The 72,089-nt window shown below is 41.9% G+C and overlaps 2 protein-coding genes across 6 annotated transcripts; both read left to right on the plus strand.

Annotated features, from left to right (window-relative positions):
* Nucleotides 1-408: 408 nt before the first annotated feature.
* On the plus strand, nucleotides 409-24,834 carry ZNF75A (zinc finger protein 75A). Of its 5 annotated transcripts, none has more exons than XM_064295451.1 (7): nucleotides 409-675; nucleotides 2,576-3,093; nucleotides 4,456-4,651; nucleotides 5,346-5,437; nucleotides 5,779-5,905; nucleotides 7,746-7,856; nucleotides 8,096-17,010. In XM_064295451.1, exons 2-7 carry the CDS (start codon nucleotides 2,677-2,679, stop codon nucleotides 8,716-8,718), a joined length of 1,566 nt encoding a protein of 521 aa, XP_064151521.1. In that variant the 5' UTR covers nucleotides 409-675; nucleotides 2,576-2,676; the 3' UTR covers nucleotides 8,719-17,010. The 5 variants fall into 5 exon arrangements, with proteins under 5 accessions (XP_064151521.1, XP_010595663.1, XP_010595664.1 ...); XM_010597361.3 differs by having other exon boundaries at nucleotides 8,036-17,008; XM_010597362.3 differs by having other exon boundaries at nucleotides 8,039-17,007.
* Nucleotides 24,835-57,568: 32,734 nt separating this feature from the next.
* Nucleotides 57,569-58,718, plus strand: LOC100665146 (olfactory receptor 2C1). Its single transcript, XM_064294913.1, is given in 3 exon segments — nucleotides 57,569-57,646; nucleotides 57,648-58,083; nucleotides 58,086-58,718. Coding segments are annotated over 3 exon segments (948 nt in total). The 3' UTR covers nucleotides 58,520-58,718.
* The last annotated feature ends 13,371 nt before the right edge of the window (nucleotides 58,719-72,089 follow it).

Here is a 72,089-nt window from a genome sequence, read left to right on the forward strand (position 1 = left end):
CTGAGCAAGACAAAACTGCCTCTTCTCGGGTCCCCGCTGGCTGGGCAGCAGGAGGCCGCGAGCTCAGGCGCGCAGTAGAGCGACGACCCTTACCGGGCAAGGCCCCCGGTACCAAATGCCTCAGGCCACCCGAAAGCGACGCAGGAACGTTCTGTCCTCGCAAAGCGAGGACACGAGACGGGGCATCAACGCGACAAGGCGCTTTCAAGGCTCCTCTTGGCTTTGGCAGGCCCAGAGACGCGGTGACGCGAACTCTGTCTTGCAAAGAGGTTTCTCCAGGGAGGAAAAGAGCAGCTGCGAACGCTGACCGAGCTGAGCTGGGACTCCTCAGCGACAGGACTGGAATGCAACGGGCGGGACTGCTTGGAGCCTCCGGGGACGCGTCACTTCCGTTTCCGGCTGTGCACGCGGGCGCCAGACCGCAACCCGGGAACGGCGGGTTGGCCCTCAGCCTAGAGGGGTGCGAACCTGGCTGCGCACCTGGTCGTGCAGGGCCGTTTTCCCGAACCCTGGGACTTCTCTCACTGAGGCCAGCGCGCCTCGCCGACCCCGCCTCGGAGTGGCTCAGGGCGGAGAGTTTCGTTCCCCAGAACCGCGCGGGCAGGCGGGCGACGACTTTGCAGTTGAGCCCGGGAAAGAGGGAAGTGTCCGCCACGGAAGCCGAGCTATTCGGAGGTAACCAGGAACCCACTTTCATCTTGACTTCGGCTCAGGCGCCCCCTGAGAGACGCCGCAGCGCTTCGGGGCCGCTACCTGGCGGGCGGGGGAGGAGGCAGCCATTTTCTGTAGGCGCAGCGACGTTTCCAGGCGGCAGCAGGCAGGACTGTCAGGAGCGAGGCCAGCGGTCAGGCTCCGAAAGCCGCTCTTTCTACTCTTGGCGCAGATGTAAGCCTGGGCTCCGGGGGAAGCTACCTCGGAGACTGCTCGTGTGCACAGTGTCCCCACGCTACTGTCGTCAGTTGAGAGGATGTAGCTAATCCTAGGTGGGGCGGGCAGTGAGGTCCAACACTGCACCAGAGAAACTTGCCTGGTTCCACTGGCTGATGCTACCACGGGATGAACGAGTTAGTGCAGCTTCAGGTACCAGCTTCAGCTGATGCCAAAACGAGCCCCGTGGCTCCTGAGCCAGGGTGAGCAGCAAGGAACCGGCCACTTTGAATACCTGTGGCGTCCTGGACAGAATTCTGGTGTCGCTTCTACTAGGTCACCTCAGAGAAAATGGTCCCACGAGGCACTCCTTAGCCTGGCCTAGAGGTCTAAATGACTCTGAGGAAATGTAAAAGCAGCAAAAATTCACCTTATCTGAAGTCACCACTACCTCAGACCATCCCCCACCCCGTTTTTTTGTTTGTTTTGGCTTGGGTTTTTTGCCACATCTTTCTCGTGGGGAGCAGCTGGTGGGTTGGAACTGCTGACTTTTCGGTTAGCAGCCCAGGGCTTTACTGCTTCACCAGGTTACTGGACATACGAGTATCTTGTAAGCAAAGGCCAACTAATTTACTCCTAGTCAAATAAAAAAATTTAAATAGGTATAAGTCATCTGCACAATACTCATTTTTTGTCTTGCAAAGAACAGTGATGAGCATCTGGTTGCTTAGTTGGGGGATACTTTCTGGGAAGAATAAGGTTACTTTTTCCTTAATTACTTTCCTTCTACTGTATTTTCACTGTCTCACCTCTTCTGGCAGTGGAAAAGTACCACAAAGTGAAGATGTCCATGTTCACAGGGGAATGAAGGGTGGTAGAAGTTGATTCTCTTCTGACTAAAGATCAAGGCTGGAATGATCTGTTAAAATTTAGAGAAACTTAAAATTTCCTTTTAATCATATTATTTTATCCTAATTTTCCTTTGACATTGGGGAAATGAGATAGAAAGCACACAGATGAAATCTTTGGATAATCCCAGGTTCCGTTCAGCCAGTGGGTGCCAGTTTTCTCACCCTCCACATTTACCTGAACGGTTAAAAAAAAAAAAAAAGCCAAGTTGCTGATTGGCATTTGCCTTCTCTGAACTGTGCTGTGGTGCAAAGTTAAATAACAAGGAAAGGGAAAGAAAGAAAGAGCCTGAAGTAATCTATCATTATGCATTACCTAATATTTAGAATATTTGGAAACCCTGGTGGCGTAGTGGTTAAGTACTACAGCTGCTAACCAAAGGGTCAGCAGTTTGAATCCTCCAGGTGCTCTTTGGAAACTGTGTGGGGCAGTTCTACTCTGCGTCAATTAATTTTAAAGAGAAGGCATGACAGTACCTTTTCTGTTCATTTTTCTCTGATAATAAGTAGCAACTAATAAGGTTCATGGAAGGAGCCCTAGTGGTGCAGTGGTTAAACGTTTGGTTGCTAACTAAGAGGTCAGAGGTTTGAACCTACCAGCTGCTCTGCAGGAGAAAGATGTGACAGGTGCTTCCATAAAGATTACAGCCTTGGAAACACGATGGGGTAGTTCTACTCTGTCCTACAGGATGGCTGTGAGTCGGAATCTGTGGCAACGTGTTTGTTGGTTTGTTTTGAAATAAGATTCATGTGACTTTCTTACTAGCATGTGCTTTTTTTCCTGTCTTCTCTACCCTTAGGAAGAAGACACTCTTACTGATTTTGTACCACACCAGATGGGTCCTCAGTTGTCAAAGATGGTGCTAGGAGCGTAGAGGAGCAAAACTCTTCCTAGAGCAAAATGATAATGGTAGATCTGAAGGTGGCTATGCACTTGAACCCTCAGATCAGGGCTCTGCAGGAAACCAAGGGATCTGTGACAGAGAAATCCAGTCATAGTATGAAAGCTACCCCACAAATGGACAGTCTCTGTCGCGAGAGCTCTCGCCGGGATTTCCGGAACTTCTGCTACCATGAAGCGGCTGGACCCATTGAGGCTGTGAGCCAGCTTAAGGAATTATGCTATCGGTGGCTGAGGCCAGAGATCCACTCGAAAGAGCAGATCTTGGAACTGCTGGTGATAGAGCAGTTCCTGACGATTCTGCCCAGGGAGACCCAGACCCAGATGCAAAAGCATCATCCACAGAGCATAAAGGAGGCTGTGGCCCTAATAGAATATTTGCAGAGGGAACCTGAATCTGGTGAAACAAGGAATGGGGTGAGAAGAAACATTCCTGACATGAACAATGCAGTAGGATAAAGGTGGATCTATCGGGGGGAGGGAAACCCTGGTGGCTAAGTGGTTAAGAGCTATGGCTGCTGCCCTTTAGAAGGTCGGCAGTTCAGATCCATCAGGTGCTCCTTGGAAACTCCATGGGGCAGTTCAGCTCTGTCCTATAGGGTTGTTATGAGTCAGAATCAATTCAGCAGCAATGGATTATTGGGGGAAGAGGTTAATTGAGAAATGAGATCGAGCAGGTCACTTCTTCTGTTATTCCTTTAGGAAAGCTATAGCGAGACCTGAAACTGTGGGCTGCAGCAATAGTCAGTCCACAAGTTTTGAAGCTCCTGGCAGAGTTTTCCTTAGAGAAAAAGAGTTGCTTTTTGCGCTCTTTAGGACCCAAGTGAATTAAGAGTAATGAGCCTAGTTTGGATTAACCAAGGAGATGAGACTTGAGTTCTTAGAAGCAAATGGGGGGTGGGGTCGCAGATCCAAAAAAGGAAAAAAACTTAAGAGGCCAAAGGAAAACAAGGATAGCTAAGAGAAGGAAATATCAAACAGCCAGGGGAAGACTGCAAAGAAAGAAAATGTGGAAAAAAGAAAAATCCCAGAAGAGAGAAGATGGTGAGGAATAGTGTTCTCTGTACCTTAGACAAGAGCCTCCACTGCCTTCCCTTAATGGTTGGTCCTAACCCCTCTTAATGAGTGGGGACCCAGGGTAGCCCTTGGGCAGGTAGCAGCACACCTGCGGTGGCAGAGAATACAGAGCAGGGCATATGTGTGTTGTCGTCACACCAAATCATTTGGAGGTAGATTAGAACCAGGCTCTCCCATTTTTTCTTCCATTCTAATCTCCATTTCCCAACGGGAAAAATCTTACCGAAAGGAAAAATCTTTTTCTCCCATTCCTTATTTATTTATTCTGATCTCCATTTCCCAACGGGAAAAATCCTACTGAAAGGAAAAATCTTTTTATCCCATTCCTTATTTATTTATTTTTAGAGGAAAGTAAAAGAGGAAACCAGAAAGGCGAGGATCCAAATCAAAAATGGAAACCTGTCAAGGCAGCATGAGAAGAGATGGCCAGCACCCTTCTTGTGACCTGAGCTGGGCTGTGTGTGGAGGGGGTGTATTGTCAGTTGGCAGGAGTCATAGCTTTTTTTATTTTATCATGGTTTTCCCAGATTTAACATATAGTTCTTTGTGGAAAATAAGGAGCCTGTTATCTCTTTTTAAGTCTTTTCGCTAATTTATTTAGTGTCTCACACCTCCCAGGAACAGGATTCTGCTTGTTCCTCCCTCTGCCACCCTCAAACCAAAAGTAAGTTCTGTGGTAACAAGGATGGGGATTATTTCTAGGTTGTGTTCCATGAGCTGGGGAAGGAGGCAGTGATCTTGGGAGGAACAGCAGTGGGCCCAGGCTTCATGCTAAAGACAGCAGAGCCCCAATCAGTGGGCAGGTTGCAGAATGAAGAAGTTTGGAATACATACCAGGGTCTACAAGAACAGCCAAGCAAGAACACTCACAAAGAAACTAAGGCGGTATACAAAAAGGGTAAGGAGTTCCACGATAATTTCCTTTTCCAGGGAGCTGTGATAGTAACTTGTTTAGCTAGAATGCTGTGTCCAGTCCTGTGAACTCGCAAAAGCAGCCATGTTAGTGATTATGCTGTCCTCCCGGGTGGCAGTAGAATTTGCCAACTCTGGGTCAAGGTGGGGGTTAGTCTAGGTTACAGAAATGTTCAGACAACAAAACCCTGACTGTCATACTGTGAACTCTGTTCCTTAGAAAAGTAGAGAGGAGGGGAGAAGACGGAGCAGGGAGGGTCAGAGCCAACTAATCCTCATAAGATATAGGAAGAATTAGGTTCAGAAATTGGTTGTCAGTGGCAAAATGTGAGCAGATTTGTATATGAGGAAAAAAATTAATAAAAGACAAAAATGCTCTATCTCTGACTGTACTTGGAGTCCTTGAGTACTTCATTTTCAAACACCTTTAACTCTTGGCCAGCTCAGAGAATATTATTTCATGAGAGGAAAATAAAAATGAATTTTCTTTTATTTCTCATGAACACTTAGGAAACAGTCAACTAGGGAAGCAGTTCTGTGGGCTAGTAGATAACTGATTATTTACAGCGAGACTGTAGCTTCTGGGACTTCACACTTGAGTCAGGATTCACTATTTTAGAAATGAGCACAGGATGTTTATAAACAAAAAGAAATGTTGTGTGGTTCTTTTCCACCCACAGCTCTGCGTACACCACCGACTCTAGCCCTTTCTGAGCAGACAAACACCAAAGACTGGACAGTGGCACCTAAGCTCATTTTGCCTGAGTCCCAGGTGAGCTATACTTTCCATCTCTTTAGGGCTGCCTGAGCATGACCTTGTTCATACCTTTCCCTGCTACCTATGACCCCCACTGTCTTGCAGAGGCTCAGAGGTGTGTTAGCCCTAGATGTTCTCCCCTCAACACCCTGGCTTGGCCCAGTGGGAACCGGGCACCTCCCCGGCTGTTTGCGGTCCGTTGGGTCCTTCCTTTCTGCTTTCTTTAAAAAAAAAATATATATATATATATACTGTTAATTCTTTCAGTGTCTAGCCTACTGTGCAGTTCAGAGGCCAGGTGGTAGGGCCACTTCTGTACTGCCAAGTACTGAGTTGAAGCCCATTCTCTTCTTTAGAGCTTGTTGACATTTGAAGAGGTGGCCATGTATTTTTCTCAGGAAGAATGGGAGTTATTGGAGCCCACTCAGAAGGTCCTCTACCACGATGTAATGCAGGAAAACTATGAGACTGTCATCTCTCTAGGTAAAGATTTTCCATTCCCTTTGTGTAAAAGTTGAGTAATCTATCATGTCCTTAGGTTACTGAGATTGCACCCCTGTGAGAGGGTCTCCCTGGTCCAATTGCTGGTTGGTTCTCAACTAGATGGTGTAGAGGAGAAGAAAGGTGTATCCACATCACCTGGAGAGCTTTTTCCAAAAGTGTTCATTCCTTATCCTAAAGAGAAGTGTTGATTCCCTTCCCCCTTCTCAAACCTGCTCTTCCCACATCTTTCCCATCTCAGTAAATGGAATCACCATTCACCCAATTGCTCAGCCAAAAATCTTGCGATCATCCTTTATGATTTTCCCATCATACCCCTTGAGCGATTAGCAAGTCCCCTTGGCTCTGGGTCCAACCATATCTCAACTTCCTGCACTGTTAGCATCCTGGTCTAAGCCACCATATCTAAACAAGTCTACTTTGATAGCTCTCTAAATGGTCTCCCTTCTTCTGTTTCTGCCCTTCACAGTCAGTTTTTCACATAATGGCTAAAGTGATCTTTCAGAAACTATCAGATGGTGACATTTCCTTGCTTCAAACCCCTAGAGTGACTGTTGATGACATTCAGAAGAAAATCCAAACTCCTTACTGAGGTGCCTAGGCCCCTCCATTATCTAGCCATTACTCAAATCTCTGCCCTGATCTCCTGCTACTCTTGTCCTTGCTCAGCTCTCTGTAGCCACACTGGCATTCTTGGCATTTCTTGAACTCATTGAGCTCGTTTGTACCTTCCTGTTTCCTCTACTGGCACACTTTTCCACTACATGCAGAATTCACTGCTTTCAGGTTTCCGTTCAGATATCACTCAAAGAGGCCTACAGCAACTTTATCAAGAATAACTTCATAGGAGCAGAATCCTAAAATGCTCTTTATCTGTATTAGCTTTCTCCCAAACATTGATCACTTTCTCCTGTTAGAATGTAAATTCAGTGAAAATAGAGGATTTTGCCTTACTTGCTTTTGTGTCCCCAGCCCATAGAGCAATGTTCAGAACACAACAGCCACTCGATACATATTAATCAAATGACTTAGAGACAGAATACTCCCACCATATGGTGATCTATACTTCGAAAAAGTTTCCATTTATTTTGGTCATCTCCCCAACCTGGTTGTGAACCAGTGAGCTATAGGAGTGGCGGAAATCTCTACTAGTCATCCGGTGCCTGGTGCTTAGACACTAATTCAAAACCAAAATGAAAACCAAACCCCGTGCTGTCAAGTCTATTCCGATTCATAGCGACCCTACAGGACAGAGTAGAACTGCCCCCATAGAGTTTTCAAGGAGCGCCTGGCGGATTCAAACTGCTGACCCTTTGGTTAGCAGCCCTAGCACTTAACCACTACACCATCAGGGTTGTAACTATAATTATTACAGGAAGCACGTTGCATGTGATACCCAACCTACTGACCGTCAGATTAGCTCCAGTGGGCCTGGTCTCATCTGGAGAAATCCTCTTAAAGAGTTAATAGGACCAGCCTGTATTCCCTGTAACCTCTGGAGCTTGGGTTCCCCTTGGCGGAATACGTATTTTTTGGTGGCAGAAGAAGCGGGAATGTGCACTGGATTTCCATTCCCTGTTTCTTGTTCATCCATCTACCTTAGGTTTATTTCTTAGTCCCTGCTTTTTCTTAGTCCCTGCTTTGGATATCTGCCTACAAATGCAATATAGTATAAACCAGATAATAGGTTTGAGATTCTGTCCATTTAACTCTCTGGAGTAACAAACTGTAAAAGAGTGCTTTGCTTTGCATTATAGTCTGAAATTAGTAGAACAGTTCACTGTTAAATTGCTAGTCCATGACCTGTTTTTCCTTCTCACAGCATTGTTTGTGCTCCCCAAACCTAAAGTGATCTCCTGTCTAGAGCAAGGGGAAGAGCCATGGATCCAAGGACCTGAGGAGTTCAAGGACAGTCATGTAGAATCTCCTGCAGGTAAGTGTACACCATGGGAAGAGGGGAAATGTACCTTCATAGGAACCTTTACAGGGGTTTAGCATTTTAAGATTCTACTGTGTGTTTAAAAAAATCAGTCATCATTGAGTTGTTCTTTTTTTTATTCCTGCGATTTTCTTGCCATGGATACAGATGGCTGATTCTTAAGTTTATTTCAGCAGGGTTAAAGTTCAAAAATGACACTGGAAATCATCAGCCTGCATCTCTTCCTGCCTTAGAAATAGAAGCACAAGGAGATACAGTTTCAAAAAATGCCAGAGTGAAAGTTCACCAGAAAACAACAGGCAAAGAAAATCAAGGTGATATACACAGGGCGGGGAAACGGCATGGAGATTTCCCAGTGAAGAAAAGAAAAAAACTTTCAACCTGGAAACAAGAGTTGCTGAAACTTATGGATCTTCACAAGAAAGACCATGTAGGAGGAAAGCCTTTTAAATGTCAGGAATGTGGGAAAAGCTTCAGAGTTAGTTCTGACCTTATTAAACACCAGCGAGTACACACTGAAGAAAAACCCTATAAATGTCAACAGTGTGGTAAGAGGTTTAGATGGAGTTCAGATCTTAATAAGCACTTGACGACACACCAAGGCATAAAACCATATAAATGCTCATGGTGTGGGAAAAGCTTCAGTCAAAACACAAATCTCCATACACATCAAAGAACTCACACAGGTGAGAAGCCTTTTACATGTCATGAATGTGGAAAAAAATTCAGTCAGAACTCCCACCTTATTAAACATCAGAGAACCCACACAGGTGAGCAGCCTTTTTCCTGTAGCACATGTAGGAGAAACTTCAGCAGGCGGTCAAGCCTTCTTAGACACCAGAAACTCCACAGGTGAATAAAAGCTTGTCCAGTGTTCCCCTTTCTGAAGAAATTCACCAAATGGAGTTCGATTCTGAAGCTGATGAGGAAATACAAAATTGCAAAGCAACCAATGATAAGAATTTGTCATCAGTGGAAAATGTGAAGGTACAGACATCCTGACAGCAATCTAAGGTGGTTCTGCAGGAGAGAGCAGCAGTTTATTGTTTTTACTTTTAACAGGGGATTCTTTTGTAAGAGAGGTATTCTAAGAACATTCTAGTTGGGATTGTATTTGGCAAAATAAATTCAGCTTCAAATAGAAGATGCAAGCATGAGTCAATCAACAGTTTTCTGTAGTCATAGAGGTAAATATTTGTTTTGCGTTAATCCCCTCAGCCATTCTTGCACATACATGATAAAAATATTTGTAGCATGGTCTTCCAAAACAAGAAGTCATAATATGTGTGTTTAGTTACATACCATTCAGAGTGGTAGGCTGACCACTTTAAATTGTTTCTTACAACAGAAATGTATTCTAATGTAAAGTTTCCCAAGAACCAAATTGGATGTCCTTTTATCTTTGGACACTGTTCACAAAGTTGAACGTCCTTTAAGTATCTGCTTGAGCCTTTTAACAACTTTAGCTCTTGAATTTTTCTGTAATGAAATCATATTTATTTCACCACCAGAAAACCTGCCAGGTGAACTAATAATGCACTAGCCTATGTGTCTCATTGGCTGTGTTTGGAAAATGGGAAGCATCTCCAATGAGATCTTATGGATATGAGTTGGAATTTGTAGCCATGGATTATGTATTAGATGTAAAGAGTAATTTTTGGCAATAAAAGAATCTAGACTATTTCCTTAGCTCATAATGTCAATAGGATTAAACAGACATAAAATTTAGCACTTGCCCAAAGCTTGAAAGAAAACTAATGGCAGTTCAGGATCAGAATCTTGTCAGGTCCCTTCTTGTTGTTTGGTTTTTAATTTGACTTGTGTATTGTTAAGAATGAGGAAAGAGTTATGTTTATATGAGAGCTGGGGTATGTGTGCTACATGCTGTGGTCACGTGCTGTAGTCACCTGGGGAATCCAGTTAGCAGAAGACAAGAGTTCCCGAAAGGAAAGGTTTAGGAATTGGTGATGAGTGTTGGGCAAGGATGGGTGTATCCACAATCTGTGTAGTTTCTCTTAAACGGTGTTACGGATTGAATTGTGCCCCCCCCCCCGAAAGATGTATAAACCCTAACCCCTGTACCTGTGGTAGGAGCACTGGTGGTGCAGTGGTTAAGCATTCGTCACCAGCCGCTCCGCGGGAGAAAGATGCAACAGTCAGGTTCCATTAAGGTTACAATCTTGGAAACTCTGTGGGGCAATTCTACTCTGTCCTACAGGGTGGCTGTGAGTCGGAATACCTGTGGTTATGATTGCATTTGGAAATGGGTCTTCTTTGTTATGTTAATGAGGCAGTGTTAGTGTAGGGTAGGTCTTAGGTCAGTCTCTTTTGAAATATGAAAGAGCAGATTAAGCACTTGAGGACAAATGGAGAAGATACATGCTCATAATAGCCAAGGAACCTAGGAATAGAAACTGAAGAGACAAGGACCTTCCCCAAGAGTGGACTGAGCGAGCCTTCCCCTGGCTGGTGCCCTGAATTCTGACATTTAGCCTACTAAAGTGTGAGAAAATGAATTTCCGTTCATTAAAGCTACCCACTTGTATTTTATAGCAACACTAGATAACTAAGACAGTGGATAGGGTCCAACTGGCCTATGTCCTCTCCAGCACAGCATTTAAGAGCAGTCTTAGGTGATAAATTTAATGGACTGATGAAAGTTTGTATGTTGTGTGCCATTGACTTGATTCCAACTCACAGCAACCCTATAGGACCGAGTAGAACTGCTCCATAGGGTTTCCCAGGTTGTAATCTTTATGGAAGCAGATTGCCGGGTATTTTCTCCCATGGAGTTGCTGGGCGGTTTGAACCACCAACCTTTTGGTTGGCAACTGAGTACTTAACCGTTGTACCACCAGGGTTTCTTAAAGTCTGTGTAGGCCTGTAGGTTTTCTGATAACTTATGTATTTATTTACAGCAGTGACTCGGGTATGTTCCTGGTAAAACATTGAGGTACAGTCCTAGGTAAGAGGCTTAAGAAGTCATCCCTTCCACATCTTATTTTATAGGTGAGGAAATTAAGACTCAAAATAGGTACAGGGACTTGCTCAAGACTCCACAGCTAGAAGGTGACATTCCTTCTGGTGGCTGTCACTCATCTTCATCAGTCAGTGGTGGTGGTGGCGGCGGCGGGCTCTGGTCAGTGCCTTTGTGGAACCCATATCTTTTGTCAGGAACAATTCTACACCAAAGAAACACATTTCATAGAATAGACGGTTTGGTCAAACATACGGCACAAGTAAGAAATGCCCTTGCAGGGAACTGCTGCATTGAGACCCCAGACTGCTTGTCTGAAATGCGTGCATGGTTCAGGCTGGGGTTGTTTTTTCCCCTCCCACCAGCCATTTAAACCTGTCCATTGAAGCGCTCAATTGCCCCTATGTCTTGGGGCGATAAAGAATGTGAAGAGTTCATTCAAGATCCAGTGGAAGCCTCTGTATAGGATAAAAGGCTCCAATATGATTTACCTGCCAAGAACACCCTGGCCTGTTGGCTCAGGAATCTGTCCCTGCACAGGTTTTAGCCTTAGCCAGGGTCTTGTAGGTGGGTCAGCTTTCCTGTGCTATCCAGCATTTTCTGGTAACAGTGGCAGTCCGAGTGTGTAGGCCCAGTCTAGGATGGTGTATGAATCTCCATGGATGGTCGTCTCTTAAATCTGGAAGGTGGTTAATTGCACATCAGTTGGGAGGTGAGGCAGTGGACTTTGACTGTGTTCCCACAAGGGTACCTGAATAGTCCCACCATATGCCATGGCACGGTTGCCACTGACCTCAAACGGTAGGTTCCCCCTGCTGAGGTGGCCGTATTCCACTATATTGATGATGTCACGCTGACCTCTGACTTGTTTGCTTCTTTGCAGACTGGAGCTGGTAAGGTAGTTGTGCACCTCCAGTCGCAGGGGTGGGCAGCGAACGAGGGAAGAATGCAGGGGCCTGATTTGTCAGTCAAGGACTTGGGTGTTATCTGGTCGGGTAAGACGCAAGCAATGACTGAAGCGATGATAGATGAAGTCCAATCCTACCCTTGCCCAGAAACTATGAAGGAACTACAGGCATTTGTTGGGCTCCTAGGGCATTGGTGCCCCTTCACACCCCATGTAGCCCACACCCTATGGCCCCTATGTAGGTTAGTGAAAAAACAAGTGAGACTGAAGGAGAGAGACAGGTGAAGAGATGACGGTTGGAGAGAGAGAGACAGGTGAAACTGGGGAGAGTTCTAGAAAGTAAGGGGTGTGAGTGGGGCCTGTGGCAATGGCAAAGCAACGAGAGTGCCACTGGGATTTTGGTCCCAGTTGCGGTGAGGAGCAAAAGAGAGGTGCAGCACGTTGGAGAAAGTCATGCACAGTGTATACCCTGCTGCAGGTAGATGGAAGTTCTCATAAAGGGTCAAGTTCCCCTTTACTGGGAGTGTCAGAACAGGACTAATACCTCTCACCCCCTCAGGGTGATGGGTTGGACCCCCAACAATAGTACGCTAGAATCCTGCTAGTTGTTGCCAGTAGTTGGTTAGGGAAGCAAAAGCGAAGCCTACGGGCAGGGGCATACCAATCGTGCAAGGGGTGGCTTTGGACATGTGGCTTGCATGGGTGGCTGTAATTGCCCTACAACTGGGTGGGGTGCTGCACCTGGGGGCGGCTGTACATAGCTGCTAATGTTTACACCACCATCCACAGTGTTTCCAGCAATTAAACTGTAACAGCCCAGCACAGATACCTGCGCACATCATGGTGGGTTTACCCCTTGTCCCTGTTCTCGCCCCAGGCCACAGCTATAGATATGGAGTGGCAGGTAGAGGTGCTAGCCAGACACACCACAGCTGCACTTAGCAACACCAGGTGGGCTATCACCCTTCTGAATGGGGAGACTCAACAAATACAGAAGGTTATCCTTCAGAGTAGGGTGGCCCTTGACATCCTGACCACCACCCAGAGTGACACCTGTGCCATAATAAAAATTGAATGTTGCATGTATAGCCCTGATGCCTCTAAAAATGTATCTTTGGCTCTGCAGGACTTGCAGCAACACATCACTTCTATCAAACATGACACTGCTGGCCGTGTCTCCAGCTGGCTGTAAACCCTCCCATCTGCCTGGCAGATAGGCTTCTGGGTGATATTGGGACTCTTATTACTAAGTCTTTTCCTGTGTTACTGCTTATACTGAGTATGTGGTCTGGTTTTGCAGTGCTCCTCTGCATACCAAGTCCGAGGGCTTACACGGAAGAGGGGACGGTAAGATTGTAAGTACATTTGGGAGGGTATGCAGGGGTGGACTGTAGGATAATGCTATTCAGCTATATGCGTCCCCTACCTAATGGAATCAGCTTTGCTCTTCCCCAAAGCATGCTGGGGATGAATTCAGGATGGACTCAGGCTAAGGTACAAACCCAGGACTGGGCCAGCGGCCAAGGCCAAAGAATGCCTTAGCAACAAGAAGGAAAACATCTGGGCCTGGCTGTGAAGTCCCTGGGAATACTGACTGCCCAAGGACGTGGGAGAAAACAATGAGCCTTGGTCCCAGCTAGAATGGTATATAAGCTTGGGTCCCTTGCTAGGTGGTTGTGGAAAATACTCCAGCCAGCCGCCACTGGAGAGTAGCTGCTTGCCAGTGTCAATAAGTTTCCATGAATCAACTCATGAATCTGGAAAGGGCTACATGTCATTTCTTCAGGTTATCTGCCAGGACGCACAGTGAGGGTCTTTCCTTGCTACAGCTGTGCCCCAACAATGTGATATGTATATACAGATATACATACGTGTACACATATTTATACATACATGCACATCGTAAATACATCCTGTGGATATCATATAGATATTTAGATAGGTAACTTAAGTAAATATATTTCTATACATTAAAATATTTCTGAGATGAACAGCCATGTTAAGTGAGGCATTCATGTACCTGGTGGGAGTACTGGTGATCAGAACTATCTCCAAGGAATGGAGGAACTACAGACAGTCCCCAACTTAATTCAAATTATGACAAGCTGCAGTTACAACTGTCTTTTTTTTAGTGATTTGTATATCTTTTATGTATGTATGTATTAAAATATATCTGTAAGTTTAATGCTTTCAACCCCCAAGGACAAAGATCGGATTTATAAAGATACTGATAACAAAAGGCAGTAATAATGAAAATGAGAAAAACGAGGTATTCAGCTTATGTCAGAACTGACCACTCTTGAGCCATCAGAACAGAACCCCGCTGTAAGTCGGGGACTACCTGTGTACTGCAGGGCTAGTCTACAGTGCATTTTGATGACCAACAGCCAGGGACAGCTGGAACACACCAAGACAGTCTGTATCTGGCAAGATGATGCCTTTCATGTGGTGGTAGGTAGACTCTCCAAAATGAAGCACCTTATACCCTCCCCACTATCCCCATCCATGTCAGACAGTGCCCATCCATTCGTTAAGGAAATCTTCCACCTCTACAGACCACTCAGGTCCCTGATCTCTGACCACAGCATCACATCTATATTGCAGTTTTCAAATAAATGGTTCAATGTCCTTTGTGATGGTTAATGTTATATGTCGACTTGGCTAGGCCATGATTCCCAGTAATGTGCAATTGTCCTCCATTTTGAGGTCTGATGTGACTGTCCTCCATTTTGTGGTATTGTGTAATTGCTCTCCATTTCATGTGTTGTAAATCCTAAACTTTATATGTTAATGAGGCAGGATTAGTGCGGGGTGTATCTTGAGTCACACCCTTACTCAAGTCACACATGCCCTTATACTTAAGTCACCCCCTTACTCAAGTATCTGAAGTAAAAGGAGTTTCCTTGAGTGTGACCTACATCCAATATGTATGGACACTCTGGCAAAGCTTGTTCTGGCTCTGGATCCTGTATCCAGCTCATTGTCATCTGACCTCCAGTTCTTGAGACTTGAGCCAGCAGCCTTTTGTCTGACGGACTAGTTTGGCTGCAACCAAGTGAGCCAGGAGAAGCCTCCAGTCTGACACCTAAGCCACAGATTTGGGATTTGCCAGCTTCCGTAACTGCAAGACCCATTTCTTTGAGAATATATGTACACAGACACACACACACATATATATATACATTTCCTTGGTTTTGCTTCTCTAGAGAACCCAGCCTAAGATACCCTCTATTCTAAGGCTCTACATGTGGATAGTGTACCAGACATTTGTTGACTGCCTTCTAGCATCCATTTCCCTTTTTGCCCTCCCCAACAACCTTGATTCATTTTGGAGATCTGTGAGGTTCCTGGCCCTGGTATCCAGGAGTACAGCATGTGACCTAAGCTAATAAGTAGATTCTTCCTCCTTAGCTAGAAGATGGCTCAGGGTTAGGCATAGGACCTTAAGTTGGTCTCATCAGGACTTTTGTAGGAAATGCTAGAACAAAAACACTCCCTCTTGCTGGATGATACATCCAGCCCCAGTAGCTATTGACAGTTTTCCTGAAACTATTGGAGATATGTGTGTTAGGATTAAGCCAACACTACAGGAGACAGAACAGAGCAACAGACGCTCAGTCCTTGGTGACATCATTATGCTGCATCACCTGATACTTGGAACTGCCCTGAACTTTTCAGGTACATGAGCCTGTATATTCCGTTTGTTGTTTATGCCAGTTCGAATGGGGATTTCTGCTCATTCCAACTAATACAGAGGGTAATAACTGATTTAAGATGATGGATATAATATACATATAAAAAAGTTCTTTTATATATACCTATTTGAAACTTTTTCTTATGGAAAGTATCAAGCCTACATAAAAGTAGAATAGTATAATGACCCCCTATGCATGCTTTAACCTTTAGCAACATTTTGAAAGTCTTGTTCAATTTATTCCCTCCAATTTTTGTTTTATTTGTCTTGGCAGGGGTAGCTGTTTGGTCTTTGGCCGGAGTATTTTAAGGCAAATTTCAAACATTATAGTACTTCACCCACAAATAGTTTGTGAGAGGTAAACAATTCTTATCAATCTCTTGCCTAAACAAACTACCAATGAGGAAGAGTTCTCACACAGTGGAGGCCCTCTCTCCCACAGGAGGGAAGGTTGAGAACGTGGGAGGGCAATCAAAACTTAGCTGACAGCTTCTCAAGATAGCTTTGTGAGACTACCCCCTTGGCGTCCTCCCTGGTGTTTTCATTTATGAGAACACCGGGCATCCCAGCTGTCTCGTAATGAGGTTGGTCCACAGGGGCTGTTCAATGCGTTTAACGATCACTGGGGCAGCTTACTAATAACTTGAAACTGCATGATTGACTGCTGTACTTTTAGTGAGGCCCAGAGTGTTGGCACTCTTTAAGAGTTTGGCAGCAACAGTTAATTTTAGGTTCCCTGGAAGTCACTAAAGAACAACAAAAGTAATTACCCTTCAACGAATTTATGCAGGACATTTCCCCAAGGAGCTCAAAGTGCCCTCAGGGCTAGTTCCTCGTTTACCTACACAGATTGGCTTTGAAGACGTTTTTCTGGAAATAATGTGCATATTAATATTCAATACAAATTTATTATAATTCACCCTCCTTCTTAGCATTCCTGCTTGATCATATTTCTTTTTAATTAGCATTTGACCATCACACTTTGATAAATACTTAGATGAAAAATGATCTGGAATTTTAATATTCCTGTTCTACTTTCTGCCCCATTTGTCATCATGCTTGTCAATGAGGAATTTTCTCTCCTTTTTCATGGTTGGTGTCTATTTGTTCCCTTGATATATATAATCTTGACAGTTCTTTGTGGAGTTATTCTAAAGTAGTTACTCTAACACCCAGTGCACTGATAGTTAAGTAGTGTGACACAAACTACTTTAAAAGATCTTTGGCCAGTTAATAAATCCCACACTTAATCATTTATGAAAACCGTCTTGGCCAACCAAGCGTTCTTTGCAACTAAGATTCCTGGTGCCATAAGCTATTGTAATCATCCTCTGCAACTCCCAGATTGATATTTAGTCTAACCTGCTGCCCAAAACTGGTTCTGGCCTTATTACTGCTTAAGAATGTTTGCTCCTTAAAACTTTTTGAAAGGTAAGTGAGCAAATATTCATTGAGCATTTTCTATGGACCTAGCATCGTTTTAGGTACTAGAATTTTGTGTTCACAAACACTTTTGGTTTTGTTTTTTTATTCCTAAAGAATGTTGGATTTAGGAAAAAGCGTATTCTAGGCTTTTTCTTTTTTTTTTTTTTAACGCATTTTCATTGAGATGCCCTGGTGGCACAGTGGCTCAGAACGTGGCTGCTAACCAAGAAGCTGGCAGTTTGATTCATTGTATTTGTAAACTGCATAATACAATATTTGTGTTTTATTTGGGAGTTTGACTGGCTTTCAGTGGTCAGTTTCCCACTCAGCCTTATCTTCAGCTCCATCTTCCCAAAAACAGAATAGGAGAAACACACCTCTCCTACCTTATATACCTTAATATTAATTTTTTTTTTTAAAGATATGAGACTGGAGAAACCCTGAGAGTATGGCCCCCAGATGCCCTTTCAGCTCAGTAGTGAAGTCACTCCTGAGGTTCACCCTTCAGCCAAAGATTGAACAGGTCCATAAAACAAAAGACTAAAGGGGCACACCAGCCCAGGGGCAAGGACTAGAAGAGGCAGGAGGGGACAGGAAAGCTGGTAATAGGGAACTCAAGGTTGAGAAAGGAGAGTGTTGACATGTCGTGGGGTTGTTAACCAATGTCATAAAACAGTATGTGTACTGTTTAATGAGAATCTAGCTTGTTCTGGAGATCTTCATCTAAAGTACAATTTTAAAAAATGGCATTAGGAAATAAAAGATATGATTGAATTGGCTCAGCCTCTCTGCTCTTTTGAGAGTGGACTTTAGCATTCACATATAGGAAACATTTCCAAATCCTTACAGGGATATACATATTTAAATCTTAGCTGATATGAATGCAGTAAGAGCTTTTCAAACAGAGACATGAAATCTAGACACGTTCTCAGTAAGGACACCGAGACACAAAGCAAGCTCCTATGGAAACTGCAGGAACTTTAGTGTATAAGCAATTATATTCTTCCTGGCAATGTTTTTTTGTTTTGTTTTTGTTTTGTGCCTCTCAAATTTTCACAGTGATCTACCCCAACATGATCAGACATTTTATCACAAGCAGCGTTTTTTAAAACTGTATGAAAAAGCATGTTAGGATAAAGGCAGTTAACCTTTTTTTTTTTTTAAATATTAATCTTAAAACAAGTAATTGCTACCACCTGGCTGGAAAATCTGCTTTCCTAATTGTGTCTAAGCTTTTGTTCTTCCCATAGGCAAAAACTATATTTATATAAAATATCCAGAATAGCCAAATCCATAGAGACAGAAAGCAGATTAGAGTTTGCCAGAGGATGTGGATAAGGAGGGAATTGGGAGCCCTGGTGGTGCAGTGGTTAAAAGGCCACTCCTTGGAAACCCTATGGGGCAGTTCTACTCCATCTTAGAGGGCTGCCATGCCTCGGAATCGACTCAACAGCAACGGGTTTCTTTTTAGAATGATGAAAATGTTCTGGAATTAGATAATAGTGATAATTGCACAACCTTGTTACTATTCTAAAAACCACTGAATTGTACAATTTAAAACGGTGAATTTTATGATATGTTACATATCTCAATTTAAAAAGAAGATAGGCTCAGCAGGGACTAAAGCAGAAGTTGACAAGTAGGCCCAGATAACTAATGGTGGTGGAGGGAAGAAGGGGGAAGAATTTGGACAAAAAAAGAAGAGGCATTGAGTAGGTAAAGACTGAAAAAAAGTCAGCCTCTTTAGGAGGATTTACATGGATTCCGGGATTAGATTTCAAAGGCAAGAATTTAGGGAGGAGAAGATAACCCTTGGGAAAGAGGATATGATTTGGTGCTTCAGTTATGTCCTCCCTGGGTGTCATTGGGTCTCACAACGGACAGCAAAGAAGGTAAGAAGATCATGGGTTAAAGGTCATGTGTCACTTGTGCTAGGGTGGAAGTCGCACTCATGATAATGACAAGAGCAACATCAAAGTGCTTCCTCTGATCCAGGCACTGGTCGAAGCGCTGTGCATTTATAAACATTTTTTTCTCCAAATCATTTCCATGCGATAGGTACTACCATGATTGTCACCATTTTATAAATGAGGAAACTGGCATATAGAGAAGAGTAAGTAACTTTCCTGAGCTCACACAACTACAGGTGGCAAGACCACGATTCAAGCCCAGGCAGACTCCAAGGAACCCATTCCTAACCACCATCCAATATTACCTTTCCAGCAGGGTTCTTGGCCCTGGTACCTGTCAAGAGAGATAATGTATATAAAGTGCTTAGCAGTATGCCTGAGGCACTAAATAATCGATTTATGATAATGACATTTCTTCAACCACAATGCTGGCTCAACTCGTTCATAGCTCTGATGGCCCTAATCTGTCTGGAGTTCCAAGTCCAAACCTCCAACTGCCCACTGGATATCTCTGCTGTTTGTCCTTCAGTGTGTCCAGTATGTACTGAACTCACCATCTCCCTCCCCACCTAGCCTATTCTTGTCCCCACTCCTGAATTCACTATGTGGTTAAGGCACAGTGTGGTGAGGTGGCAATCTCATCCCCACTTCATTTCACCCTATAGCACCCCCAGAATTCTTACTGAAACACTTCTCATCACACATTGCCCTGACTTAAAATCCTCCAAGGTGCCCTGTTGCCTGCGACAGTGGTTTTTACCATAAAGCCCCTCACAAGAGTCCTCAATGTTGGGGGGCCATGCACAGGAAGTTAAAGGGCAGAGCAATGGGAACTCTAGGCTCCTGCTATGCTTCCACAAAGCAGCATTGCTTTTATCTGTTTCACACATTGGGCGTTTTGGTAAGCACTTGCTTTTAGGAACAGTTTTGTGATTAAACAACAATCAACAAAACAAAACTCTTTAGCCTGAGACTTAAAACCTTTCGGGATCTGGCCCCCAATTTTACCAGCTATTTCCTATCCCCCTTCCCAATGCCCTAACTCTATTTAAGAATTAGCTAGTTCCCAACACTATGGTGAATATTTGTCTTTATTCTTTGCTGCCCATCTGAGCCCCCTCCTAAATTTCAGTAATCTGCCATTGTGTGTGTGTTGGTTGCATCCCACTAGGAAAGCTGACGAGGCCAGGTGGGTGGTCATTATCCCCACTTGCTCGAATGAAGGTCTAAACACGTGACCTAAGCTTAGCCAATCAGGTGCTCCTGCCTGGAACTCCGAACATGGAGAGGATGACACAGAGAAGTAAGAACTGTTCAGAATTCTTTCCAGCGGGAACAGCAGCAACCAGAACCCAGTGTCTCGGTCGCAGGGACACTGACAGTGGGGCTCAGTGTGATCTGACTTTGGTCACAGTATTATATGATTCCATTTACATGAAATGGCGAGAATAGGCAAATCCATAGAATAGGAAGTGGATTGAGGGCTACCAGGGGATGGGGGAAGGGAAATGAGAAGTGACTGTTAATGGGTACAGTGTTTCTTTTGGGTTGATGAAAATGTTCTAAAATTGATTGTGGTGTTGGTTGTACAACCCTATGGATATACTAAAAGCCATTGAATTGTACACTTTAAATGGATAAATTAGATGGTATGTGAATCATAACCCAATGAAGCTGTTACTAAAAAAAAGAATGAATCAGTCAATGAAATTTTCATAGATGTCCTCACCTTACAAAATGGATGTGCTCCTGAGAAACTGGAAGTAAATACCTTTACATTTATTATTGAGTTTTACTGCAAAATTAGGAACCGATTTTCATATACAAAAAGAAATCTGGCCTCCTGATAAAACTTTTAAAAATAACATTTAAGAGCATGACAATCTTTTTTGAAAGAATAGGGTTAAAAGAAAAAGTTAAAACGTTATTATAATATCCAAAATAAGTAACAAAGCTCAGTAATAAGGTGAAAAATATTAAAATGCTGAACTCAGAATTTAAAATATATTCCTTGTAGCCAGCTCAACTATAAGAAAAATTAACCAGAGCTTGATGGTAAACTATGAGTTCCTAGGTGATGCAAATAGTTAAGTGTTCAGCTACTAACTGAAAGGTTGGCAGTTTGAGTCCACCCAGAGGTGCCTGGGAGGAAAGGTCTGGTGATCTGCTTCTGAAAGTTCACAGCCACTGAAAACCCTATGGAGCGCAGTTCTACTGTGAAACATATCAGGTTGCTGTGAGTCAGAATCCACTTGAGGGAAACTGGTTTCTTAGATGGTGAACTAGCACAAGTTGCTGATTCCTTCCCAGCCCTGAGAATGCCACAAAGCCAGGACGGCAGATGATGGAATAAAGAAATGAATATAAAAGTAGCAGGAAACTCCTGGGGAGACAGAGGGTGATGGGTCCCAAGGGGTGTACTGGGGTAGATGGCGGGTATAGGACTGTGCAAAGTAAGAGTAGACAAGGAGCAGACCCAGCAGAAAGGGCAAGGTTATAGCATAGCTTGTTGGTGGTAATCTTTTCTCTTCCCGCCCATTTCCTGCACAGATCTTGCTTGCTCTGCCAAAACTGTGAGATAGGAAAAAAATAAAATCCCCAGCGCCCTTCTACTGGAAGGCATGGGTGGACAGAACTGGAGCCAGGCTAGAATGGAGACCAGAAAACAATGGGTGCAGACTGGCTGCCCTGTGGGGTTCTCTTCTTGCCCCTCCCTCTCTTTACCCCAAGAACTCCCCAGAAAAGAGCATCCCTGAAAGGTAGGGTTGGCAAACAAGAAGTATTCAAGTTCAGAGAACATGCCAGAGCTGTATTCCCTGAGGGTATTGCCCCACTCCAGCCTTAAACTCACCTGGTGGAGCACAGCTGGGGTCTGGCCTTCACCCAATCCCTCATTCACTTTATCAGCAACGTAGCTGATATGCCTGCTGTTGTGTGCTCTGGAGTTGATTCCAAGAGATAGCCACCCTATATGGCAGAGTAGAACTGCCCCATAGGGTTTTCACGGCTGTAATCTTCGGAAGCAGACTGACAGATCCTTTCTGTCAAGGAGCTGCTGGTGGATTTGAACCACTGGACCTTTCAGTTAGTAGCCAACTGCCAAACCATTTTGCCACCAGGGCTTCTTAGTAAACTGGAACATCAGGTTGAGGAACTCATATAAAAGGCATCAGGAAGGGACACAGAGAAAAAATACATAAAAGAAAATTTAGATACAGATAAAAAAAAAATAGATAGGAAATGAAAAATGTAAATATTTGAATACTGCTGTAATGGGGAGGGGGAGAGCTTGCACTCGGGAAGAGGAAGAGACAGGGGTGGTGACATTCCTCAGTAAGATAGTCCCTATAGAGGAAAAGATTTTGTCATGTGCATAACATAGGTTGTTAATGAGTCTTCCTCCAGTCCTGATGCCCTGTTCTTCATATAGTCCAGCTTCTCGTATTATTTGCTCAGCATACAGACTGAAAAGGTATAGTGAAAGAATACAACCCTGATGCACACCTTTCCTGACTTTAAAGCAATCAGTATCCCCTTGTTCTGTCCAAACAACTGCCTCTTGATCTATGTAAAGGTTCCTCATGAACACAATAATGTGTTCTGGAATTCCCATTCTTGACAATGTTATCCGTAATTTGTTATGACCCACACAGTCAAATGCCTTTGCATAGTCAATAAAACACAGGTAAACATCCTTCTAGTATTCTCTGCTTTCAGCCAGGATCCATCTGATATCAGCAATGATATCCCTGGTTCCACATCCTCTTCTGAAGCCCGCCTGAATTTCTGGCAGTTCCCTGTCAATATACTGCTATAGCCGTTTTTTAATTATCTTCAGCAAAATTTTGCTTGCGTGTGATATTAATGACATTGTTCTATAATTTCCACATGATAAACGGAGAAAAGATTGAAATTGTCAAGGATTGCATTTTACTTGAATCCTCAATCAACAGCCATGGAAGCAGCAGTCAAGAAATCAAAAGACGCATTACATTGGGTAAATCTGCTGCAAAGGACCTCTTTAAAGTGTTGAAGAGCAAAGATGTCACCTTGAAGACTAAGGTGCGCCTGACCCAAGCCATGGTATTTTCAATCGCATCATATGCATATGAAAGCTGGATAATGAATATGGAAGACTGAAGAAGAATTGACCCCTTTGAATTGTGGTGTTGGCGAATAATATTGAATATACCATGGACTGGCAAAAGAATGAGCAAATCTGTCTTAGAAGAAGCACAACCAGAATGCTCCTTAGAAGCAAGGATGGCGAGACTGCATCCTACATACTTTGGACATGTTGTCAGGAGGGATCAGTCCCTGGAGAAGGACATCCTGCTTGGCAGAGTACAGGGTCAGTGAAAAAGAGGAAGACCCTCAACGAGGTGGATTGACACAGTGGCTGCAGCAGTGAGCTCAAGCATAGCAACGATTGTAAGGATGGCTCAGGACCGGGCGGTGTTTTGTTCTGTTGTGCCAAGGGTCACTATGAGTCAGAACTGACTCGACAGCACCTAACAACAACAACAGAGGAAGAGATAGGGGGTGGTGAAGTTCCTCAATAAGATGGTCCCTACATAGGTAAACTTTAAGCCAATTAAATGATCCCTATATGGGTCCTTAACTTGACAAAGTCCCTAACTTGGTACTTAAACCTTAAGCCAAGGGAGTAGTATCTATAGGGGTCCCTGTCTGGGCTGTTAAAAGTTAACAGGGAGAGATAAGAGACAAGAAGTGTATAAAACCCTAAGAAAACAACTTTTGGAGCACTCAGATTCTTTCTCTACCTGAGTAGCCCACTTAACGCTTCCTAGTCAAGTGTACTTTCGCTGCTAACCCTCTGCTTGCTAATAAACCCCTGCTCACTTGGAACTATTTGTCTCAGTGTTTGAATTCTTTCCTACACCGAAGACAAGAACCAAGGCTGTTCTCCGGTAACACTGCCAGAATGAGAGAATAAATAAATGAGGGGAAAATATTTGCAGAAATAATAACCAAGAATGTCCCAGAGTTAACCTCGAAAACGTTATGCTGAGTGAAACAAATCAGACACAAAGACAAATATTGCATGACTTCACTTACATGAAATATCTAGAATAGGTAATTGTATAGAGACAAAAGTTTATTAGTGGCTACCAGGGATGGTTAGAAGAGGGGAATGTAGAGTTATTGCTTAAGGGATTCTGAGTTTCTGTTTGGTATGACAAAAAACTTTTGGAAATGGATAGGGGTGATATTTACACAACATGAACATAATTAACGTTTATGAATTGTAACCTTAAAAATGGTTAAAATGGCAAAAAAAAGGGTACTCCAAAGATTAACTAGATTATAGACATAGCATTAAAAATAAATGCACAAACCATGCAGATTTTAAAAAAATGCCCTAGAGTTAAACACAGATGAAAGAGTTTATACGATAGATAAGAATAAAGGCTAGATAAGGAAAAACATACATACACACACCAAGATGCATTATATGGGAAATGTTTTTTTCTGTTGTTAAACTACAGCTAGATTTGTACCTTAACATCTCTTTTACACATAGTTGTTGGGTAATCTACTTAGTACTTGAATTTTAACCAAATGTAGTATACCTTTCCTAAATATTGTATACTAAATTTTTTAAAAACAAATTATCTGAAACATCAATGAGGGTGCTGTTTTATAATTTTATGATGACGTGAAGGCTACTGCAGTATATGGAGCTGTTTTTTGCAACCATTGTGAAATGTTTTAAAGTTACTAAATAGAATGATCAGATCATTAACCAACTGTAAAAACAACTTGGGGTGGAGCCTGACCTCCTCTCACTTCATGAGGGGGAAGGAGAATCAAGGTCAACAGCCCAAGGTTGATTCCTGAGGCGGAGGTCGGACATGCCTTCTCTCTCTGCTATCTTTACCAATTCTGACACCAGCCATCCCTCCCAAGGAGCTCTCTACTTCTCTGCTGTGTTCGATATTCATTGCAGTGGCCACAAAGAACTCACAGACCATACTCAAGATTATGGGATTTATAAGAGAAGTAACAGGTTACAATTCAGGCTCAGGAACACTCAAGGATACAGTTCTTTCATCAGGACAGCCTCTTCTACCTCTGCTCGCAGGCACACCTCTCCCTGGCCCTGCACCTCTGCCCAAAGGCATTCAGCTTTCTTGCTCCGTGGGCCAGAAGCCATCTCCTGCTGCTGGGTCTCTGCCATCGCTTCTTGCCATCTTCAGGGTTACAGCTTGCCTTCTGTCTCCTGGGTCCAGGAGCTTCTCAGCACCTGGATCTCTGGTCCAAAGGACATGCTGGCTTCTGCCTCTTCTTCCTTGGTGACAGTGGAGTCTTCTCTTTCCAGCCTCTGAGATAGCTCACCTCAAGCCCAGTGGGATGGCAAAACTGACCAATCCCTTTGGTGGTCACAATTATCATATCTGCATAGCCCCACTCAATCATCTGGGTGGGAGTTACAAGACCATGGCTAGAAAGGCTATGCAAAAGTGATCCATCACACCAAACTGACATCAGACTTCTAAACAGCAACATGGGATGCAAGAAGATGATAAAGTGATACTTTCAAATTGTTGAAGGAAAGATCTTCAAACTTAGAATTTTATAGGCAGATAAACTATCATTTCAATGTGAAGGTGAAACATGTATGTCACAGCATAAATGATGCCAGAAACGTTAACACGTATATGCCCTTTCTGAAGACATTCTCGGAAGAAGTGATCCAGCAAGAAGAAAAATAAATTCAGATGACTGTTGTAAGATATTTAGGAAGTAAGGGTTAAAAAAGGAGGTCTGGTGGTGCAGTGGTTAAGTGCTTGAGTACTAACTGAAAGGTCAGCCGTTTGAACTCACCAGTTGCTCTGTGGGAGAAAGATGAGACAGTCTGCTGCCATAAAGATTACAGCCTTGGAAACCCTTTAGGGCAGTTTTACTCTGTTCTATAGGGTCACTATGAGTCAGAATTGACTCCACAGCAATGGGTTTGGTTTTTAAGGGTAAAAAGATGCTTTAGCAAAAGTTTCTATTATCTACTAAAGTCAGAGGACATTAGAAACAACACACACAAAAAAAAACTGGTGCATCTAAACAACTGAGAAATAAAATTATAGACGATGCCAATGAGAGAGGCAAGACTTAAAAGATACAAAAATATGCAAAGGTAATTTTCTTATTTGGAAGGAAGATATAGATATTGAAAAGTTTAAGAAATTAATTGGGAAAAAATAATCTAAAGTAAAGGTCTTACTTCATAAAACAGGGTTAACAATCAGAAGAATTTAAAACAATGAAAAGTATTATATTCAATCCAGCGTAAGAAATTAGATCCACCCACTGAAGGCAGAAATGGAGAAAAAAAAAAAATACAGTAAATAAAAACTTGAAAAAACAGATACAAGAATAAGGCCTAAAAGCACAATCATTACAATAAATGTAAATTAGTTAAACTCACTGATCAAAAGACAGAAACGCTCAGGCTAAAATTTTTTTAAACAAGATATTTCTGAGGATATAGAAAATTGAAAGTAAAATGATGGAAAAGGTTATATCAGGTGAACATGAATCAAAAGAAAGATAAGGTGACAAACTAGTCAAATTGGTCAAAATACATCAAGGTCAAGAACACTATAAAAGAATGCTACCACCACTGCTTTTAATCAACACTGTGTTGCAGTAATACAAGGGAAAGAAATCAAATGTATTGGGATTCTGGTTCCGGGTAAAATGGACTAAGCAAGTTTCATTTTTTCTCTGAGAAAATAACTACAAAACCTGAATAGAATGTATGGAACAGCTATTTGAGAACTCTGAGGAGTTAACAGCAGTAAGCAATTTGGGGAGGAACACCAGAATTCAAAGTACCACTGAATTGGTGGTGAGTGTATTATTTTATTCTTCTCTGCTGTTCCTTGATAGAGATATTACTATGCAACTATCAGAATAGCTTAAATTAAAAAATACTGGCAACACTAAATGCTGGCAAGGATGTGGAGAAACTGGATCATCTTACATTGCCTGTGCGAATGTAAAATGGTACAGTCGCTGTGGAAAATAGTTTGACAGTTTCTTGTAAAACTAAATATGCAGTTACCATACAAGTCAGCAACTGTACTCTTGGACATTTATCTCAAAGAAATAAAAGGTTATGTTTATACAAAAGCCTATACACAAATGTTCCTAACAGCTCTACTTATAATAGCCAAAAACTATAAATGGCCCAGATGTCAGTCAATGGGTGAATGGCTAAACAAACTGTGGTACTTATATAACATGAAACACTTGTTGTCGTTGTTAGGTACTCTTGAGTTGATTCTGACTCATAGTGACCCCATGTGACAGAGTAGAAATGTCCTTATAAGGAGAATCAAGATCAACAGCCCAAGGCTGATACCTGAGGCAGAGGTCTCAGGCATACCTTCTCTCCCTGCTATCTTTACCAATTCTGACACCAACCACCCCTCCCAATGAGCTCTCTACTTCTCTGCTGGTCCAATAATTGATTGCAATGGCCACACAGAACTCACAGACTATACTCAACAACTATGAGGTTTGTTAGTATGTCAGTTTGTCATACTGTGGGGGCTTCTGTGTTGCTGTGATGCTGGAAGCTATGCTACCAGTATCCAGATACCAAGGGGGTCACTCACGGAGAACAGGTTTCAGCTGAGCTTCCAAACTAAGACATGCTAGGAAGAAGGACCTGGTAGTCTACTTCTGAAAAGAATTAGCCAGTGAAAATCTTATGAATAGCAGCGGAACATTGTCCAATACAGCACTGGAAGATGAGCCCCCCGGGTTAGAAGGCACTTAGATGATTGGAGAAGAGCCGCCTCCTCAAAGGACAGTCAACCTTAATGACATGGATGGAGTCAAGCTTTAGGGAGCTCCATTTGCAGATGTGGCACAACTCAAAATGAGAAGAAACAGCTGCAAACATCCATTAATAATAGGAACATGGAATGTATGAAGTACGAATCTAGGAAAATTGGAAATTGTCAAAAATGAAATGGAACACATAAACATCAATATCCTAGGCATTAGTGAAATGGACTGGTATTGGTCATTTTGAATTGGACAATCATATGGTCTACTATGCTTGGAATGACAACATGAAGAGGAATGGCATCGCATTCATCATCAAAAAGAACATTTCAAGATCTATCCGAAAGTAAAATGCTGTCAGTGATAGTGTAATGTCCATATGCCTATAAGGAAGACCAGTTAATATGAATATTATTCAAATTTATGAACCAACCACTAAGTCCACAGATGGAGAAATAGAAGATTTTTATCAGCTGCTGCAGTGGCTGCAGTCTGAAATTGATAAAACATGCAATCAGAATGCATTGATAATTACCGGTGATTGGAATGCGAAAGTTAGAAACAGAGAAGTGTTGGTAGTTGAAAAATATGGCCTTGGTGCTAGAAACAATGCCAGGGATCACATGATAGAATTTTTCAAGACCAACAACTTCTTCATCATAAATACCTTTCTTCACTGGCATAAACGGTGACTATACACGGGGACCTCAGATGAGGAATCAAATCAACTACATCTATAGAAAGAGACAATGGAAAAGCTCATTATCATCAGTCAGAACAAGGCCAGGGACCGACTGTGGAACAGACCATCAATTGCTCATATGCAGGTACAAATTGAAATTAAAGAAAATACAAGTTGACGGAAGCCAAAGTACAACCTTGAGTATAACCCACCTGAATTCAGAGACCATCTCAAGAATAGATTTGACACGTTGAACACTGACAACACCAAAAACCAGAGAGTTGTAGAATGACATCAAGGACATCCCCCATGAAGAAAGCAAGAGGTCATTAAGAAGAAGAAAGAAAAGACCAAAATGGATGTCAGAAGAGACTCTGAAACTTAATCTTGAACGTTGAGTAGCTAAAGCAAAAGAAAGAAACGATGAAGTAAAGAACTGAACAGAATATTTGAAAGCGTGGCTCGAGAAGACAAAGTATTATGATGACATGCGCAAAGAGCTGGAGATAGAAAACCAAAAGGGAAGAACACACTCAGCATTTCCCAAGCTGAAAGAACCGAAGAAAAAATTCAAGCCTCGAGTTGCGGTAGCGAAGGATTCCATGGGGGAAAATATTAAACGACACAGGAAGCATCAAAACAAGATGGAAGGAATACACAGAATCATTATACCAAGAAGAATTAGTTGATGTTCAGCCATTTCAAGAGGTAGCATACAATCAGGAACTGATCGTACTGAAGGAAGAAGTCCAAGCTTCTCTGAAGGCATTGGCGAGAAACAAGGCTCCGGGAATTGACGATATCAATTGAGATGTTTCAACAAACGGATGGAGCACTGGACGTACTCACTCATCTATGATAAGAAATTTGGAAGACAGCTATCTGGCCAACCATCTGGAAGAGATCCTTATTTACGCCTATTCCCAAGAAAGGGGATCCAACCGAATTATCGAACAGTATCATTAACATCACTTTCAAGTAAAATTTTGCTGAAGATCATTCAAAAGCGGCTGCAGCAGTATATCAACAGAAAACTGCCAGAAATTCAAGCCAGATTTAGAAGAGGACGTGAAACATTGCTAACGTGAGATGGATCCTGGCTGAAAGCAGAGAATACCAGAAGGATGTTTACCTGTGTTTTCTTGACTATGCAAAGGCATTCGACTGTGTGGATCATAATAAGTTATGGATAACATTGTGGAGAAAAGGAATTCCAGCACACTTAATTGTGCTCATGAGGAACCTGTACACAGATCAGGAAGCAGTTGTTCAGACAGAACAGGGGGATACTGTGTGGCTTAAAGTCAGGAAAGGTGTACGTCAGGGTTGTACCCTTTCACCATACCTGTTCAATCTGTATGCTGAGCAAATAATCCGAGAAGCTGGACTGTACGAAGAAGAACGGGGCATCAGGATTGGAGGAAGACTCATTAACAACCTGCATTACGCAGGTGACACAACCTGGCCTGCTGAAAGTGAAAAGAACTTGAAGCACTTACTGATGAAGAGCAAAGACCACTGCCTTCAGTATGGATTACACCTCAACATAAAGAAAACAAAAATTCTCACAGTTGGACCAATAAGCAACATCGTGATAAACAGAGAAAAAATTGAAGTTGTCAAGGATTTTATCTGACTGGGATCCACAATCAATACCCATGGACAGCAGTCATGAAATCAAATGATGTGTTGTGTTGGGCAAATATGCTGCAAAAGACCTCTTTAAAGTGTTGAAGAGTAGAGATGTCACCTTGAAGACTAAGATGCGCCTGACCCAAGCCATGGTATTTTCAATTGCATCATATGCATGCGAAAGCTTGACAATGAATAAGGAAGACCGAAGTAGAATTGACACCTTTGAATTGTGGTGTTGGTGAAGAATATTGAATATACCATGGACTGCTAGAGAATGAAGAAATCTGTCTTGGAAGAAGTACAACCAGAATGCTCCTTAGAAGTAAGGAAGGCGAGACTACGTCTTACATACTTTGGAGATCTTGTCAGGAGGGATCAGTACCTGGAGAAGGACATCATGCTTGGTAAATTACAGAGTCAGCGAAGAAGAGGAAGACCCTTAATGAGATGAATTGACACAGTGGCTGCAACAATGGGCTCAAGCATATCAACAATTGTGAGGATGGCACAGGACTGGGCAGTGTTTCATTCTATAGTACGTAGAGTCGCTATGAGTCGGAGCCAATTCAACAGCATCTAACAACAGGTTACAGTTCAGGGTCAGGAACACTGAAGGATACAATTCTTCAATCAACAGCCTCTTCCCAGCCATACTCACAGGCACACCTCTCTCTGGCCCTTGGCCTCTGCCCAAAGGCACTCAGCTTTCTCTGTCCGTGGGCCAGGAAGACCACTGTGCCATCTCTTGCTGCCAGGTCTTTCCTGCCACCACTTCTCACCATCTTCAGGGTTACACCTTGCTCTTTCTCTTAGTCTCCTGCTTCCAGGAGCTTCTCAGAGCAGGGATCTTCCTTGGCCGTGGTGAGATTCTCTTTTTCCTGCCTCTGGGGTAGGTCATTTCAAACCCAGCAGGATGGCAAAATTGACCAACCCCTTTGGTGGGCCACATTACCCTATTACACAGTCCTACCCAATCATCTTGGTGGGAGTTACAAGACCATGGCAAGAAAGGCCACACGAAAGCAATCCATTACATGATAAACATACACTTACAGTTACGATCCAGCAATCCTACTCCTGGGTATCTTCCCCAGATAAATGAAAAACTTAGGTTTTCACAAAAACTTGTACACAAATATTTATAGAAGTTCTGTTCATAATCACCAAAAACTGGAAACAGCCCAATTGCCCTTCAACAGATGAAAAGATTAAAAATAAATAAATAAACTGTCATACACCCATATAGGACTACTACTCAGCAATAAAAAGAAACAAACTTTTGATGCATGCGACCACTTGCATGAACCTCACAGGCATTATACTGGGTAAAAGAAGCCTGTCTCAAAAGTTACATAAAGTATGATTCCATTTATATGATAGCCTCAAAAAGTCAAAACCAGGGTGGAGAAGAGATTAGTGGTTGCCAGAGTAAATGGATGGGTAGAAGCTGACCATAATAAAAGGACAGCACAAGTGAGATGAGGAGGGGGTGATTAGACTGTTTTGTATTTTGAACATGGTAATAGTTATACAAGAAACCCTGGTGGTGTAGTGGTTAAGTGCCCAGAGCTCAGCAGTTCGAATCCACCAGGCACTCCTTGAAAACTCTACAGGGCAGCTCTACTCTGTCCTATAAGGTTGCTATAAGTCAGAATCGACTCGAGGACAGTGGGTTTTAATAGTTACACAAATCTATACATGTGTTAAAATTCTTAACAGAAAACAGTCAATTATCTATCTCTGAATTTCCTTTTTGTAAGGGAGAAATAAGACTCTTAATTGCTTTTTAAAAAAATTAAGTTGGATGACTGCCTAACACCGTGCACAATGGTGAACTGCAGAAGAATTAAAAACTTAAACATGAAAGATAAAACTATCAGAAGGAAATAAAATGGGATATATTTGAATCTTCGTGATTGGAAAGGACTTCTTAAACAAAAGTCTAAAGGCATAAGCCAAGTTTAAGGCAGAAAATGTATTAATGTGATTCTGTAAAAATTAAGTCTTTGTTCAACAAAGGACAGCACAGACTAAATTAGAGAAAATATTTACAATGTCTTCAACTGGTGAAGTTTATCTAGACTATAGAAAAAAAAACCAAAAAACAAACCCATTGCTGTCGAGTTGAATCCAACTCATAGCCAGACTACGCCAAGAACTACTAAAAATAAAGAAGAAAAGTGGACAAAAGGTATGAATAGGCAATTCATGGGAGAAATAAAAATGGCTAACATGAATTTATAAAGAAATGTTCAACCTCACTAGTATTCAGAGAAATGCAAATTAAAGAGAGACACCATTTTACACCCATCAGATTGGCATAAATTAGAAAATATGATAATCTTAGGTGTTGGCTAGTTCATGGGGAAGTCAGGCACTTCTGTTCATAGCTTGTTGGAGTGTAGATTATTAAAGCTTCTTTGGAGCAATCAGTAGTTATTAATATGTGCGTAATTTTTACCCATCATTTTACACACATATACACACACACCTATATACATATATATGTGTGTGTGTGTTTATGTATGTGTGTGTGTTTATGTATGTGTGTGTATATTTGTATATATGTGTGTATATATGTATATATGATAGACATATATAAAGGAATATGTACATGAATGCTCACTGCAGCATTTTCTGTGTGGTTGGAAATTAAAGGTAAACTATATGTTCATCTATACTAGAATAAGTAAAATATGATAGATTCATATTCAGCGTTAGAAACACTAAACTAGCGCATATAACAACGTGGATATATCTTTAAAAACATCAGGAAAAACTTGTGAAAAGGAGTTAAAACGTAAGGAACAGGATAAGAGCTATAGCACACACCTTCTGCTAAATAAAAGAGTGGCTCGTAAAACAAAGAATATCACCCATGAGTAATCAGCTCCTTTAAAAAATCATCTGTATGAGGCCAAATGGTCAAAAATTACTCTTCAGCAAAGATAAGAAGGTAAGCGGGCAGGGAAACTAGACTACTGGAGATGGAACAACCAGAACAGAATGAATGAGAATGATGGCACACTGTGAAAAAGTAACCAATATCGCTGAATAATTTGTGTATAAAAATTATTGAATGGGACCCTAATTTGCTGTGTAAACTTTCACCTTAAACATGATAAAATATTATTTAAAAAAAAAAAGAGCTATAACGCAGTACCAGTGATGTGAATTTAAAACAGTTGCATACATGAAGCAATGTCATGTGTTTTACGAGGATACATATGCATCCAAACACATATTAAACACATTAGATAGAGTAGGTGGCTATGAGAGAGTGGAAGGGCATGAAAGTGGGGACTGGAAATAAAAGTCAAAGAAATTAAGACAGAATAAAACAAGAGAAATCTTGCATAGACCAGTGGTGACACTGTGTAATGAACAGAGAAGTAGAATTACTCTTCACCTGAGAAATTTTTAGAAAATATCTGTTTTTTTATGCAGAGCCTCTACCTATGATCAAGACACTGTGCTGGTGTAGAAGCGTGCATGCTACTTAGGGAAACAAGACACAAATTCAAGGTAAAACCATTGCGGATCCAAGACCAGATCTCTTCCCAGAACTACCGTAACGCGTATCTATATGCCTATTCAATCATCTCAAACTTAATATGTCAAACTGAACTCTTGATTCCCAGGCCAAAACCCCTGGAGTCAACTTCACCTCCTGATTTCTCTGTCAGCTATACCTGAGAAGTAGATCCAAACACTTTTTATTTTTTCGGTTTCAACAGATTTATACCTGTGGTTTAAATGAGTTGATACATATTAAGGGCTTCGAATAGTGCTGGACAATAGTAAATTGCACTCAGTAAGTATTAATTTTAAGAAAGTACTTTCCCCTATAGTTCTTTTTTTATGAGGTTATTTTTTTTTTATGGTGCTTTAAGTGAAAGTTTACATATCAATTCAGTCTCTCACATAAAAAGTAATATACACCTTGCTACATACTACCAATTACTCTCCTCATAATGAAACAGCCCACTCTCTCCCTCCACTCTCTCTTTTCCTGTCCATTACACCAGCTTTTAACCCCCTCCACCCTCTCATCTCCCCTCCAGGCAGGAGATTCCAACATAGTCTCCACCTGATCCAAGAAGCTCACTCCTCACAAGCATCCCACTCCAACCCATTGTCCAGTCCAATCCATGTCTGAAGAGTTGGCTTTGGGAATGGTTCCTGTCCTGGACCAGCAGAAGGTCTGGGGGCCATGACCACCGGGGTCCTTTCGACTCAGTCAGACCATTAAGTCTGGTCTTTTTATGAGAATTTGGGATCTGCAACCCACTGCTGTCCTGCTCCCTCAGGGGTTCTCTGTTGTGTTCCCTGTCAGGGCAGTCATTGGTTGTAGCTGGGGACCGTCTAGTTCTTCTGGTCTCAGGATGATGTAGTCTCTGATTCATGTGGCCCTTTCTGTCTCTTGGGCTCGTAATTACCTTATGTCCTTGGTGTTCTTCATTCTCCTTTGATCCAGGTGGGTTGAGACCAATTGATGCATTTTAGATGGCTGCTTGCTAGCGTTTAAGACCCCAGATGCCACTCTTCAAAGTGGGTTGCAGAATGTTTTGTTAATAGATTTTATTATGCCAATTGACTTAGATGTCCCCTGAACATGGTCCGAAAACCCCTGCCCCTGCTACACTGACCTTCGAAGCATTCAGTTTATTCAGGAAACTGCTTTGGTTTAGTCCAGTTGTGCTGACCTCCCCCGTATTGTGTGTCATCTTTCATTTCACCTAAACTAGTTCTTATCTACCATCTAATTCGTGAATGCCCCTCTCCCACCCTCCCTCCCTCCCTCCTCTCATAACCACAAAAGAATGTTTTCTTCTCAGTTTAAACTATTTCTCAAGTTCTTATAATAGTGGTCTTATACAATATTTGTCCTTTTGAAACTAATTTCACTCAGCATAATACCTTCTAGGTTCCTCCATGTTACGAAATGTTTCACAGATTCCTCACCGCTCTTTGTCGATGCATAGTATTCCATTGTGTGAATATAACATAATTTATTTATCCATTCATCCATTGATAGGCGCCTTGGTTGCTTCCACCTTTTTGCTATTGTAAACAGTGCTGCAATAAACATGGCTGTGCATATATCTGTGTAAAGGCTCTTATTTCTCTAGGATGTATTCCGAGGAGCGGGATTGCTGGATCATAAGGTAGTTCTATTTCTAGCTTTTTAAGGAAGAGCCAAATCGATTTCCAAAGTGGTTGTACCATTTGACATTCCCACCAGCAGTGTAGAAGTGTTCCAGTCTCTCCACAGCCTCTCCAACATTTATTATTTTGTGTTTATTGGATTAATAGATGAAATCTCATTGTAGTTTTGATCTGCATTTCTCTAACGGCTAATGATCGTGAACGTTTCCTCATATATCTGTTAGCTACCTGAATGTCTTCTTTAGTGAAGTGTCTATTCATATCTTTTCCCCATTTTTTAATTGGGTTATTTGTCTTTTTGTAGTTGAGTTTTTGCAGAATCATGTAGATTTTAGAGATAAGATACTGATCGGAAATGTCACAGCTAAAAACTTTTTCCCAGTCTGTAAGTCTTTTTTACTCTTCTGGTGAAGTCTTTGGATGAGCATAGGTGTTTGATTTTTAGGAACTCCCAGTTATCTAGTTTTTCTTCTACATTCTTTATAATGTTTTGTATACTGTTTATGCCATATATTAGGGCTCCTAAAGTTGTCCCTATTTTTTCTTCCATGATCTTTATCATTTTAGATTTTATATTTAGGTCTTTGATCCATATTGAGCTCGTTTTTGTGCATGGGGTGAGGTATGGGTCTTGTTTCATTTTTTGCAGATGGATATCCAGTTATGCCAGCACCATTTGTTCAAAAGACTGTCTTTTCCCCATTTAACTGTTTTGGGGCCTTAGTCAAATATCAGCTGCTCATATGTGGGTGGATTTATGTCTGGATTCTCAATTCTGTTCCATTGGTCTAGGTATCTGTTGTTGTACCAGTACCAGGCTGTTTTGACTACTGTGGGGGTAAAATAGGTTCTAAAATCAGGTAAAGTAAGGCCTCCCACTTTGTTCTTCTTTTTCAGTAATGCCTTATTTATCCGGAGCCTCATTCCCTTCCATATGAAGTTGGTGATTTCTTTCTCCATCTCATTAAAGAACGTCGTTGGGATTTGGATCAGAATTGCATTTTTACTTTTGGTAGAATACACATTTTTATAATGTTAAGTCTTCCTATCCATGAGCAAGGTGTGTTTTTGTAAGTCTTGTTTGGTTTCTTGCAGAAGTGTACTTTAATCTTCTTTGTATAAGTCTTTTACATCTCTGGTAAGATTCGTTCCTAAGTATTTTATCTTCTTGGGGGCTACTGTAAATGGCATTGATTTGATGATTTCCTCTTTGATGTTCTTTTTGTTGGTGTAGAGGAATGCAACTGAGTTTTGTATGTTTATCTTGTATCCCGATACTCTGCTTAACTCTTAGTTTCAGTAGTTTTCTGGAGGATTCCTTAGGGATTTCTGTGTATAAGATCATGTCATCTACAAATAGAGATACTTTGACCTCTTCCTTGCCAATCTGGATGCCCTTTATTTCTTTATCTAGCCTAATTGCTCTGGGTAGGACCTCCAACACAATGTTGAATAAGAGCGGTGATAAAGGGCGTCCTTGTCTGGTTTCCGATCTCACTGGGAATGCTTTCAGGCTCTGTTCCATTTAGGGTGATGTTGGCTGTTGGCTTTGTATAAATGCCCTTTATTATGTTGAGGAATTTTCCTTCTATTCCTATTTTGCTGAGAGTTTTTCTCATGAATGTGTGTTGAACTTTGTCAAATGCCCTCTCTGCATCAATTGATAAAATCATGTGATTCTTGTCTTTTGTTTTATTTCTGTGGTGGATTACATTAATTGTTTCTCTAATGATGAACCATCCCTGCATACCTGATATGAATCCCACTTGGTCATGGTGAATTATTTTTTTGATATGTTGTTGAATTCTATTGGCTACAATTTTTCTTTTCTTGTGGTGTCTTTACGTGGTTTTAGTATCAGGGATATGGTGGCTTCGTAGAATGAGTTTGGTAATACTCCATCTTTTTCTATGCTCTGAAATACCTTTAGTAGTAGCGGTGTTAACTCTTCTCTGAAAGATTGGTAGAACTCTGCAGTGAAGCTGTCCTGACCAAGGCTTTTTTTTTTTGGTGGGAGTTTTTTGATTACCTTTTCAATCTCTTCTTTTGTTATGGGTCTATTTAGTTGTTCTACCTCTGTTTGTGTTAGTTTAGGTAGGTAGTGTGTTTCTAGGAATTCATCCACTTCTAGGTTTTCAAATTTGTTACAGAACAATTTGATTCTTTTAATTTCAGTTGGGTCTGTTGTAATAGCGCCCATCTCATTTCTTATTTGGGTTATTTGCTTCCTCTCCTGTTTTTCTTTTGTCAGTTTGGCCAGCGGTTTGTCAATTTTTTTAAAAAACCAACTTTTGGTCTTGTTAATTCCTTGAATTGTTTTTCTGTTTTTTTTTTTTCATTTAGTTCAGCTCTAATTTTTATTATTTGTTTTCTTCTGGTGCCTGTGGGTTTCTTTTGTTGCTCTCTTTCTATTTGTTCAAGTTGTAGGGATAATTCTTTCATTTTGGCCCTTTCTTCTTTTTGGATGTGTGCATTTATTGATATAACTTGGCCTCTGAGCACGCTTTTGCTGTGTCCCAAAGGTTCTGATAGGAAGTGTTTTCATTCTCACTGGATTCTCTGAATTTCTTTATTCCATCCTTAATGTCTTCTATAATCCAGTCTTTTTTGGGCAGGGTATTCAGTTTCCAAGTGTTTGATTTCTTTTCCTATTATTGATTTCTACTTTTATGGCCTTATGGTCATAGAAGATGCTTTGTAATATTTCAATGTTTTGAATTCTGCTAAGGCTTGCTTTATGACCTAATATGTGGTCTATTCTAGAGAACGTTCCATGTGCACTAGAAAAGAAAGTATAGTTGGTTGCTGTTGGGTGGAGTGTTCTGTATATGTCTACAAGGTCAAGTTGGTTGATGTGGCATTCAGATCTTCCATGTCTTTATTCAGCTTCTTTCTGGATGTCCTGTCCTTCACCGAAACTGGTGAGTTGAAGTCTCCTACTATTGTGGAGCTGTCTATCTCACTTTTCAATGCTGATGGAGTTCATTTTATGTATCTTGCAGCCCTGTGTCATTGGGTGCATAAATATTTAATATGGTTATATCTTCTTGGTGTATTGTCCCTTTAATCATTATACGGTGTCCTTATCCTTTGTGGTGGACTTAACTCTGAAGTCTATTTTGTCTGAAATTAATATTGCCACTCCTGCTCTTTTTTGATTGTTGTTTGCTTGATGTATTTTTTTCCATTCTTTTGAGTTTTAGTTTGTGTCTCTAAGTCTAAGGTGTGTCTCTTGTAGGCAGCATATAGACGGATCTTGTTTTTTAATCCATTCTGCCACTCTCTGTCTATTGGTGCATTTAGCCCATTTACATTCAGGGAAATTATGGATAGGTATGAATTTTTTTTTATGAATTTAGTGCTATCATTTTGATGTCTTTTTGTGTGTGTTGACAGTTTCTTTTTCCCACTTAATTTTATGTGCTGATTATATAGTCTCCTTTCCTCATATTTGTTGTTGTTGATTTTGTTTCTTTTAAGTATGTATTTTTTTCTTGTATTTTATTTTGATGAGTAGGCTAGTTTGTCTCCTTTGTGGTTACCTCATTATTTACCCCTATTTTTCTAAATTTAAACCTAACTTTTATTTCTTTGTATTGCCGTATCTTCCTCTCCATATGGAAGGTGTATGATTACATTTCTTAATCCCTCTTTATTATTCTATTGTTGTCTTCTTTTATATAATAACATCGCTGTTACCCTGTTTTGAGCTTTATTATTATTATTATCTTGCTTTGTTTTTTTAGATTTCCCTGTCTGGGTTGACTGCTGGTTGCTCTGCCCAGTGTTCTAGTCTTGGGTTGATACCTGATATTATTGATTTTCTAACAAAAGAACTCTCTTTAGTATTTCTTGTAGTTTTGGTTTGGTTTTTATGAATTCCCTAAACTTGTGTTTATCTGGACATGTCTTAATTTCACCTTCATATTTAAGAGACAGTTTTGCTGGATATATGATTCTTGGCAGGCAATTTTTTTCCTTCAAATTTTTAAATATGTCATCCCATTGCCTTCTTTCCTGCACGGTTTCTGCTGAGTAGTCCAAGCTTATTCTTATAGGCTCTCTTTTGTAGGTGACTTTTTGTTTATCCCTCGCTGCTCTTAAAATTCTCTCTTTATCTTTGGTTTTGGCAAGTTTGATTATAATATATCTTCGTGACTTTCTTTTAAGATCTACCTTATGTGGAGTTCGATGAGTATCTTGGATAGATATCTTCTCATCTTTCACGATATCAGGCAACTTTTCTGCCAACAAATCTTCAACAATTCTCTCTGTATTTTCTGTTATCCCTCCTTGTTCTGGTACTCCCATCACTCGTGGGTTATTTCTCTTGATAGAGTCCCACATGATTCTTAAGGTTTCTTCATTTTTTTTAATTCTTTTGTCTGATTTTTCTTCAAATATATTAATGCCAAGTGATTTATCCTCGAGTTCAGAAATTCTAGCTTCTACTTGCTCAATTCTGCTCCTCTGACTTTCTATTGAGTTGTCTACTTCTGTAATTTTATTGTTAATCTTCTGAATTTCTGATTCCTGTCTGTCTATGGATTTTTCCAGCTTGTTAAACTTTTCCTTATGTTTCTGAATAATCTTTCCGATTTCTTCAATTGCTTTATCTGTGTGTTCCTGGGCTTGTTCTGCATATTGTCTCATTTCCTTCCTGATTTCTTGTAGGGTTCTGTATATTAAACTTTTGTATTCTGCATCTGGTAATTCCAGGAATGCACATTCATCTAGAAGGTCCCTGGATTCTTTGTTTTGAGAGCCTGTTGAGGTGATCGTGGTCTGTTTCTTTATGTGACTTGATATTGACTGTTGTCTCTGAGCCATCTATAAGTTATTGTATTAGTTTATGCTAGCTTATTGTGTTGTAACTTCTTGCTTTGTTTTGTTTTGTTATACCCCTATGGGTTGCTTGAGTGAGCTAGCTTGATTATTTTCACCTTTGGAGCTCTGACGTCCTGTCCCCAGATGTCTAGAGCTGTTATCAGGTATTTCAGTCTAGGAGTCCATTCAGTTTTCTTGTATGAATTCAGATTGGGTGTCCAGGTAGCTGGTCATCAAGTGTGTGGTACAGGCTCTGTCCTACAGTCTTAGAGGGGCAGGGGTGATTGGCTCATATACTGGTATCTGATTGCAGCAGGGGGTCATGCTCTGAAGAAGGCAGGGGACTGAGAACTGACCCCCGAGTGTCTCTGAGGAAAGCGCATCCCTGTTCCCTAGATCATGCAGGTGGGTGGGTTCTGTAGATGGACCATGGTCACACAAAGGTTTTGGTTGTAAGGACTGGGAGGTACCAGTTATCTTTGGACCCCTGTCATGGGTGGCTGGGTGACCTGACTGGAGATACCAGTCCTTATGTCCCTGATGTGGGTAGGTGAGGACCTTGTTTAATAGGCAAAGCAATGTCAAACATCAAACACCCACCTCTCTACCGCACAACTGAAATGGTTGGAATCTGCCAACAAGGGCCTATTCTCCCAAAATAGGCCCACGCAAGTCCATGCAAAAGGGAAGTTGCTCAAAGCCCACGGACAGTTTATGCCTGGAAAGGAGCTGCTTCTGTCCTGAGCTCTCCCAGTTAGTGGAGCTAGCATGTTATCTTTTCCCCCACATGCAAGTTTTTCCCTTCCCTTCCCCAAGGCCAGGAGGATGGCTCTAGGTGCTCCACAGTGCCTCTCTCAGGCCCAGGGAATTCAGCTGCTGAAGCTGGTTTCCGGTTGGGGGGGCACGTTAAAATATACTCAAGTACTTAGCTTTTGCCGTAAGCTCCATTCTCCTCAGGTTCTGGAGGTGTGAGCAGACTGTGTGGCTCGCTGCTTCTCCCTGAGGAAGCTATGGCCAAATGCTAGTACCAGCCAGCCACCGCCCCAGCTCTGGGAATGGTGCCTGAGGACTCCCTGCAATTCAGGTCCTGTAACTCCTCTCTGCTTCTGAACAGTCTCTTCTTCCCCCTGCCCCTCAGTTCATTTTCTAAGCTTGCCTTTGAAGCTCAGGGCTCCCAGCTTGTCACCAATATACTCTTTTCACTTGGTTTTTCGGGTCTTTGTTGTAAAGAGGGTTCCCTGCCATCTATTCCACCATCTTGGCTCTGCCCCCATATTTCATTTAGAAATATAATGTCTTCACGCTCCATCCATATTGTAGCATGTATCAAGACTTCATTTCTCCTGCTGGCTGAGTAGTATTCCATTGTATGTATGTACCACATTTTATCCATTCATCTGTTGATGGGCATTAATTTTAAAAGAAACAAAACATTACAGTTAAAGGTAAAGCTCCTTTCCTTCCCATGCCCATCTCTTTCAGATTACTGTTAACCACTTTCCTGAGGTTGGTGTATACTCTTTCTATCTATATTTTATGTATTATTACATAAGCATAAAATTACATAAGCATGAGCATATCCATAAACAATATATAGCATGTGGTACTTTTTTTAACTGACATCATATTTCACATTTTTTCCACTCAAAATTATGTCTGAGCTTTTTCCACATTGACACACAGGTCTAGTTCTATGTTCAATCCTATGACTGTATAGTCATGACTTGATACCTTTTCCTACTGATGCACACTTGAATTCTTCTCAGCTTTTCACTATTACAAACAAAACTGCCATGACCACCCACATGGCTATCTTCTTGTGCATATGTGTGAGCATTTCTCTAACATGTATACGTAAAGTGTATAATATTCCTTGATTGCAAGGTATACTTTTCCAGTTGCTGACCTAGGTCCCAGGGATTAGGACATCTTCTGTTATTCTGCCTACCACGGACATTCATCCCAGTCCAGTCAAATGTGGCTAAGGGATGGAGTCAAACAGTTAGGAGTCCATCACTGTGAAATGGGAGGCAGTTAACAGGGTTGTTGAAAGCTAGATGGATGACCCAGAAGTTGTTCACTACATCTCTGACATGCGGAAAGGTACTGAGATGGGAGCAGACCTGTGACTAACCCTGGGTATTCTTATGTGTAACACAAACTGTTTTCCCTCTTATCTGACCCAGGAAGGACCAAGGACATGAAGGGACAAGGATGGAGAATAGGGTAAGGGTCTCTGGAAAAGATTAAGTCTTCTGCATCAGATTCCCTCATTCCTTTGTCAAACACTAAGAACAATGGATTGTCCACGATCAATTCACATTTATTGTCCTCCAGCCCTATGTGCAGTACAGTTTTAGATCATGTGTGGGGACATCTCTATCGTGGGCAGAGACTTTCCAGGACAGAATCCAAACACTTTTTATTTACTGCTATCACTCTCTAGTCCAAACCACCATCCCCTCTCACTCAGATTATTGCAATGGTCTCCGAGCTGTTGTCCTGATCATGTCATCCCTCTGCTCAAATTTCCAATAGTTTCTCATCATCTTCAGAATAAAACACAAAATCCTTATCATAGCCTGCAAGGTCCCACATGATCTGATCCTGGCCACCTTCCCAAACAACCAGTTGCCATCCAGTCAATTTCAACTCATGGTGACCGCGTGTTTGTCAGAGTAGAACTGTAATCCATAGGGTTTTGATGGCTGATTTTTCAGAAGTAGATCGACAGGCTTTCTTCTGAGGAGCCTCTGGCAGGACTCGAACTTCCAACCTTTCAGTTAGTAGCGAAGCGCATTAATTATTTGTCCCTCCCAGGGACTCATCTCCTATACTCTCCCCTCGCTTATCAGCCCTAGGCACCCAGGCCTCGTTCCTGTTCCTTGAAGCTGCCAACCACACATCTGCCTGTCTCAGGATCTTTGGACTTCCTATTCTCTCTGCCTAGAACATGCTTTTCCTAACTATCTGCATTCAGGTATCTGCTCAAGTGTCATCTTGTCATAGAGGCCTTGGCCACTTCTTTTCACTCACTATTCCTCTTACCCTACTTTATCTTTCTTCATAGCACTTGTCTCTACCTGATAGATTATATACTTTGCTTTTTAAATGTTCTGACCCTTTCTGACCAGACCACAAGTTCCCTGAGGGCAGGAACTATATCCCAAATGCCTTGAACAATGCCTAGAACACAGTAAAAGCCAGTAGCCATCGAAGCCAATTCCCACTCGTGGAAACCCCATGTGTGTCAGAGTAGTACTGTGCTCTGTAAGGTTTTCAATGATCAGCCTTTCGGAAGTAGATCACCAGGCCCATGTTCCAAGGCACCTCTAGGTGGATTTGAACCTCCATCCTTTCAGCTAGTGGCTGAGTCTGTTAACTGCACCACCCAGGAAGTCCTGGAACACAGTATGTATGCAGTAAATATCTGTTGAATGAAGAAATGAGCAGGAAAAGGTAATCAACTTTGTAAGGCTATACGTGATAAGCACAAATGCCAGAGGAGAAAACAAACACTTTCAACTGAATTGGGAGAGTTCCTTCATAGCCCAGACCGCCATTTAGTCCGCTTGAGCAAGACACCCAGGGTTCCAGTTACCTGAACTGGTAAATAAAACAATAGTGATACTGGATGATCTCTGAGGATTCTTCAAGGTCAATTTTTCTTTTTTCAAATTTTTAACTCAAAATCTTTGGAACTTAAAATATTTTAATTGAAATATCTATTCATCTTTTGGAAAACCTGGTAGTATAGTAGTTAAGAGCTACAGCAGCTAACCAAAAGTCAGCAATTTGAATCCACCAGGCTCTCCTTGGAAACCCTGTAGGGCAGTTCTACTCTGTGCTATAGGGTCGCCGAGTCAGAATCAACTCGACGGCAATGAGTTTTTTGGGGTATTCATCATTTACATTTTTACGATTATAAAGGTAATGCACGTTCACTGTAAGATAGTCAAACAGCACACATACATAAAGTTTTTAAAAAATTAAAGACCTCTCTTGACCAGCCTGTTTCCATTCCCACTACTAGCTGCTCATTTGTTCAGTTTCCTTCTACACGTTCCTCTATGCATACAAATGTTTGTTTGGTAGTATGTACATATGTATGTGGAGTTCTTGGGTGGTACAAATGGTTAACGAGCTCCACTGCTAACTGAAAGGTTGATGTTTCAAGTCTACCAGAGACACCTCAGAAGAAAAGCCTGGCAATCTACTTCCAAAAAACCAGCCATTGAAAACTGTGTGGAGTACAGTTCTACTCTGACACACAGAGGGTTGCCATGAGTCAGAATCGACTTGATGGCAACTGGTGGTATGTATGTATATATGCTTGGATGGGTACATAAATACAGCTTTCTTTCTCAAAAATGAGATCACACTGTATGAATTGTTCTACATATTGTCTTTTGCACTTATCAATATACCTAGGACATCCTTCAGTGTCAGAACAAATAAATCTACCCCATTCATTTAAGTGACTGCATAGTATTCCATAGAGGTGCCATAATTTATTGACTGCCCCTACCAACAGCCACTTATTCTCCAATTTTTCATGGAGACAAATAGACCTCGTTTTACATCCTGGCTCTGCTGCTTACTAGTTATTTGCCCTCAAACAGGTGACTTACTACCTGTGAGCCTTAGTCCCTCCCTTATGAAACAGGAATAATTGTATCTACTTGGTGTGGTTGTTGTGATAGTGTTTGTACACTGCTGAGCACAGTGGCCAGCACACAGTACAAGCCAGCAAGCAGTGATTGTCCTTATGAGAAGCTTGCTGGGGACCGGCTCATGGGACTGGGAGCCCCACTGGGCAGATGTCTTGTTCACCACTGAACCCTCCCTCCCCCCCCACCAGCACCTGGGACACATAGTACACAGTTTGGGACTTTTTTTTAATACACTATATTTTTTGGAGAAGTTTTAAGCTTATAGAAAAATGGTACAGAAAGTACAGAGAGTTCCCATACAGCCCCTCTCCCCTGCATACAGTTTCTATTATTAACATCTTGTATTCCTGTAATACATTTGTTAAAACTGCCGAACCAATACTGGTATCTTATTATTAACAAAGGCCCACAGTTTACACCAGGGTTCTGTTCTTTGTGCTGTCCATTCCTATTGGTTTTGACAAATGCGTAATGTCATGTGTCCGCAGTGACAGTATCCTATAGAATAGTTTCATTGCCCTAAAAATGTTCTATGGTCCTCCTACTCATCCCTCTCCCTCTCTCCCTAAACCCCTGGAAGCCACTGATCTTCTCACTGTTGCTATAGTTTTGCCTTTTCCAGAATTTCGTGTAGTTGGAATCACTCAATGTGTAGCCTTTTCAGGCTGGCTTCTTTCACTTAGCAATATGCATTTGTTTCCTTTTCATATTCTTTTCGTAGCTTGATAGTTCATTTCTTTTTATGACTGAATACTCTCCACTGTATGGATGTACCACAGTTTGTTTATCCATTCAGCTATTTTGAGGACATCATGGTTGCTTCCAGTTTGGGGCGATTATGAATAAAGCTGCTATAAAAATCTGTGTGTGGGTTTTTGTGTGGACATAAGTGTTTAACTCTTTGGGGTAAACACCTAAGAGTGTGATTGTTAGGTCGTATGGGTCGTATGGCAACTAACAACAATGATGAGCCTGTGCCTAGCCTCACAAAGAACCGCCAGACTGTCTTCCAAATCAGCTGTACCATTTTGTATTCTGTGACTGTTTCTTGAATGAATGTGGTTTCTACATCAGCAGTATCAGGAGTTATTTATCGTCTACAACATCTAATGACCTAATCAGGTTGCCAGTCACTGCGTATGTATTTATTCAGCATCATTTGTAAGTTACTGCTTTTCATGCAGGATGGTGAAAATGCATACTTTATGTAATGACCAGAGATAATGGGACACCCTCCCCACACAATAAAATAAAGTAAAATTAAATTTTTAAAAAACCTTAAAGACAGACTAAAAAAAAAAAAAAAAAATTTTTTTTTTAAAGACAGACTAACTTCATATGCATAGGATGGCCTGTTTTTGCCAAGTAGGAAAAACAATCATTGAAGTCACAACTGTTCAACCCTGAGCAAGTCAAAAAGTCACTTTCCACTTGGCTTACTCATCCACCAAGTAAGGATCACACCACTTGCCCATCTGCTGTACACATGTAAACCATAGTGTACAATATAAAATATAAAGAATTAAGTTAGACAGTGTATAAAGAACTAAGTTAGACACTGTGCAAGCTCCTTGAAAAGAATGAAATTATGCGACTGATAAGTATTTCATAGATGCAGTTGTTGTTATTATTACTTCAATCAGTGATCTGCGTTGAGGGAGGGCGGGCAGTGTGCAACAGAGTCTGTTCTTCAGGGACAGAGTCTTTCCTGTGTTCTGGCCAAGCTGGTGCTGTCTGCTAATTGCCTGTGGGGGACGGAGGTGCCCCCTAAGCTCTGAAGAATTAGCCTGAGCTAGCCAGGCTTCACATGGCCCACCAGCGCTCCTCACAGGGCCAGCACCAGCCCCAGCATTAAAAGCCTGTGGCCCCAGCTCATGAGTAGGGGAAACAACCCCAGGAGTACAGCCTCCTTTCTCCCTGGCCCACCAAGCACTAGGACAGTGGACTGATTGAGGAGGGAACCTTGAAGCCAAAGGTGTATTTCCACAAAAAATTTGTCGACTTTTATTACTGAAGAATCCAAGGAGAGAGGCAAAGAGGGAAGGAAGACGGGAAAAGGAGAGAGAAAGGGGAGAGTGTTCAATGGCCTTTAAAGGCACTGGTTCAGGAGTCTTCCTTCAGGTGGTGATGGTACCAGAGACAGGCAGGAAAAATAGTTCAACTGCAAAGAGGAGTTTTAAAACAAAAACATAACTCTAACAAAAGTCATCTCGAGAGTATGATCTCATTTATATGAAGTAAGCAAATATAGAGAAACCAAAAATTATTAGTGCTTACCAGAAGTGGGAGGGAGGGAGAGGGGAAGTGTTTGCTCAGGGGGCATTGGGTCTATGTGAATGTGGTGGAATGATTTGTACAGGAGGGTGAGAATGTTTGCACAATTTGAAGAATGTAATCAATGCCACTGAATTGTACATGGGAAGGTTGCTGAATTGGCGTGTTTTGTTTTGTATGTTTTCACCACACACACACACATAAAAAATCTTTACGTTTGCTGACCCGCTGACCACCATCTTAGAGTGTAAGCTTTGTGGCCCAGAAATGCATCTCACTTCAGTCTGAATAAAATTTGGGAGGTAGTCAAGAAAAACAAACAAAAATGGCCCAGAAGAAAGGCTAGAGAATTCTTAAGGTAAAAGGAATACTTTTGTGTGCACAGCCTGTCCTGGAAAAGGAATCCTCAGACAGAATGGGACCATGAAGGCTTAAGCACAGCGCAGTGTCTGCAGACAGACACATCCCTGAGGCATCCCTTCTTCTCTTGCCAAAAAATGTACCTGGATTTTATCATCCCGAGAGCTCAAAATGTCCAATCATGACCTCTTCTGCTTTTAAGTCTGTTTTTGTTTTTCATAGCCAAGGGCACCTGTTCAGCAAGCTCTCATGTTTAAAATCCCATAATAGTGAAGACATTAACTGAAAAACAAAATAAAAAAACCTCCCTTTAACCATTTCTTTTTAGACAAGCCTAATGCCTCCATCATTCTCCAAAGGATCTGTTTTGTCCTGCTCCCTCTTCCTAAAAATCTGCACAGTCTCCGTATCCTTTTTATTATTATTATTATTATTATCATTGGGCTTTATGCACACATTGTTATGTGACTCTAGTTGCTATCCCTATAATGTGACCACACATTCCTCCTTTCCACCCCAGATTTCCTGTGTCCATTCAGCCAGCTCCTATCCCTTTCTGCCTTCTCATCTCGCCTCCGGACAGGAGCTGCCCATTTAGTCTTGTATATCTACTTGAGCTAAGAAGCACAGTCTTCATGAGTACCATTTTATGTCTTATAGTCCAGTCTATTCTTTGTCTGAAGAATTGGCTTCGAGAAAGTTTCTGGGTTAACAGACAGTTCAGTGGCCGTGTCTTCTAGGGTTCCTCCAGTCTTAGTCAGAATGTTAAGTCTGTCTTTTTACTAGAATTTGAGCTCTGCACCCCACTTTTCTCCTGCTCCTTCAGGGACTCTCTGTTGTGTCCCCTGTGAGGGTGGTCATGGGTGGTAGCCGGACACCATCTAGTCCTTCTGCTCTCAGGCTGATGGAGTTTCTGGTTTATGTGGCCCCCTTTTTTTTGTCTCTTAGGCTAATATTTCCCTTGTGTTTTTGGTGTTCTTCATTCTCCTTTGCTCCAGGTGGAACACCTTAGATGGCTGCTCACTAGCTTTTAAGACACCAGATGCCACTCACCAAAATGGAATGCAGAACATTTTCTTAATAAACTTTGTTATGCCAAATTGACCTAGATGTCCCCTGAAACCATGGCTTCCAGACCTCCACCCCTGCTATACTGTCCCTTGAAGTGTTTAGTTGTATCCAGGAAACTTCTTAGCTTTTAGTTTAGTACAGAGGTGCTGACTTCCCCTGTATTGTTTGTTTCCTTCCCTTCACCTAAGATAATTCTTGTCTACTATCTAGTTAGTGAATTCCACTCTCCCTCCCTCCCCATTCTCATAACCATCAAAGAATGTTTTCTTCTGTGTTTAAACCTTTTCTTGAGTTCCTATAATAGTGGTCTTATACAATATTTGTCCTTTTGTGACTGACTAATCTCACTCAGCATAATGCTTTCCAGATTCATCCATGTTGTGAGACGTTTCTTGGATTCATCATTTTTCTTTATCGTTACATAGTATTCCATTGTGTGAATATACCATAATTTGTTTATCCGTCCATCCATTGATGGACACCTAGATTGTTTCCATCTTTTTCCTTTTGTGAACAGTGCTGCAATGAATCTCGGTATGCACATACCTATTCATGTGACAGCTCTTATTTCTCTAGGATATATTCCATAAAGTGGAATTGCTGGTCCACATCCTTTAAAAAATATTATTTATTTTATTTTTTGTTGTTGAGAATATACACAGCAGAACATACACCAATTCAACAATTTCTACATGTACACTGATTATATTCTTCAAGTTGTGCATCATTCTCACCCTCCTATTCTGAATTGTTCCTCCCCCATTAACGTAAACTCATTACCCTCTAAGTTTCCTATCTAATCTTTTGAGTTACCGTTGTCAATTTTCTCCCATGTAGATAGCTCTTTAAAAGAGCACGATGCTCAAGGCAGCCATTCTTTTGTAGTTAAGCTAAACTACTGTTTGGTTTTAAGACTTCAGGGGATATTTTGGTGCAAGGCTTAAAAATTATCTTGCGTCTTCATATCCTTTTTAAAGAGTAAGGCAAGTCAGCAAGACCTTCCAACATGGAGCTGCTACAGCAGCCCACAGCAGAAAACTTATTTCATGGCCCTTACAGAGAGCCTCCCTTTGTCTGTTTTTTCCTGTGGGGACACCCATTGCAGATTGCCTTCAACTGGTGGATAGATGTAACCTTGAGATCTATTCCTGGAATATCTATGCTTGTCTAGCCTTTCCCATTCTGAATTTGTAGTGTTGAATCTTTGTACTAAAATTGTATATTAATTTAATGTAGTGCTATGCTTTCAGTCTTTTTTATATTTTTTAAGCTCCTATGCAACCTGGTCTGCATCACAGTTGTGTCCTTTCACCTCACTTATTCAATCTGTATGCTGAACAAATAATCTGAGAAGCTGGTCTATATGAAGAAGAATGTGGCATCAGGATCAGAGGAAGACTCATTAATAACCTGCAAGAGGCAGATGACACAACCTTGCTTGCTGAAAGTGAAGAGGACTTAAGGCACTTACTGATGAAGATCAAAGACCACAGCCTTCAGTATGGATTACACCTCAACATAAAGAAAACAAAAATTCTCAGGAATGGACCAGTAAGCAACATCATGATAAACGGAGAAAAGACTGAGGTTGTCAAGGATTTCATTTTCAGTCGCCTCATATATGCTGTCATGGATTGAGTTGTGTCCCCCAAAAATGTGTGTCAACTTGGCTAGGCCATGATTCCCAGTATTGTGTGGTTGTCGTCCATTTTGTGATCGGATGTAATTTTCCTTTGTGTTGTAAATCTTAACCTCTATGTTGTTAATGAGTCAGATATAGAGGTAGTTACGTTAATGAGGCAGGACACAATCTATAGGATTAATTTGTATCTTCGGTCCATCTCTTTTGAGGTAGAAAAGAGAAAAACAAAGAGAGAGGACAGGGACCTCATTACCTCCAAGCAAGAAGGGCCAGGAACAGAGCATGTCCTTTGGGCCTGGGGTCCCTGCACTGAGAAGCTCCTAGACCAGGGGAAGACTGATTACAAGGACCTTCCCCCATAGCCAACAGAGAAAGAAAGCCTTCCCCTGAAGCTGGAGCCCTGAAATCGGACTTCTAGACTCCTAAACTGAGAGAATAAATTTTTGTTTGTTAAAGCCATCCACTTGTGGTATTTCTGTTATAGCAGCACTAGATAACTAAGACACATGTGAATGCTGGACAATGAATAAGAAAGACCAAAGAAAAATTGATACCTTTGAATTATGGTGTTGGCAAAGAATATTGAATATACCATGGACTGCCAAAAGAATAAACAGATCTGTCTTGGAAGAAGTACAGCCAGAATGCTCCTTAGAAGTGAGGATAGTGAGACTTCATTTCACGTACTCTGGGCACATTGTCAGGAGTGACCAGTCCCTGGAGAAGGACATCATGCTTGGTAAAGTAGAGGGTCAGCAAAAAAGAGGAAGACTTTCAGTGAGGTGGATTGACCGTGTGGCTACAACAATGGGCTCAAACATAGCCGTGAATGTGAGGATGGCAGAGGACTGGGCAGTGTGTCATTCTGTTGTACGTAGGGTCGCTATGAATCAGAACTGACTTGATGGCACCTAACAACATGCTCCTGAGTGTTGCAAACAGTTAAGCGCTCACTACTAGGGGAAAGGTTGGTGGTTTGAATCCACCCAGAGGTGCCTAGAAAGACAGGCCTGGTTATCTGCTTCCAAAAAGTCACAGCCTTGAAAACTCTGTGGAGCAGTTCTACTCTGCAACACATAGGGTTACCAGGAATTGGAATCAACTTAATGGCAACTAACAACAACATGCTCATTACAACTGCCACCTGGGTCCGGCCCACCTGGCTCAGGCTTACCTGGCTCACGCCCAAGGGCAGCTCAGTAGGGTTCCTTTTCCAACAGTGGAATCAGAGAACACATTTTAGGAGAGCTTGGCTGTCCTCCGTCAAATTAGAGTCCCCTCCAAACAGCTCAGATTCCCTTGCTAACACTTTATAACTTTGTTGCTTAAATTTTTAATATTTTTAGACTGAGATGCCTCTTGGGAGCAATAATTTCCAAAAATTTAGTATCATCTATGTAACTTCCTTGTCTGTTTTATTGTATCTTCTCTTTTTCAAGGTGCAAACTCCCCCCTTCTCTAATTCTAATTCTTCTCCAAGATTTCGTTGGGAGTAGGAGGGGATCCCTGTTCTTTCTACCTTGTACCTTAAATTTTTCTTATTTAAGAGGTTTCTATTGCATTCTGCCTCAGACTTCTTCTTTTTAGATAAAGTTTTTTTTTTTGGTTCTTGCCTACCATACTACTGTAATATTATCCTACTTTAAAAATCATATCCGTAAATCTGACTGAGTCATAAAAAAAATACTAACTTAGAACTTATGTGCAACATAGGTACAAACTGAACTATTGGGAATATCACTCTCAACCATCTCCAAAAAACATCAAATATTTTAAAAATGAAGTATACCTAAAATCCTCTCTATTAGGATCTGGAAGGAAGGATTAGGTTTGTTTGATTTTGATTGTGGTTTTTATGATGCCCTTTCCCAATGCTGTTTTTGCTTAGGCTAATATTAAAGCAAGGCTTGAATTCTGAGAACATGTACTACCATGTGGGAGTGCCGACTGCCTTGAAGCAATCTCCATGATAGAACACCAGCCTGGAATGCCAGGTTCGCTGTGGCTAATCCACAAGTGGTTGTGACATTTAGGGGAGAAATGGGCAGGAAACTGGGCAAAGGTGGGCAATTTGTCCAGGATTCTCTGTAAGAAGCAAGTCATGGCTACGTCACTCAACATCCTGAACTTTCACAACTTACAGGCAGGCAGTGGCGGGAACTACCTATGCATCACAAGAGCAGTTCCTAAAAACCAGGGCTTCGAAATGGTTCTGCCTGGTTCAGTCATGGCCAAGGAAGCAACACAAGAACAGATCCAAATATTTGGAATTTTGGTGAACTGGAACAGTAGCCGGAACAGGAAACATGGGTTGAAGCCAGACGAGAAACTTAATCTCCCTCTTAGAAAACTACGGTAGGGTACGAGTTGTATAGCAACCAAATCTCTTGTCTGAGCAGAGTTGGAAACAGCCGGTGGCCGACCACTCTGCTTTGAATGTGTGTCGCTCTCCACAGTTATGGCAATAATCTAGTCTCACACATTAGGCTCCTGAAAGGGCTCATCATGCCTCTTTCAAGTCTCCCATTCCAGGGCATCGACCTGCAATTTTTCTCATTCCGGTTACCATCCCAGATCACCCAAATTGTAAAAATTTGGGTCTGTTCCAACTTTGCTTCATTGGCTGTGACTGAACCAGTTTGAACCATTTTGAAGCTCTGCTAAAAACCCTTTCTGTCCGTAAACAACCCTCCACCCAGGTCCTCTCATGCCTAACCTGCATCATAATTGGTGCATTTCTAGAGTTCAATATTGCTTTCTCTAAACCAGTTGCCTTGGAGTTGACTTCAACTCCTGGCAACTCCATGTGTGTCTGAGTGGAACTGAGCTCCATAGGTTTTCAATGGTTGATTTTTTGGAAAGTACATCATCAGGCCTTTTTTTTCTGAGGTGCCTCTGGGTGGACTTGAACCTCCAACCTTTTTTTTTTTTTTTTTTAGTGCATTAAAATACTTTATTTGTTTTGGGCAGTACTGACATATATAAACGTACAGATACTGTTTTATATATTCTTAGCTTCTTCAAAACCATGTATGCTGTAAATGTGCTAGTTTTTTTTTTTTTTAACGTTTATTGTGCTTTAGGTGAAAGTTTACATAGAAAATTTTCCTATCAATGATTCTTAAACAAATTGATTCATGACCTCGGTTGCAACCCCCACAATGCGTCAGCACTCTCCTCATTTCCTCCCTGGGTTCCCCATTTCCATTAGTTCAGTTTCCCTGTCCCTCCCTGTCTTCTCATCTTTGGTTTTGGGCAAATGTTGCCCTTTTGGTCTCATATAGTTGATTATTCTTAGCATGTTCTTCATGGATGTTACTGTTTATTTTATAGCCCCATCTATTATTTGGCTGAAAGGTAGCCTACAGGAGTGTCTGTAGTTTCAAGGTAGAAGGTTGTCTTTGGACCAAAGACAATCTTTGGGTTTGGGGAGTTTTGGGAGTTCCTTCAGTCTCTTTCACACCAGAAAGTCTGGACTTTTTTTTGTTTGTTTGTTTTTTGAATTTTGTTCTACATTTTTTACCCATTCTACATAGGACCTTCTATTATGATCCCAGTTAGAGTGGTCAGTAGTGGTAGCTGGGTACCATTTAGTTCTTCTGGTCTCATTTTAGAAGAGGCTGTGGTTCATGTGGGCCGTTATTGAACCTCGAACCTTTTGGTTAGCAGCTGAGCACACTACACATTTGTACCACACATTGACTCCATTGCCCTCTCTAGGCTCCTCTTAAACGTAAGTACTGTTGTTAAAGTGTAAGTACTGTTGGATTAAGGTAACATCCCCAGGTTATGAGAACAGTAGGGGAAGTGACCCTTTAAGGAAGGAAATGAGTCCTGAAGAGGAGTCGAGTTGCTAAATACAAACTTGAAGTTACAGCCTTGTTTGCTTTGGGAGTTTGTCAACCTCAGCCCAAGAATGTAGCTGGTCTGGCACGTCTTCCTGAACTCTTTGGGTGCCTGGGGTCAACAACTTCCTACTCTAGGAATAGTCTTTCCTTTTCCATCTTGGTTAATGTATACCTTGGCTAAAAATTGTTCAGTATGCACAGAGCAGGGGCTGAAAGGAATTTTGAGCTACTAGCACCAATTTTGAGCAGCCACGAGCATCCACCACCCAGACACCAAACAACTCTAGAAGATGGGCAGCATCTGCCTGTCTCCTTCTTTCCCCTAAAGGGTTGCAGAAGGACAAGCACTTCAGTTAGCAGAAGGTAGTAACAGATCTCAGGAAGAGCTTCTGTGTATTGCCTCATTTCCTTCCTGATGTCTCGAAGGGTTCTGTATATTAATCTTTTATATTCTGCCTCCGTTAATTCCAGGAAGGCACTTTCATCTAGAAGATCCCTTGATTCTTTGTTTTGAGAGCTTGTTAAGGCGATCATGGTCTGTTTCTTTATGTGACTTGGTATTGACCATTGTCTCCGCACCATCTACAAGTTATCGTATTAGTTTATTTTATGTTTGCTTACTGTTTCATAGCTTCTTGCTTTGTTTTGTTTTGATATGCCCAAATGGGTTGCTTGAGTGAGATAGCTTGATTATTTTCAGCTTTGGAGCTCTGACATCCTGTCCCCAGATGGCTAGAGCTGTTATCATGTATATCAGTCTAGGAGTCCATTCACTTTTCTTGTATAACTTCAGCTCAGGTGTCCAGGTAGCTGATCATCAAGTGTGTGGTACAGGCTCTGTCCTACAGTCTTAGAGGGACAGGGGTGTTTGGTGTAGGCTCCAGTATCTGGTTGCAGCAGGGGGTCACACTCTGAACAAGGCGGGGGGCTGAGAATCACCCCCCACATGCCTCTGAGGAAAGCGTGCCCCTGTTCCCTAGAGTGTACAGGTGGGTGAGTTCTGCACATGGACTATGGGCACCCAGTGTTTTTGGTTGTAAGGACTGGGAGGTGCCAGTTATCCTTGGACCCCTGTCGTGGGTGGCCGGGTGACGAGTGGAGCCACCAGTCCTTAGGCCCCTGATGTGGGTAGGTGAGGGCCCTGTTTAATAGGCAAAGCACTGTCAAACATCAAATACCCACCTCTCTGCCGCACTGCTGAAATAATTGGAGTCTGCCAACAAGGGCCTATTCTCCTGAAATAGGCCAACACAGGTCCATGCAGAGGGGAAAAGTACTCAAAGTCCATGGACCGTTTATGCCTGGACAGGAGCCGCTTCTGTCCTGAGCTCCCCTGGTTAGTGGAGCAGACAAATTATCTTTTCCCCCAACTGCAGATTTATTCCTTCTCCAAGGCTGGGAGGATGGCTCTAGGCGCTCAACAGGGCCTATCTCAGGCCTAGGGAAATCAGCCGCTGAAGCTGGCTTGTGAGTGTGGGGGGGTAGGGGAAGATAAAATATACACAACAAGTACCTAGCTTTTGCTGAGAGTGCCTTTCTTCTCTGGTTCCAGAGGTGCAAGTGGGCTGTGTGGCTGGCTGCTTCTCCCTGAGAAAACTGCGGCCAAACGCTAGTACCAGCCTGCCGCCACTGCTCCCGGGAATGGTGCCTGAGGGCTCCCCGTGATTCAGGTCTGGTAACTCCTCTCCACTTCTGAACTGTCTCTTCCTCCCCCTGCCCCTCAGTTTATTTTCTAAGCTTGCCTTTGATGCTCAGGGCTCCTAGCTTGTCATAAATATACTCGTTTCGCTTGTTTTTTTGGGCCTTTGTTGTAAGAGGGCTCACTGGAAGCGTCTGTCTATTCCATCATCTTCCAGGAAGAATTTCTGAACAAAAAGATAAGGTGATTATCAGACTGGTAACTCAGTTTTTCAGCTCCCTTAATTCCTAAATGAAAAGAATAAGTAATCACCTCTTCTTAAGGTATTAGATGGAGGTAAGAAGGAAGGCTGAAAATGCTCTGAAATTCCTACCATCCACGACTCAACAGAACTCTACTGCTGACCAAAAGAAACAGACAGAAAAAACTTCCTTCCTTGACTGCTAGGACCCTTGACTACTAGGGTCCTACTACCATCAGGACCGCAAGTATCTCAGCTACTTATTAATGAAAATAAGGGTTCTTGGGGCCAAGGGGTCCCTGCCTGATGCACGGAACCGTCTTAGCACACCTGCACATTTCCCTTGTGTAGCATCTCCCATCAAATCCTGATCTTCGGGTGTGTCAGTCAGGGTTCCTTTGGAACATGTGATGGTCCAGAGAAAGAAGCAGAGTGTCCCCTACCAATCTTCAGTGTCTAGATAAGGACAACTGACCCAAGGACCATTTCTGTCTTCTCACATTCACTTTATATTAGTCAAGAGACTTACTAGGCACGGGGAAAGGCTTTGGTATATGCCCTTTAGAAAGGAGTCTGAGCCCTGTCAGAGGAAAGGAGATGGTAATTGGCCCATTACTAACAAGAGCTAGTTTCTGTTCATGAGATGTTAAGAATTACTCCATAGTTGTCTACCTCAAAAGATCGGGGATCTGTCTGAAATCTTCTAGTTTCCTTTGATAATTACGGACGCCCATAACATATTTAACCCCCTTTTGTCTGTTCCACATAAACTTCCTCGGGTTTATGTGAAGTTTTGATTGTTCTACCTTTACCTCCTTTTAGCTCACTCATTCTTATCTTCTGTATTTGATGAATAAATCTATGTTCACTCTTTCCATTCTTTTCATGATTTTATAGACTTTTCATATTCCTCCTCAAATTTCATCTTTCTAGATCAGCATTTTTCAACTGGGAGGGGAAGAATGCAGAAGAGAGGTGTCTTAGTCATCTGGTGCTGCTGTAACAGAAATACCACAAGTGGATGGCTTCAACAAACAAGAGTTTATTCTCTCACAGTCTAGTAGGCTACAAGTCCAAATTCAGGGTATCAGCTCCAAAGGAAGGCTTTCTCCATAGGCTCTGGAAGAAGGTCCTTCTCATCAGTCTTCCCTTGGTTGAGGGGCCTTTCAGCCGAAGGACCCTGGGACCAAAGGACACGTGCTCCTGCTCTTCATTCTTGGTGGTATGAGGCTCCCCTGTCTGTCTGCTCATTTCTGTTTTTTATGTCTCAAAAGATATTGGCTTAAAACACTATCTAATCTTGTAGATCTCATCAACATAGCTGCCACTAATCCATCTCATTATATCATAGTAATAGGACTTACAACACATGGGAAAATCACATCAGACGACAAAATGGTAGACAATCATACAATACTGGGTATCATGACCTAGTCAAATCGACAGATTTTGGGGGGGACATAATCCAATTCTTGACAGGAGGGAAGGAAATTTATCAGAAATACAATGTGTTCGCTTCCACCTTCCCGGCTCATATCAGAGCCTTGGATTGGGAGATATTTGTATTGAGAATGTCTGCATGTAATTCTGATGGTCAACTCCCTCCACCCTGTTGTAAATCATTTTTCCGAACAGAAGAGCTCTAATCTTTCTGTTCTGTCTTCCTTCATTCCTGTGATAGCTCATGTTTGCCATTCCTATGGAATAAAGTTTCCATTCATTTTGAGACTGACAGTGGTTGGGGATTGCAAGGAAAGTTTGCAATCATAAAAATTAAACTGGCACTTAACTATAAAGCCCAGAGACCTATTAGATTTTCCCTCATGTAGGTGCACCTAACAGCTTCTTCTCCACTTGCTTTTCTCCCAGCGGTTTTCCCTGGACAAATTCCTCAAGGGACCAAAGGCAACCAGCAATGGAAAAGATTAACAACAGCTTCTCAGAGGGCTTCGTTCTGATGGGTGTATCTGACCACCCCCAGCTGGAGACAGTTTTTTTTTTTTTTTTTTTTTGTAGTCATTCTTATCTCTTACTTGATGACCCTAGTTGGGAACTCAACCATCATCCTGCTTTCCCGCCTAGGTGCCCGGCTCCACACATCCATGTACTTCTTCCTCAGCAACCTCTCCTCCCTGGACCTTGCCTTTACTACCAGTTCTGTCCCCCAAATGCTGATCAATTTATAGGGCCCAGACAAAACCATTAGCTATGGTGGCTGTGTGACCCAACTCTATGTTTTCCTTTGGCTAGGGGCTACTGAGTGCAGCCTACTTGTGATGATGGCATTTGACCACTTTGTGGCAGTTTGCCGGCCTCTGCACTACACCACCATCATGAACCCTTGGCTCTGCTGGCTGCTGGCTGCCATTGCCTTGTTGGGTGGCTTGGGCAACTCTGTGATGCAGTCAACATTCACTCTGCAGCTCCCATTTATGGGCACAGGAGGGTGGACAACTTCCTGTGTGAGGTGTCTGCCATGATCAAACTGGCCTATGGAGACACCAGTCTCAATGAGGCTGTGCTCAACAGTGTTTGCACCTTCTTTACTGCTGTGCCTCTAAGTATCATCCTGATCTCCTACTGCTACATTGCTCAGGCAGTGCTGAAGATTCACTCAGTGGAGGGACAGGAAAAGGACTTTAATACATATTTCTCCCTCTTGGTGGTAGGGTTCCTCTTCTATGGCTCCACTATCTATGGATATCTGCTTCCAGCTGAGACCAGCAACCAGGACCATGGCAAATTCATTTCTCCTTTCTACTCTGTGGTCACGTCCATGGTGAATCCTCTCATCTACACTCTGAGGAATAAGGAGGTTAAAGGGGCACTACGTAGACTGCTGGGAAAAGGAAGGGAAGTGGGCTGAGAGAAGAGAAAACTCCATCAACTATTGCCTCTTCATTTCTGCACACTTTTTCTCATGAGGAGTACCAGCCCTGGAAAAACCAGCCCAGTGAAACCAAGGCATGTTCCCAACAACCAGGACATGTTTGGTGTTATTTCCAACGTTCTACACTTATTTATCAAAATACCTACTGTGGACTCCAGGTAATAAACATACATGTGTGCCCAAGGTTTGGAGGTTATTGACCTAGTATAGACCTATCTCATTGTCTCTGTCTCTATAGTCCACATGTTGTTCATCACACCTTATATTCCTGGAGAATTCTGTACTTTTCTGAGAAAGTAACTCCACTTGCAGTATTTTATATAATGTTACTGTAATCCCATGAAATCAAGCCAAGTATTATTAACCCCATATGAAAACCTCCATAGTTTATTGTTGTACCCAAAGGCCTATCCATGCATTGTCTTTGTCCATCCCGCTTTATCTCTTCTTCTCAAGAGCTCAGCCTATCTACCCATACTTTTCATCCATATAGCTTTCTGTCATTTTGTTTTCTCTCTCCCTTATGTCTACATCTCATTTCCTTCTGTCTCATTTAATGTTTAATGAGAAAAGGTAGGAAAGGCCATTTGCCTTTCAATTCTAACCAAAGAGGACCTCTTGCTATAGTTTTTTTTTTTTTTTAATCATTCCACATAAAAGTCCCAGCCATTAGATTTGATCTAAAATTTGGATATGCCAGTCTGGTTAGTAGATTACAGAACTATTTGAGATTCTTTAAGCAAGCTGAAGAGCTCAAGAAAGATCATCCATTCACAAAGCATGTCCTCTGCTCCAAGATCTAGTCTTTCAGCCCTACTATTCCTGGAACTTAGTAATCAATCCAGCCCACACTGGCTCACCTCAAGGAACTCAGGTATTGGAATCAGAATGCCAATTTGAGATTTTGTACATTACTAGAATTGTCAAAGGGATCCCTACCAGCCACCACATTTCATATACTATTTCCCAAGACAGAGAAGTTATGTTAAAATGAGAAAGTTATTTGGCAATTATATCATGAAATAAAAGCAAACTAAAAGGCTTTAGGAATAGTTTCAAAAGGGCCTTCAGCTTTGTGTCCCCCATGGCAACTAAACACATGCTTTATATACAGTAGATGTTCAATAAATGCTTAGTGAATTCATTTAATGAGCTTCCTGAGTCTCCCTTTTTCATGGTAGGAACTAAATTTGTCAAATGGACCATTTCTATGTTTGCCAGTTTGGGTCATTCTGTTCTTGGATAACACTGAACAAAAAATGGCAAAAGTCTTCCTTTCCCACATTTCCACAAAGACATCACCAAAGACTCTAATGACATTTTCCTGTCACAGATCAAAGCCCTGTCCTATTTTCTCAGTTCCCTACACAACAATCCTGAGGTATGTCTCCAGGACTAGCCAATTGGTGACATTATCTTGGTGAATTTATCAAAGTGCAGAATCTTGCAGGCTCAAAAATGTGACTCAATTTCTCTGGAGGAAGGCTTACAATAGCCAGGCTCCTAAAGGCTAATGCATAAACCAGAATGCCAGTTGATTAATTTATGAGAATTTTAACTACCAAAGAGACTGAATGGTAATCTCCTCCAGCCAATTCATTTAGGTTCGGATATAAGATGGGGAAAGCAGGAAGAAAACAGACAGGCCCGATTATCGTAATTGTTGTCAGTAAGCTTTACACCTGTAAAAAGTTGAATTGGCAAAGGTTGTATGATCGAAATATTTACAACAATGACCAAAAATAAATAAATAAAGAGTAGCTGCTGACACTGCTTATGTACAACCAAACACCTCACGGGATTTGGCAACTTGATTTGGAGGTTTCAGGTTCAGGTTTCATGGGACATTCCAGTTAATTGGCCTAATAACATGTTTAGTGCTTCTACCTCTTCGTTTGTTGCGCAGTGCCTGGCATCTTAAAGCCTTTCAAGATGGTATCCAAGACACAACATCGGTCTCTGTTCACCTGGAGCAACAGAAGAAGGAGGGTCAGGAATAGGAGAAGGATATGGAATATGTGGCTAATTGCCTTCTTTGCCACATGACCAGAAGAGCCAGATGGTGCCCGGCTACCATTACTGAATAGTTTGATCAAAGATTTCATAGAAGAACCCTGATCGAAAGGGGGAAAATGCAGACAGAATTTCAAATCCTCATGGACTCTAGACTTCCTAGAGCCATGGAGCCTGGATGAACCCCTGAAACTATTGCCCTGAGATAATCTTTAAGCTTTAAAAACCAAAAATATTCCCTGAAGGCACCTTAAAACCAAGTAATAGTTTAGCTTAACTAGTAAAGAATGTCTGCCTTGAGCATGTGCTTTTTTAAGAATTATCTATAGAGGTGCTTTTTTAAGAATTATTTATAGAGGATCAAATTGACAGCAGCAACTCGAAAGATTAGATAGGTACCTCAGGGGGCAGGAAATTTATGTTAATAGGGGAGGAACAACTCAGAAAAGAAGAGAATGGTTGCACAACTTAAAGACGTAATCAGTGTCACTGAATTGTACACATAGAAACGGTTGAATTGGTGTATTATTTCTGTGTATATTCTCAACAACAACAAAATAAATAAAGTTTTGGGGAAAAAAAAGAAAATAGACAGGCATTCTTTAACATTTTGGAGTTCTGCTGAGCTTCCCTGTGGAAAGTACGGGACATTTTGAATCTAACTTTGAGTTCAGGGAGTCGTGAGACACAGGAAACTCTAGAGAGGAGAAAAAGATAACTGGCCATCATTGGGAAGTGAATGCATCATGAGGATCACATATAACATCATCAACACACACCCATGCGCATGTTCCATTCTCAGTGGCAGGCGTAAGACAAAGCCAAAAACTGGGGGGAAAATTAAATATGGGACAAGCTCCTTGTTATTAGGGAGTTTGAAGTTCTATTTCTAGGGTTCCAGAAGAAAACATATGTTTGATGTCTTATTCGGTCAAAAATTCAGAAAATGAAAAACAAAACAAAACACTCAGACCTATATAAGATTCCTTAGCTAACACTGCCCCAAGCCAGGAAATCACCTTAATTGGATTCCTTGACCATCCTCAGCTGGAGATGGCTTTCTGTGGACCTTTTGCTATGCAATGACTGGTGGGAAATGCAGCCTTCTCATCATTGGTCCATGAAACCTCCACACACCAGTTAATTTCTTCCTCAGCAACTTCCCCTTCCTCAGCTCCATCCCACATGTTCTACAATCTCTGTGGCCCCAACAAGACCACCAGCTTCACAAGCTGTGAGACCCAGCTCTATTTGGTTTTGGCCCTCTGCTCCGTTGATGCATTCTCCTAGCAGTAATAGTCTATGGCTGCTATATTGCCACCTATCAGCTCCCCCTAACCTAGTATGCAATGGTCAAGCAGTGGCATCTCTGCTGGCAGTTGGCACCTCTGACTTGGAAGAATATTTTGATAATTCTTTGGAGCAAATGCCTGCCATCCCGCAGCTGTTCCTCTGGAAGTTGAACACCTTGATTAAGCTTACCTGTGGAGCTGTTCCTCTGGAAGTTGAACACCTTGATTAAGCTTACCTGTGGAGACAGACACTTCAATGAGTTCCAGGTCCTTGTGGCCACCATCATCTTCCTATTGGCCCCCTGGGCTTGATCCCTGTCTCCTATGGTGTCATTTCCAAAGCTGGCTAAGGACCTGCTCAGCTAAAAAAAAAAAGACAGGAGCAAAGGCAGCAATTTTCCTTTATTTGGGACAGCGATCTCTGACTAAATCTAGACTGAGAACAGCTACTTTCTGTCCTTATCATGGTCATACTCATGTTCTACCGTCTTAGCTATAGTCTGAAGGACAGGGACCATAAGGGTACACTGAAGAAGCTTCTGGTGGGGTGGGGGGGAGGACTCAGGACACACATGACCAGGGCAACTGAGAAAGTTCTGCCCTTGCTTCTTCCCATGCTGAGGTTCTTCTTTGTCTTTCTCTCTTTCCTGTCAATACAGCTACTTTTTTACTCTTCCCTCTGAATAGGGAGGCAGCAAGATAGCTCCCGAAAGTTCATGACATTAGAAGTTTAAAGACTTGAGGTTTTGGTATACTCTACAACAAATTAGCTAGGTCACTAGAGGATTTCTCCAGTCCTCCGTTTTGTCGTCTGTAAAATGGAACACTGTAAGAATCCTTTATTTGGATCCACAATCAATGTGCATGGAAGCAGCAGTCAAGAAATCAAGCTACATACTGTATTGGGCAAATCTGCTGCAAAAGATCTCTTTCAAGTGTTAAAGAACAAAGATGTCACTTGGAGAACTAAGGTACACCTGACCCAAGCCATGGTATTTTCAATCACCTCATATGCATGCAAAACCTGGACAACAAGTAAGGAAGACCAAAGAAGAATTGACACCTTTGAACTGTGGTAGTGACAAAGAGTACTGAATATACCATGGACTGTGAGAACTAAAAACAGGTCTGTCTTGGAAAATGTATAACCAGAATGCTCCTTGGACGCAAGGATGGCGAGACTTCATCTCACATACTTTGGACATGTCATCAGGAGGGACCAGTCCCTGGAGAAGAACATCATGCTTGGCAAAGTAGAGGGTCAGTGAAAAAGAGGAAGACCCTCGACAAGATGGACTGACACAGTGGCTGCAACAATGGACTGAGGCATAACAATTGACCAGGACAGGGCACTGTTTCATTCTGTTGTATGCAGGGTTGCTATGAGCTGGAACCGACCTGACAGCACCTAACAACAAGGATCAAAATAGATAATGCGTGTGATAGTGCTTAGAAAACTGCTTATTGTTACTTAATCGAAGATGGAATACTTTCCCTGAGAAGGTTTATCAGTCTATTTTACACCCCTCCTCCCTCCATTATATCCTGATTGAGAATCACTCCTTCTTTGTGCTCTGAGTCTCCAAAACTGATGGTTGGATGAAGGGGGGTTAAACTGAAAGCAGAGAGACCACCTACGAGGCTCTTGTAATAAATCAGGGAAAAACTTTAGTGTTATCTCCCACTCTTCTTTTTCCCACACTCCACATCCCAACCCATCAGCTCCCTCTTAATATATCTAGCATATGACCCTTCTCTCAATCTTCTCTACTGTTATCTTTGTTTAAGCCACCTTCAGTGTTCATCCAGATTACTATAATAGCTTCCTATCTTAGTTGTCTAGTGCTGCTATAACAGAAATGCCACAAGTGGGTACCTTTAACAAACACAAATTTGTTTTTCCATAGTTCAGGAGGCTAGAAGTCTGAAATCAGAAGGGTGACTCTAGGGGAAGGTTCTCACTCTCTATCAGTTCTAGGGGAAGGTCCTTGTCTCTTCAACTTCTAGTCCTTGGCTCCTTGGTGATTTTTATGTGATCTGGCATCCATCATCTCCCATCTCTGCTCTCTTCTTGCTTGTTTTATCTTTTTTATACCTCATAAGAGATTGACTTCAACAAAGACACAAGGTAGTTATGAGCCCAAGAGACAGAAAGGGCCACATAAATCAGAGACTACATCAGCCTGAGACCAGAAGAACTAGATGGTACCTGGCTACAACCTATGGCTGCGCTGACAGGGAACACAACAGAGAACCCCTGAAGGAGCAGGAGAGCAGTGGAATGCAGACTTAAATTCTCATAAAAAGACCAGTCTTAATGGTCTGATTGAGACTAGAAGGACCCTGGAGGTCATGGTCCCCAGACCTTCTGTTAGCCCAAGACAGGGACCATTCCCAAAGCCAACTCTTCAGGCAGGGATTGGACTGAATTACAAGATATAAAATAATACAGGTGAGGAGTGAGCTTGTTGGATCGAGTAGATACATGAGACTGTGTTGGGCAGCTCCTTCTGAAGGGGAGATGAAAAGGCAGAGGGGGACAAGCTGGCTGAAGGGACACAGAAACAGAGGGTGGAGAGGAGGAGTGTGCTGTCTCATTAGGGGGTGAGCAACTAGGAATATATAGCAAGGTGTATATAAATTTTTGTGTGAGAGACTGACCTGATTTGTAAACTTTCACTTATAGCACAATAAAAAATTTTTTTAATTAGAAAAAAAAAGAGATTGTCTTAAGACACACCCTACATTAACACTGTCTCATTAACATAACAAGAAAACCCATTCCCAAATGGGATTATAACCACAGGTACAGGGGTTAGGATCTACAATACATAATTTAATTTAGGGGGACACAATTCAATTCATACCATCTCCTAACTGGTCTCCTGGCTTCTTCCCTTCCTCACTACACTCATTCTCCACCCAGTAGCCAGGGTGATCATTTCAAATTAGATAGTGCCCCTCTTCTGCTCAAAACCTCACATGGCTTTCCATCCCACTTTGCCAAAGTCCCTACATCAGCATACAAGGCCTGACACAACCCAGCACCCAGCTACCTCCTTCACCTTCTCCCCTTCCCCCTCTCCCCTTGCGCAGGCTTCTCCAGCCACACTGGTCTCCTGCTTATTCTTTGATCTAGCATACACCTATCTCAGGGCTTTGCAAATTGTCATTGCTGTGATCTGAAACGCTCTTCCCCCAGATATCATCATCCTTTGCTGACTCTGTTCCTCCAGTTCTCTGTTCTAATGCCCCGTCATCAGAGAGGCCTTCCCTGACCACTTTATCTAAAATGATACCTCCCTGCCATTCTAGCCCCTTTACCAGTACCAGTTGTCATGGAGTTGATTCTTACTCATGGCGACTCCATGTGTGTCAGAGTAGAACTGGGTTCTATAGCATTTTTTAATATAATTTTTATTGTGCTTTAAGTGAAAGTTTACAAATCAAGTCAGTCTCTCACACAAAAACACATATGCACCTTGCTACACACTCCCAATTACTCTCCCCCTACTGAGACAGCCGGCTCTCTCCCTCCACTCTCTCTTTTCGTGTCCATTTTGCCAGCTTCTAACCCCCTCCACCCTCTCATCTCCCCTCCAGGCAGGAGATGCCAACATAGTCTCAAGCGTCCACCTGATCCAAGAAGCTCACTCCTCACCAGCATCCCTCTCCAACCCACTGTCCAGTCCAATCCATGTCTGAAGACTTGGCTTTGGGAATGGTTCCTGACCTGGCTGGGGGCCATGACCACCAGGGTCCTTCCAGTCTCAATCAGACCATTAAGTCTGGTCTTTTTATGAGAATTTGGGGTCTGCATCCCACTGCTCTCCTGCTCCCTCAGAGGTTCTCTGTTGTGTTCCCTGTCAGGGCAGTCATCAGTTGTATCAGGTACCATCTAGTTCTTCTGGTCTCAGGCTGATGCAGTCTCTGGTTCATGTGGCCCTTTCTGTCTTTTGGGCTCGTAATCGCCTTGTGCCCTTGGTGTTCTTCATTCTCCTTTGATCCAGGTGGGTTGAGACCAATTGAGGCATCTTAGATGGGTGCTTGCTACCATTTAAGACCCCAGATGCCACTCTTCAAAGTGGGATGCAGAATGTTTTGTTAATAAATTTTATTATGCCAATTGACTTAGATGTTCCCTGAAACCATGGTTCCCAGACCCCTGCCCCTGCTACGCTGGCCTTCGAAGCATTCAGTTTATTCAGGAAATTTCTTTGCTTTTGGTTTAGCCCAATTGTGCTGACCTTCCCAGTAAAAAAAAAAAATTTTTCCCCTGTATTGTGTGCTGTCTTTCCCCTCACCTAAAGTAGTTCTTATCTACTATCTAAGTAGTGAAAGCCCCTCTCCTACCCCCCTCCCTCCCCCGTCTTGTAACCACAAAAGAATGTTTTCTTCTCAGTTTAAACTATTTCTCAAGTTCTTATAATAGTGGTCTTATACAATATTTGTCCTTTTGCAACTGTCTAATTTCACTCAGCATAATGCCTTCCAGGTTCCTCCATGTTATGAAATGTTTCACAGATTCCTCACTGTTCTTTATCGATGCGTAGTATTCCATTGTGTCAATATACCATAATTTGTTTATCCATTCATCCATTGATGGGCACCTTGGTTGCTTCCATCTTTTTGCTATTGTAAACAGTGCCGCAATAAACATGGGTGTGCATATATCTGTTCGTGTAAAGGCTCTTATTTCTCTAGGATATATTCCAAGGAGTGGGATTGCTGGATCATATGGTAGTCCTATTTCTAGCTTTTTAAGGAAGCGCCAAATCGCTTTCCAAACTGCTTGTAACATTTGACATTCCCACCGGCAGTGTAGAAGTGTTCCAATCTCTCCACAGACTCTCCAACATTGATTATTTTGTGTTTTTTGGATTAATGCCAACCTTGTTGGAGTGAGATGAAATTTCATTGTAGTTTTGATCCGCATTTCTCTAATGGCTAATGATCATCAACATTTCCTCATATATCCTTTAGCTGCCTCAATGTCTTCTTCAGTGAAGTGTCTATTCATATCTTTTGCCCATTTTTTAATTGGGCTATTTGTCTTTTTGCAGTTGATTTTCTGCAGTATCATGTAGATTTTAGAGATCAGCCGCTGATCAGAAATGTCATGGCTAACAACTTTTTCCCAGTCTATAGGTAGTCTTTTTACTCTTTTGGTGAAGTCTTTGGATGAGCATAGGTGTTTGATTTTTAGGAACTCCCAGTTATCCACTTTTTCTTCTACATTCTTTATAATGATTTGTATACTGTTTATGCCATGTATTAGGGCTCCTAATGTTGTCCTGAGTTGGAAAATATGGCCTTGGTGATAGAAACAATGCCAGAGATCGAATGATAGAATTTTGCAAGACCAACGACTTCTTCGTTGCAAACACCTTCTTTCACCAACATAAACTGCGACTATACACGTGGTCCTCGCCAGATGGAACACACAGAAATCAAATTGCCTACATCTGTGGAAAGAGACAATGGAAAAGCTCAATATCATCAGTCAGATCAAGGCCAGGGGCCGACTGTGGAACAGACCATCAATTGCTCATATGCAAGTTTAAGCTGAAACTGAAGAAAATCAGAGCAAGTCCACAAGAGCCAAAATATGACCTTGAGACTATCCTACCTGAATTTAGAGACCATCTCAAGAGTAGATTTGACGCATTGAACACTAGTGACCGAAGACCAGACGAGTTGTGGAAGGACATCATCCATGAAGAAAGCAAGAGGTCACTGAAAAGACAGGAAAGAAAGAAAAGACCAAGATGGATGTCAGAGGAGACTCTGAAACTTGCTCTTGAGCATCGAGCAGCTAAAGCAAAAGGAAGAATTGATGAAGTAAAAGAACTGAACAGAAGATTTCAAAGGGCCTCTCGAGAAGACAAAATAAAGTATTATAATGACATGTGCAAAGAGCTGATGATGGAAAACCAAAAGGGAAGAACATGCTCGGCGTTTCTCAAGCTGAAAGAACTGAAGAAAAAATTCAAGCCTCAATTTGCAATAGTGAAGGATTCCATGGGGAAAATATTAAATAATGCAGGAAGCATCGAAAGAAGATGGAAGGAATACACAGAGTCACTATACCAAAAAGAATTAGTTGATATTCAACCATTTCAAGAGGTGGCATATGATCAGGAACCGATGATACTGAAGGAAGTAGTCCAAGTTGCTCTGAAGGCATTGGCGAAAAACCAGGCTCCAGGAACTGATGGAATATTAATTGAGATGTTTGAACAAACAGATGCAGCTCTGGAGGTGCTCACTCGTCTATGCCAAGAAATATGGAAGACAGCTTCCTGGCCAACTGATTGGAAGAGATCCCATATTGATGCCTACTCCCGTGAAAGGTGATCCAACCGAATGTAGAAATTATAGAATATCACTAATATCACATGGAAGCAAAATTCTGCTGAAGATCATTCAAAAACGGCTGCACCAGTATATCGACAGGGAACTGCGAGAAATTCAGGCGGGTTTCGAAAGAGGATATGGAACCAGGGATATCATTGCTGATGTCAGATGGATCCTGGCTGAAAGCAGAGAATACCAGAAGGATGTTTACCTGTGTTTTATTGACTATGAAAAGGCATTCGACTGTGTGGATCATAACAAACTATGGATAACACTCCGAAGAATGGGAATTCCAGAACACTTAATTGTGCTCATGAGGAACCTTTACATAGATCAACAGGCAGTTGATGGGACAGAACAAGGGGATATTGATTGGTTTAAAGTCAGGAAAGGTGTGTGTCAAGGTTGTATTCTTTCACCATACCTATTTAATCTTTATGCTGAACAAATAATACGAGAAGCTGGACTATATGAAGAAGAATGGGGCATCAAGATTGGAGGAAGACTTATTAACAATCTGCGTTATGCAGATGACACAACCTTGCTTGCTGAAAGTGAAGAAGACTTGAAGCACTTACTAATAAAGATCAAAGACCAAAGCCTACAGTATGGATTACACCTCAATATAAAGAAAACAAAAATCCTCACAACTGGACCAATGAGCAACATCATGATAAACGGAGAAAAGATTGAAGTTGTCAAGGATTTCATTTTACTTGGATCCACAATCAACACCCATGGAAGCAGCAGTCAAGAAATCAAAAGACGCATTGCATTGGGCAAATCTGCTGCAAAGGACCTCTTCAAAGTGTTGAAGAGCAAAGATGTCACCCTGAAGACTAAGGTGCGCCTGACCCAAGCCATGGTATTTGCAATTGCATCATATGCATGTGAAAGCTGGACAATGAATAAGGAAGACTGAAGAAGAGCTGACGCCTTTGAATTGTGGTGTTGGCGAAGTATATTGAATATACTGTGGACTGCCAAAAGAACGAACAAATTCGTCTTGGAAGAAGCACAACCAGAATGCTCCTTAGAAGCAAGGATGGCGAGACTGCATCCTACATACTTTGGACATGTTGTCAGGAGGGATCAGTCCCTGGAGAAGGACATCATGCTTGGCAGAGTACAGGGTCAGTGGAAAACAGGAAGACCCTCGACGAGGTGGATTGACGCAGTGGCTACAACAATGAGCTCAAGGATAACAACGATTGTAAGGATGGCACAGGACCGGGCAGTGTTTCGTTCTGCTGTGCATAGGGTCGCTACGAGTCAGAACCGACTCGATGGCACCTAACAACAACAACAGCAACAACAACGTTGTCCCTATTTTTTCTTCCATGATCTTTATCGTTTTAGATTTTATATTTAGGTCTTTGATCCATTTTGAGTTAGTTTTGTGAGTGGAGTGAGGAATGGGTCTTGTTTCATTTTTTTATAGGTGGATATCCAGTTATACCAGCACCATTTGTTAAAAAAGACTGTCTTTTCCCCATTTAACTGTTTCTATAGCATTTTTAATGGCTGATTTTTGAGAAGTAGATCACCAGCCCTTTCTTCTGAGGTGCATCCGGGTAGACTTGAACTTCTAACCTTTGGATTAGCAGCCAAGCATGCTGATCATGTGCACCACCCTAGCCCCTTACCCTACTTTATTTTTCTTAAGGGCATTTGTAGTCATTGGCTATACATTTGTTTGCTATTTCCCCTCTCCATAACGTAAGTTTCACAAGAACAGGGACTTTGTCTATTTTCTTCAATGGTGCAAATAAGAAGACGAATACAAGCAATACAGAGGAGATGGAATTTCACAGGATTTGGTGACTGACCAGTGCAGGGGATGATTGAAACGAACAAGTCTAGAATAACTCAGGTATCATATTTAAGTGTGTGGGTGAATAGTGCTGTTACCTAACAAAACGGAATATAGGTGCAGGAGTAGTGTATAAAGGAAAATGAAATGAGTATCTGTACTGACAACTTCGATAAGGCAGTTGTGAGAATCAAATATGATCATTATAAGCAAAAGCCCTATATGAACACTGTAAACCAAACCCAAACCCATTGCCATTGAGTCAATTCTGACTCACAGTGACCCTACAGGACAAAGTAGGATTAACAAAGAGCACCTGGTGGATTCAAACTGCTGACCTTCTGGTTAGCAGCTGAGCTCTTAACCACTACACCTACCAGGGTTCCCTGATCTATACAAATACAAGGTATCTTAAGAGCTGTAACTTCAAATTTCCCCAAACCTATCCACTCAGGTCTATATGGCCAGTGTTCCCGGTTTTACCTACTATCAAAAGTTCTCTTGTGGAGCTCTCTGGAAGTCTGGGTCTAATAACCTCCTTCACATTGAGGTGTTGATGGCTGAGATTGGTTTAATGTCTAATCTCTCCTGAGGTTTTTTCATTTTAACATGGCATTCCCTATTGGCAAAATTCTAGGCAGTCAGTGGAGATTTAAGGATAGAGACCGTTTCCATGTCCCCATCACATAGCTGTTCACCTAGTCTGCTTGTAAATTGCAGGCCCCACCAAAACTACCTGTAGACCCACCCTTTGTTAGAGGAGAAAATGCACTGAACTCCTCAAATGGACAAAAATTTAAATATTGATAATAACCAGAGTTGGCATTGGGGGACAATCAGGCATGTGTATATCCTTTGATCTAGCATTTTTACTATGTCAGCCTACAGAAATAATTACATTTATGATCAAAGATATACATACAAGAATATTTCTAATAGTATTCAGAGAGAGACAGGAGGAAAGTTTCTGAATGTCCATAACAAGGGAATTAAATGGTTGAAGGCTGATCATGCTACCTCCCTACATGGAGCAGTTTAAGAAAAAAAAAAAAAAAAAAGGTAGAAAAAATAGAAAAACCTTAAAAATGTAGCAAATGAAAAAAAGCAGGTTATGATTTAAGGTCCAGAAAAATACACAAACTATTAACAGTTATTTCCTTTGGGGAGGGTGTGTAGTTTGGGAAGTATGGGACAAAGGGAAACTTCTTTTTTACAGAGAGAATGTTCTTTACAGTACTTGCATGATATTAAAAGCAATTTAGACAGAAAAACTATTCCGTCAGAACTGAGTTCTAGTCCTACTTCTGCTGTTAGAAAGTCACTTAAACTTTGTGCCATGGTTTCCTCATCTGTAAAATGAAAATAATAATCATATTGACTTCCTTTTCCAAGGTGCGTCTGACCCAAGCCATGGTCTTTTTGATCACCTTGTATGCATGCAAAAGTTGGATATTGAAAAAGGAAGGCAAAAGAACTAATGCGGTGTTGGTGAAGAATACTGAATACACCGTGGACTGCCAAAAGTACAAACAATGAGTCTCAGAATACAACCAGAATGTTTTTTAGAAGTGAAGGTGGTAAAAACTTCCACTAGTTTACTTTGCACATATCATCAGGAAAGGCCAATAACTAGGAAAGGACATCATGTTTGTTAGACGTCCAAGGAAAATGAGGGAAACCCACAATGAGATGGATTGGTACAACAGCCAGAGCAATGGCCTCAAACATACCGACGATCATGATGGCTCAGGACTGGGCCACGTTCCGCTCTGTTATATGTAAGGCTGCCAGGATTTGGAGTCGATTCCACGGCAACTAACAACATTGACTTCCTAGAGTTGTTGTGTTCCTAATACTATTGTTACCACCTCATCTGTACAATAGGGTGTCCGCCAGAATTGAGGGATTGATGAACACCCGGATCCTAGGCCGCGGCTCTCAGACATTGTGATTGGTCCTAGGAAATAACTCTCAAGACGATCCTATCTTATCATTGGCAAAGAGTGCTGTCTGTTAACAGAGGGCGGAAACCAACTGGAGTGGGTAGTGCTTTACTGCAGTGCTTGCCAAC

Source organism: Loxodonta africana, chromosome 12 (assembly GCF_030014295.1).
Source record: "Loxodonta africana isolate mLoxAfr1 chromosome 12, mLoxAfr1.hap2, whole genome shotgun sequence".
NCBI lineage: Eukaryota > Metazoa > Chordata > Mammalia > Proboscidea > Elephantidae > Loxodonta > Loxodonta africana.

Excerpts from the sequence above, each read along its gene's own strand:
- ZNF75A (XM_010597361.3), top strand. The coding sequence starts at position 2,677 with ATGATAATGGTAGATCTGAAGGTGGCTATGCACTTGAACCCTCAGATC. Across the intron at positions 3,094-4,455 it reads CTGGTGAAACAAGGAATGGG|GTTGTGTTCCATGAGCTGGG; the intron begins GTGAGAAGAAAC and ends GATTATTTCTAG. Across the intron at positions 5,906-7,745 it reads TGAGACTGTCATCTCTCTAG|CATTGTTTGTGCTCCCCAAA; the intron begins GTAAAGATTTTC and ends TCCTTCTCACAG.